Source organism: Muntiacus reevesi, chromosome 13 (genome assembly GCF_963930625.1).
Source record: "Muntiacus reevesi chromosome 13, mMunRee1.1, whole genome shotgun sequence".
In the NCBI taxonomy this organism is placed as follows: domain Eukaryota; kingdom Metazoa; phylum Chordata; class Mammalia; order Artiodactyla; family Cervidae; genus Muntiacus; species Muntiacus reevesi.
The window spans coordinates 18,723,960-18,781,235 of NC_089261.1; the positions used below are offsets into that span (position 1 = coordinate 18,723,960).

Consider the following 57,276-nt stretch of genomic DNA (forward strand, 5'->3'; position numbering starts at 1 on the left):
CCTGGGGTAAAGCCTTCTAGCCAAGGAACAGTTTCAGGATGGGAACGTGCTTGGGATGTTTGAGACACAGCAAGGAGGCCAGAGTGGTTGCCAGTGGTGGGGGGCGGGGGACGGGGGGCAGGGGGGGTGCCAGTCTTAGACTAAAGGTGGTGTGATGCAGGGCCTGGCAGCCATGGTATGTCTCAGGCTTATTTATATGAACTCCAAGAGCTGGCAACCCTGTATATCAGGGCTTTTTGTTTTTGCTTGTTTGAGAGCAGGCACACCACTTCCCAGCACACTACGGTTTGTAGGCAACATTCAGGATTTGGATTTTATTCCAGGTTTAACAGGAAGCCATTAGAGGCTTCAGAACAGAGAGAGGCATGATCATACTTCCGTTTCTAAGAGCTGATTCACCTGCTGGGTTGGAGAAGAGACAAGAGCAGAAATAGTTTTAAGTATTTCAGGCCAGGGATGATGGTGGCTTGAACTTGAAAAGGTTGTATTTGGGATGCACTTGGATTTGCTGTAAATGAGGAACATGGAATGTGAGCAAAAGAGGGACAGAGACAATGATGCACCGACGTGTAACGTGGTCTTTCTGTGCTCTGGTTATCCACAGCAGCTTAACAAAACACCCTGAAACCTGGTGACTTAAAACAACGATTCCAATAAAAAGTTAAAAACAGAAAAACAATAGCGATCGTTTACTTAGCTCAGAAATCTGTGATTTGGGCAGAGCTCCATGGGAACAGCTCATCTCTGCTCAGGAGTGCAGAGAGGGGGCTGCTGGAAGAGAAGGGGGCTGGAAGGACTGCTTGATGCTGACTGATGGTGGATACTGGCTGTTAACTAGGACCTCACCTGGGGCAGCAGCCAGAGCACCTACTTGGACCTTCAGCATGTGGCCTTAGCCTCCTCAGGCACAGTGGCAGGGTCCCAAGAGAAAGAGAGGGCCAGGAGTGCCATTCTACCTTTTCCCTGCAGCTTTATCCAGATATTATTGACCTGTAACATAAGCAAGTTTAAGGTATACAATATGAAGATTAGATGCATGTATATGTTGTAAAATGATTACCACCATTAGATGAATACGTCCATCCACTCATGTAATTACTATTTTGTATGTGTATAGTGGTGGCATTTAAGATCTACTATTTTGGAACTTCCCTGGTGGTCCAGTGGCTGGGACTCCACGCTCCCAAAGTGGAGTGGGGTGGGGAGCCCCAGGTTCGATCCCTGGTCAGGGAACTGGATCCCACATGCCACAGCTGAAGATCTTGCATGCTGCAACTAAGACCTGGAATAGCCAAATAAATAAATAAAAATGGGAAAAAAAATTTTTTTAAAGATCTATTCTCTTAACAACTCGTGTGTGATACAGTCTTGTGAATTATAGTCACCATGCTGTATGTTAGATCTCCAGATCTCATTCCTCTTATAGCTGGGAGTTTATAATCCTTGACCAATATCTCTCCATCTCTCCCACCTCCCTCCAGCCCCTAACCACTGTTCTGCTCTCTATTTCTATGAGTTAGGCTTTTGTAGATTTAGCATAAAAGTGAGAATATACAGGATTTGTCTTTCTCTGTCTGATTTACTTCAGGCCAGAAGAGAGTGGGATGGTATATATTACCTTTTGAGACCCAGCCTGGGAAGCCACATAGCATCACTTCCGCTGTAGAGAGTCCCCCCAAACCCAAGGGGGAGGGAACCTAGATTTCATTTTTTGATAGGGGAGAGGTAGGGCTCTAGAAAAGCGAGTTGGACCAGAAATATCTTCACGGCCAACTTCAGAGAATACAACTCACTACCTTATGTTTCGAGTACCATGCTAAGCAGCCCACGTACTTCATTTCATTCAATACTGCACTATCCTCACTTCACAAAACTGAGGCTTACCAATGTCACTTGCTCCAGGCTATTCAACCACTAAGGAGAAAGAGCTGGAGTCTGATTCCAAGTAACAGGGAAGCACTTGATGGAACAGACTTGGAAGTGGCAGAGAATAGCCTCTGGAGCTGAACCCAGAGAGGGGGCAACCAGCAGGGCAGAGCTGGCTGCTCTGAGCCCACTCACAGCCCTTCTGTCTTTCCCAGGGTTAGACTTTGCTTCCCAACTGGCTCTAAGGCCACAGCTCTACAGAAATGTCAGGGCTGTGAAGAGAAGATGAGATTTGAACACTCGTGGGCAAATAAGACCATTTGCTGTGAATCAGGCCCTGGGAGCCTGACCTGGTTTGGTTCAGGAAGGCCTCTAAACCTGGATGCAGCTTCCTTCCTGGGCTGGGTAGGGGCCAGTGCATGGGCAGATGGAAGGACTGGTGGAAAGCTCTTTCAGAAACTGTCAGTGTTTGTTTCAGAGCCTCAGCAAGGGAGCTGGAGGGCCGGGCGTTCCAGGTCACACAGATCTGAGATCCCAGGCTTCCAAGCCAAGCCAGCAGCCCCTTTACCATAATCAATATTTCTGAGAAGAAAAGGCCAGCTCAGGGCAGAAACCAAGATGGGCCCTTGGGACCTCTGGTTTCTCTGCCCAGTGGCCTATCATCACCTTCCGCTGCGGGCAGCCTTCAGTGGTTTTCCAGAATGCTGCTGAGGAAGCAGGGACTTGGGGATGTGATACCAGAAGAACTGCCAGAGTAACACGGTGGGGGCAGGGGTATGTGTGTGTGTGTGCACTGTATTTATTAATTTTTGTTTGTTTGTTTTGTGATTCCCTTTTCTTTTTATTAAAAGAGATCTATCTCTCTCTTTTTTTTTTTGGCCATGCTGCACAGCATGTGGGATCTTAGTTCGCTAGCCAGGGCTTGAACTCGTGCCTCCTGCATTGGAAGTGTGAAATCTTAACCCCTGGAACTCCAGGGAGTCTCTGTATATTTATTGTTTATTAAACCATCTCAGACATAAACATTATCAAAAATTTTCCAAAATCTTGAAACCACCCAAGTGCCTGCTAATAGGTGAATGGATAAACATATTGTTATCTATTCATACTGAGGATATTGCTCAGAAATAAAAAGGAATGGATTACCAACACACACAATATGTACCAGTCTTAAAAGCATGATGTTGAGTGAACGAAACAAGACACAGAAAGAGCCTACTCTGTATGATCCCATTTATCGAAAACTCTAGAAACGACCACTGTAATCTATAATTGCAAATAGGAAATCAGTTATTGCCTGCAACTGGGGTTTAGGCGTGGAGGGAGATTAACTCCAAAAGGAGGAGCGACTTCTCTGGTGGTCCAGTGGTTGAGACTCCACCTTCCAATGCAAGGGGCTCAAGACTCATCCCTGATCTGGAAACTAAGGTCCCACATGCCACAGTGTACCATCAAAATTTTTAAAAAAAGAAGAAAAGAAAAAAAGGGGGAAGACTTGGAGGAACTTTTGGGGGGTGATGGAAATGTTCTCTATCTTATTGGGGAAAAAGCTACATGAGTGTATATATTGATCAAAATTCATTAAACTGTAAACTTAAAATGGTTGTGTTTTATCATATACAGGGTGTACCTCAATGAAGCTGACTTTAAAGACTAATATAACAAACTCCCACATAACCACCTTCCAATACAGGAAACAAAACATCAGAAAAAAAATTGCACCCCCTGGGTACCCCTCCCCAATCACCTCTTTTCTTTTTTCCTTCTCAGTATGATGTGTTTCATGAATGTCTTTATATTTTCACCACGTGGAAACATGTTTCTGAATGTTGTATGTTTCTTTCTCATGTGACTTTATACTTTTACTGCATGGGGTATACTCCTAAACAGCTATATTTCAAAATCAATTTAAAGGATCACAGCTAGCATTTCAATAGTAAGGATAGGAGAGGATTAAAAAATAATCAGAGCATATGACACTTAGTAAGGTAAGGATGTCTTGTGAAATTTTTGTAGAAGTTTTACATCTGTATATATGTGCACTGAGAGTTGAGACATAATATATCTTTCTTACAGCACACTGTGGCCTCCAAAAGTTTGAAAAACACTGTCCTAATATATAACATAATATTATATTTTTTGTCATTTTAAGTTTTATGTAAATAGTATGGTACAGTTCTAATCCTTCCCCAACTGGCATTTGTTTGCTTGCCATTAGCTTCCAGATGTATTCATATTGATACATGCAGCTTAGTTTCCTTCATTTCCATCACTGCATAAACATGCCACAGGTTATTTTTCCATTCTCCCATTACTGGATTTTTTTCTTTTGCCAAATGGAGCATTACCAAAAAATGCTGTCACTATCACCACCATTTCACTTTAGGAAGGACATTGTAATATAAATAAAATTGGAAAGTCCTACTATCAGAGTCAAAGATGATCCTTTTAATGGAATAAATCTGGCTTTATAAAAATGTGCTCGAGGGACTTCCCTAGTGATGCACTGGTCAGGATGTGGAGTTTCACTACTGAGGACCACAAGCCACACACAGCCAAAAAAAAAAAAAATGCATTCCATTTGCCCCCTGGGGGGGTGAGGTTGTTGTTATTTCCTTGTTGATTGTTAGTTTGTTCAGGAAATTAATAAAAACACAATCACCTATACAACAAGCTCTGCTGGGGAGAGGGGGAGGAAGCAAGCAGAACGGAGAAAGGGTTCAAATGGAGTCTCAACTCTAATGCTTTATTCCTTTTGTTAACTAAAAGAAAAAGTCCAAGTTATTCCCACTCTTGTTTCTCTTTGAAATGAATCTTTTGCTTTTATTACTATAACACTGGGATTCGCCTGGGGAGGGATAGGCAAGTGTTGCTTCAATTTTTTGAGGCCTTGTGAGATAAACAAGGCCATTAAAAAAAAAAGTCTAAGTCAAATAGGCCAAATGTTAGTGTTTGTTAACTCTGGAGTGTGAATGGGATAATCTAAGCTTTGGTCTAAGCTTTCAATAGTTTGTTTAAAATGTTTCCATCATCAACAAATATCAGGAAATTTCCAGCAGAGTTAAGACAGCTAAAAGACAGTTTGGTCTTTGCCGCATAAAATCCAGAGCTGCTAGCTTGCAATCCCTCTGTGATGTTGGTGAAGTCATTTGACTTTACTGAGTCTTGTGGCTCTCGTCTGAAAAAAAAAAGGGCTTGGTCAACCCAAATGTCCATCAACGAATAAATGGATAAACAAAATGTGGTCTCTCCATACAATGGATTATGATTCAGCCATTAAAAAAAATGAAGTACTGACACATACTACAGAGTCGATGAACATCAAAAACATGATGCCAAGTGAAAGAAGGCAGACAAAGAAGGTCTCGTGTATAATTCTACTTACATGAAATGTCCAGGATAGGCAAAGACAGAAAGATAGAAAACAGCTGAGTAGTGTCAGGAGCTTGGAGGAAGGAGGAACAGGCAGTGACTGCTAATAGGTACAGGGTTTCTTTTTGTGATGATGAAATTGTTTTGGACCTAGATAGGACTGTGATAGGTAACACAGTCCTAGATAACACTGTGAATGTACTGAACACATAACAGAATTGTACACTGTAAAATGGTTAGTTTTATGTTATGTGAGTTTCATCTCAATTCAAAAAGCAGGGGGAGAGCTTGTTCCTCCAAGAATTATTGAGGATGAAATTAAAAGGACACACGTGCAAAGCTCCTAGCACTGTACCTCCATCATTGTTCAGAGCCATCTCTCCCATAGTGGGTAAGGTGAGGCTGGGCTGATTAAGCTTGTATCACCTACTCAGTCAAGTTAGTGGCTTGCTCAAGGCCACACAATGAGTCATGTGTGGACTCTGCACTAGAACTTGACTTTTCCGACCTGTGAGTACTGAGCAAGTTGTCTCCATGCTGCTTCTCCTACTTTACACAAAAATGGTACTTTACTGTTTAGAAAATATTTTTCCCCATGTGGTTTTCTAACACCCCTGACTTCAGAGGTTCAGTGTGGCAGAGTGCTTAAAGGGTTTGGCCCCTGAGCTGGGCAAATTTGGGTTCAAAACCAGGTTCTGTCAATTCTTAGCTGTGGGTCTTCAGGCAGTCACCTCTCTGAACCTTGTTTTCCCTATCTATTTATGAAGAACAATGACTTACCCTGTGCATTAAGTGAAAATAAAGCTGGAAGATACACAGCTGAAGCAAGAGTTAGGTCAATGCCTAGCACATAGTAAACTCTGAACTGTTGTTTAGTTGCCAAGGGGTGTCCGACTCTTTTGGGACCCCATGGACTGTAGCCCACCAGGCTCCTCTGTCCATGGAATTTCCCAGGCAAAAATACTGGAGTGGGTTGTCAATTCCTTCGCCAGGGAATCTTCAGACCCAGGGATCGAACTCGTGTCTCCTGTGCTAGCAGACGGATCCTTTACCACTGAACCACCGAGGAAGCCCCAAACTCTATTAGTATTAGCAGTTGAGGGGCTACTCTGGCAAAGCACTTAACACATAGGATTAAAACTGATAGAAGAGGACTTCCCTGGTGGTCCCATGGTTAAGCATCTGCCTTGCAATACAGGGAACACAGGTTTGATTCCTCACTGGGGAACTAAGATCCCACATGCCAAGGAGCAATTAAACCCACAAGCTACAAGTAGGGAGTCCATGTGCCACAGTGAAAGATCCGGAAAGAAAGAACCCCGCATGCCGCAACTAAGATTCGACACACTCAAGTAAATAAACAAATATATATTTTTAAAAAACTGACAGAAGAACAAAACAACTTCAAAGTCACTTTGCCACAGGCCCCAGATGCTGCAAAGTGGTGGTTCTCATCTAGGAGTGGGAGGGTGATGTTTGGCAGTGCCTGGAAATATTTTTGAATGTTACTGTTGTGGAGAGGGGGTGTGCTTCTGGTATCTGGTGGATCGAGGTCAGGTATGTCACTAAACATCCAAAATGCACAGGACACCCCCACAATGGAGAATGATTTGACCCAGAAGGTCAGCTGTGTCCAGGCTGAGAGACTCTACTCCAAAGTGACCTTACTCTTGCCAGACATAGTTCCAATCAACAGTGTCAACCACCCTCCAAATACCGGGATAACTTGCTACTTTCCCAACCCAGAGTGAGTCATTTTGTGAAGCTAAGGAACATTTAGCAAGGCGATAATCACCCTAATTTCTCTGTTGGGTAAGTCCAGATGGAAATATATTTGGAGCCTTCTCAAACACAGAAACATCCAACATCAACATGAACTCTATGAGGGCCAAAGATGGTTTGAAAGATCCATCTTAATCTCCCTTTCTTGAAGGCTTCTGGGAGCATCCTGAAGAATCTGCTCTCCTGATTCTGCATGAAGGGCCTGAAAAACAGAAATTGGCACACAGTAAGCACTAAATAAATGCTAGCTATTATTATTATCATCATTGTCCTCATTATAACTATTATCTCCCAAGGTACAGGGGAAGGTACATGCCCATAACAGCCTTCTTTAGCAGGCTGGATCTTTAGTTGGAGCATGAGAACTCTCAGTTACATTATGTGGGAACTAGTTCCCTGAACAGGGATTGAACCCAGGCCCCAACGTTGGAAGGCACAGAATCTTAGCCAATGAACCACAAGGGAAGTCCCTTACAACAACCTTCTGAGATGGGTGATATCATTCCCATTTTGTAGATGGGGAAACTGAAGCTCAGAGCAGTGAATGATGCCACATTTTTCACCATCTTTTCCTTGATCTCAGAGCTTCCACTCCTATGGTCTGTTCTCCTCACAGACACCAAAGGGATCTCTTAAAAATGAAATTAGACCTTATTTAGGAGAAGATGCTCTCTGGGTAATAATGTTACATGATGTATTATGATCCGACATTTCTTTATGATTTAAATATCTTGAAAAATTAAGGGCAAAGCCATGATATCAGAAACCAACACAACATTGTAAAGCAACTATACTCCAAAAAAAGTTAATTTGAAAAAAAAGTGGGCAGTGGCCCAATTCCTGGAAATCTCCGCCCCTTCCCCAAAATAGTTGGAATAATCCTCCCACTTATTAGCCTGTGAAATTGCCCAGCCCATAAAAACTAACCACACCATATTTGGGGGCCTTTTGCTTTCTGAGATGGCCCACACTCTGTATGTATTTCTCCCAAGTGTGTTCTTGCCTTTTGAGATGGACCAAATTCTGTCTATGAAATGTGTATCTCTCTAAATAAATCCATTCCTTACCTTAAAAAGAAAAAAGCCATGGTTTTGTAAAATGTTAGCATTAAAGGCAAACCAAGTGGAAAGGAATATGGAAAATCTTTGTACTACCTTTACAACTTCTCAGTAAATTTAGGATTATTTCAAAATTTTAAAAAACTAATCAGATCATGTTATTCCTTGACCCAAAACCTAGAGACCCCTCCTAACACTCTCCCTCTCACTCTGCACTCCAGCCACTCTGGTCTTCTTTCCATTCTTTCAACACTGGCAGATTGTTCCTGCCTCAGGGCCTTTGCACTTGCTGTTCCTTCTGTTGAGAATACTCTTCCCCCAAATGTAGTTCTTCCCGTAACTTTCTCTTTCTTATCCTTTAGATTTTGACTCAAATCTCTAATCCTGAGTCCCTCTCCCATGTGATCACATGACCATTTCTAATTCTCTCATAAAACTGGATTCTCTGAAATTATCTCCTACACTGGTTTCTCTGCTCTTCTCTGTCTCTTCCACTAGACTGGGACTTCCATGGGGACAGAGACTATACTGCTTGGCTCACTGCTGCCTCTCCAGCTTCTCTCACAGAGTAAGGCCTCAGTAAACATTTGCCCCCTCCCCAAAAGTGGTAAAGAACTGCCTGCCAATGCAGGAGACATAAGAGATGAGGGTTCAAGCCTTGGGTTGGGAAGATCCCCTGGAGGAGGGCATGGCAACCCACTCCAGTATTCCTGTCTGGAGAATCCCATGGACAGAGGAGCCTGGAGGGCTTCAGTCCATAGGCTCGCAAAGAGTCAGACACGATTGAAGCGACTGAACATGCATGCATGCACGCAAAATAAACTGTGTCTGCTGGTAGCACCATCAAAATAAAACTATGAATTTTGTCAAACAGCTTTCATGCATATTTTTTCCTATGGTTTCCTAATTTGTTCAAAATTTCCAGGATATCCAGGCAGGTTCAGATCTGCTGGCAAACTGCATCAACATTTCTTTGTATCACTTAACAACAATCCCAATGCTTAATAAATTGGGGGAAGGAATGAGGAAGAATTCACCCCCAGTGTTCTAAAACAGAATCCCGAATTGTTGACCTGGGGCCAAATGTAGTTCATGGATATGCTTTGGAAACCTTACATAGTGTTTTAGAGGAATTTGAGTTCATGATCAACTTTTAAAAATTGGAACATTTCACATCAAACTCCAGATGCCCAAGTTCTCCTGAAAACTCAAAGGACCTGGCCTCGCTGGGCCCAAGTTTCCCACTGGGTCCTCAGGGCCCCCATGGACTAGAGTTGGGGTGTGTGCTCCTCAGTTTATCACAGTCCCTATCCACCTGGCTTGGGCTACCTAAGTGGTGTTCGTGGTAAAGAATCCACTTATCAATGCAAGAGATGCAAGAGATGCGGGTTTGATTCCTGGGTCGGGAAGATGGATCAGGAAATGGCAACCCAAGCCAGTATTCTTGCCTGGAAAATTCCATGGACAGAAGAGCCTGGCAGGCTACAGTCCACAGGGCTACAAAGAGTCAGACACAACTGAGCGACTGAACACACACACATCCACATCCACCCAGCTTATTTCCTTCATGCTATCAGCTTAATCCCTTTAGGTACTAAGATTCCCCCTCAAAGCCTAAAGTATCCTTAGGAATACTGTTAGTTTCAAATATTTTCACTTTAGCCCCCCTCTTCAAATCTTACATGGAATTTTAATATCTAAAATAGATAATAGTGATTATAGTTCATTTCGATTGAGTGCTTTCTGCATGCCATTGTTCTGCTTTGGTTGACTCAAGGGCTTGGGGACGCGAATTCTACCAGCTCTCCATCATTTTCAGCAGGCTCTTACGAAACCTCTATGGATCCAAGGAAGACAGTTCAAAAAGAACTTTTTTTTTTTTTTTTTGGCCTTTCTGCATGGCATGCAGGAACTTAGTTCCCCTATCATGGATAGAATCTGTGCCTCCTGCAGTGGATCCTCGAGAGTCTTAACCACTAGACCACCAGGGAAATCCCCTCAAAAGTATATTTTAATCCATGCTCCTCACTATAAGCAAACTAGAGGAGGGAAGAGACACTCCACCAATTGGAACAGTAGCCTTTCTGGCAACTGTTTGTCTGCTAGTCCTGACTGTTGACAGTGGCAGGAAAAAAGTCAATAAGGGGATCCGTTCTTTCCTTCCAGAGTTATTTGCTGGTTTCTGGGAGCCCTTCAAGCCATGAGGGCTCATGCCACTCTCAGGCTTAGAACTAGCTAATTCTCTTAGACATGTTTCAGCAAATGTGGACTCTGGAGGGGAGTTGCCTGGCAGAGAATGGTTTGGAGACAGAGGCCCTCCCCAGTCCAGTCGGAAGTTTTCATCCAGCCCTGATGATGTCAGCAGATGTGAACACACCTGCTACTTTGTCTATGGAAATTTTATGGCACTCATCATCCATTGAGACTCTTATAGATCATTCCACTGAGTCCCACATTTATGTACCTAGTGTGTGCCAGTGTTGCACTAGGTCTTGGGGATTCGCAGTGGGAATTTACTAAACATGAACAAGGGCTTTGGTTTCTGACTGTTCCAAGTTCCAGCTCTAGCTCTGAAACTTACTAGCTGTGTGACCTTAAGCAAACAACCTAGCCTCTCTCTGTCTCACTTCATCTGTAAAATGGGTGTGACAGGAATAGTACAAACTTCCTAGGATTGTCTTGGGGATTCAAAGAGAGAGTTTTTGACACATACAAAGAAAAGGAGTGCAGTGTTTTGTTTTGTTTTTCTCCTCTGGCAGGCTTCAGAAGATGATATTTTTTATTTGTGTTTATGTTTTCTGTCTGTCTGGCTTACTAAATGACTCTCCATGAGAGAAAAGCCTTGTCTTTCTTGTTCACCCCTGATTCTCTCCGAGAAACAATGCCTGGCACAGAGGAGGTGCTGCATAAATGTTTGTCTGCTGAATGAATCGCTGTCTTTCATATTCCTGCTTTAATTGCCATTCCGATGATGCGCCTTGGAGGAGCCCAGGGTCTCGTGGACTCCGGGGAGAGCCAGCATGACCTTGACAGCCAGCTGTTCACAACGGTGCTGTGCATCAGCTTCGAATGTCGCCAACTGGGCTGTGTGCCCCGGGCTGACAAGTGACACTTGTTTGTCTTCTGGTGAGCAGTTACAGCACGGGAGGGTAAGTTGGTGACTGGGGAAAAGCTGAGTGAGCAGCTGCTCCAAGCAGGGGGAACTCTGAACCTTAACGCCTCCAAGCCAGCAGTAGGGAGGCCTTGGGTCCATGTGGAAGGAGCCTGGGCCCCACCACTTCTTGGGCCCCGGGGGGAACACCGGTTTTGAGCTTGGATACCCGGGTGGCACAATGATCTCGATGGTATTTCGGGCTGGGAATGCGTGCATTTTGTGTGCCTTGAGAAACAAAATTAATTTCTCTGGCGGGAGCAAACTGTGAAGCGCTGCAGGATAAAAGCAGTTAAATGAAAAGGTCAGGATCCAAGAGAGCAGATGTGTTTGCTGAGTGTAACTGCACTTTCAAACCCAGCTAAGACGACACGCAGCCTCCGGAGGTGGTACATTTTGGAGGGATCTCCTGGGGAGAGATTATTTGGGGAGGCTGAGAAGCCAAGAGAAATTGACCAAAGTTTCCCGGGGTATCTGCAGAACTGGGGACCCGACCGCAAAGCCAGCGAGTGCAACCACGTCCTTCTCTTCCGGCCTCGAGCTCCGACGCGCGAAATCTGCAAATTCTCCTTTATCTGCTGCACACGCTCGCTCATCTTCGTTCTGGCTGCAATCAGGGTAAACCGTTCCGATGATTATGTAACTTCGCGAGTTCAAGAAAGATAATCCAGAAAGAGATGATGAAATTTTTTGAGGGTGGATTAAAAAGAATTATTCCCCCAAATGTAAGTTACAGAGTGCACAAAAATGTGCATACAAATACCCATATTTCCACCACTCAGAAAGAATAACTTAACATTTTTATTTATCTGGGAGAGGACTTTTAAAATTAGCCATCAAGTATATCTTTCCCGTCCCCCCAAATTCTAGCAAATTTGAAGCCAAAGAGTCAACCTACTTCTCTTTATTATTTCACTGTTCATCTCTACCACAGATTCATCTTAAGGGGATATTCCAGGACACCCAAATTCCCTCCGTGGGCTTTTCACATGGCCAGGTCTGCAAACACGGCCGCAGTGAACAGCGCCCTGCGGAGTCCGCAACCCTCGGGTGCACAGCTGCATCTTCTCCCCCATCCCCAACTCCCGCGTGCAACTTTGCAACTCACGCTCCCGCCAGAGGGCCTATTTGCTCGGCCCGTTTGGCGGAAGGATTCCGCGCGCGAGCGCATTTACTCCCAACCGTCTCCTCCCCATTCCCGCGTTCTGGCCCCGCCTCCTTTCCTCGCCCTGGCCCCGCCCCCTCCCCGGTGCCCTATGGCCCATAAAGAAGTCCCGGCCGGGCCGCTGCACTCCCCCGCGCGCATTCGTGCGCCGCCCGAGGCTGGCTAAGGAGTCGGCGGCCATTTTGTTCTTCTCGTGGTTCCAGTGGGGAGAGAAGGAGGAAGCAGGGAGCGGGGCGGTTGGGGGGGACCCGCCGCGGCTTCTGCCACCGCCGCCACCACCATCTGTGTGCTCGTGGCTTGGGAAAGGAGGTGTGAATCCCGGGCGCGAGCCGGCGGCGGCGCCGCTGCGGGAAGGTCGGCGGTGGGAAGGCGATGGCGGATATAGATAAACTCAACATCGACAGCATCATCCAACGGCTGCTGGAAGGTGAAGGGGGCGGCGGGCGGCTCCGGAGACTCACGGGGGAGGGGGATTTGGGAGGCCTGTTGGGCATACTGCGCCAAGACGAGTGAGCCCCGCGAGTTCGCCCGCGGGCCGGGGACTGCCGCGGGAGGGAGGTTGCCCGGGGTTCCGCACTTGGCCCAACCCGCGGACCCTCCTGGCTCCGCTCATTCATTGCTTGAGGGTGCAGCCTTTCTCCTGGCCGTGAAATTTGAAAACTCCGCTCCCCACCCCCACGTTTCCGGTACGTTCCCCCGTGCGCCCGGCACTCCGGACCAATCTTTGGAGAATATTGGGGGCCCCAGTCCAACCTACTGAACTGCTCGTTCCGAACTTCGTGGTTCTCAGTCTTTTGGAAAGCAATATGATGCGGATATGGATTTCACCAAGCTTGAGGGCTTCTTTCCTAGCCTGCTTATTTTTATTTTTTTGTGAGGCTGGGTTGAGGGCCCCGTTACTTGTTACTTGGTAACGAACGTTCATTCGCAGGGGGATGTTGAAACCCATCTTCTCCTGCCCTCCCAGATATTCTTTTTAAGTTGTTTTTATCCCGGGGAAGTCTCCGCGCTCTTTTCTGAACATGCCTCTGAATCGTGAAACCGGCAGTGATGACAGTTTCGTTAGGATCTTTCCAGTGTGCCAAGCTCTGTTAAGCGCTTTGCGTTCATTGCATTTTGTTGTCTTTTAGTCGCATCAGACTTTCCGATCCCATGGACTTCAGCGTGCCAGGCTTCCCTGGCCCTCACCATCTCCCGGAGCTTGCTTAAACTCATGTCCTTTGAGTCGGTGATGCCATCCAACCATCTCGTCCTTTGTCGTCCGCTTCTCCTCCTGCCTTCAATCTTTACCAGCATCAGGGTCTTTTCTAATGAGTTGTCTCCAGTACTTTGCGTGCATCGCATAAATCATATTAGCCATCGCTTCTAAAGCGCTTACTGTGTTGTCAGACATTTTTTGGAGCTCTTTACACAGATTTCATGTAATACATGAGGTAGATGCTATTATTTTTTTCCTGACTAAGACCTAGAGAAGTGTAGGCACTTGACCAAGGTCACACAGTTAGTGACAGTCAAGTTTCAAACCCAGGCAACCAGTCATTGAAGTCACCCTATGTGTGAAAGAAGGGGGTGTCCAGTGGTTGAGCAAAGGTTAAAATAAATATTTAATTTTGACTGACCTAAAACTCCTGAGGTGTCTGGCGATTGATTTCTATTAATGTGGGGGAGGGATGAAGTTCGGATTTTAAGGAGAGATGCTGAAATAAAATCACCCCTCACCATCCCTAAATTCTAGAGCACATCTATTAATAATAACATCTAATTCCGAACTTTGAAAGAATTCAGATCCCTTTCTTGAGTGCTGGATAATGTAGATTTGGCAGAGTTTTAACTGCATTTTTGCCTTTATATTCTAAAATATTGTTGGACTGTAAGTGCTCAAAGATGGAGTCTAGCGTAAACAATTGGACAGCTCTAGAATTTGCAGATCTTTTAAGTCATGAGAATGAAACTTCTGAAAATATGTTTTCTTAATGTGTGTTAAGGTTTTTTCCTTTTATAGTGTCTCAAAAGAAAAACTCATTAAATGAGCCCCTGAAATGTCACTGCCATTGTGGGTGAAAGCCTTGTTCATTCAGTACCTGGCGCTTATTAGAAGAATCACACTTTTAATGTTAGTTAATATAGTTCTTTGGTTTATGTGAGGCAGCAGTGGGTCAGAAACGGATTAAAACAATTTGCTGTAAGAAAAGAACTTAAATTTTTTTCATTCAAAAATTGTAAATTAGCTTCTGCATGTCTACGCAGGGACATGTGTGGCGAGTTAAGAGTGGGCTTTATTTCTTTGAAAAGCTGGAAAAAAAGGAAGCTGTGGATTAGAAACAGTTTTAAGATTAGTTAAGTCTTAGTTGTGGAGTCGCCCATAACTCTTATATTCATTCAACATCTTGTTAATTTTAATCTTATTTTTTAAATTGTGCTAAGAAATTTGTGCTGATTAACCTGGATCATTTACAGTGAGATCAGTCATTATTTCTTAATAGTTTCTATACATGTTATACTGGAAAACCAGATTTTTTTAACATTTCGTTTTTTTCATTGAAATTAGTAAAGCAGTGCATTTTCATTCTTCAGGAATAAACTAGCTGCTCAACATGCTTAATGTTTTTTTTTTTTCTTCATCAATGTTAAATTGGCAGAGAAACTATTGAAAATGATCTATTGAAAATATATATATGTATATCTTTCCAAGGTAGAAAATGCTGATAAGTTTTGTGATTTTTTTTTTTTTTTGCAGTGCCTCACAAAGTTTTTCCTCTGAAAATTTTCATTAAGAGTTAAGTATACCTAAAAAAAAAAAAAGAGTTAAGTATACCTAAAGATGGAGGGAATGTGAGTTTTATGAACTTGTTGGAATTTTTTACATGTTCGGAATTGTCTCTTTTAAGGTGGAGGAATGTGCAAGCTAGTTGAGAAGTAGCTCAGTGATAGTACTAAAAAGACCATTCAAAAGTGAAGTCTTATCTAACGAAACACCATGCTTTAGCTTTTAATCACTACAGCTTTGCAGTTCTTTTCTACTCTTACCTTGGGAAGATACCAAGGACGGAGGAACCTGGTAGGCTACAGTCCATGGGGTCGCAAAGAGTTGGACACGACTGAGCGACTTCACTAAGGAGGCAGCATTCTGCCACCCACCTGGGAAGGTCTGCCTTGCAGGTGATGAAACCCTCAGATTGTCGCTCTCGTGTTATTCATGTTCACTTGCTTAAATAACTGCACGGTAAAACTTCGGATTTAGAGAATAAATCAGCTGCTGATTTGTCTGGTAGTCCTACTGTGTTGGAGAAAAGTGAGATTAGAGTCAGATTAGCTTTGTAAGTGATCTCAGACAGAGAATGATTGATGACTAGCCATTTTCTTGCAAAGCAGACAGTTGTAACTTCACATCCTGCTTTGAGAGACGCATCTCACCTCTGAAGATGGCGGTTGTCAAACTGCAGGACTGTGTCAGGCTCTGCACAATTGCCTGATTTGCATTAGTGATTTAAATATGACTTCTGTCCTGGCACTCAGACATTTACTAATTTAATCCTCTAATTGGTAAAAATAATCCCTGTGTTTAGTTTTTTGATGTGAAATGAAACATGTTTGTATTGTAATGTTTAAAAAAGACAGTGGTCCCTGGTCCTGAAGATAATAAAGGACAAACATAATGGCACAAAAAAAAAATTCCTAAAATGCTGACCAAGGAAGACAAAAATAATCTTTCTTAAAGAATGAGTTTACACATCAGATCATTTTAACTGACGCTTTTCTTGCAATCAATGATCATAGGGCATTTTGTTGATAAAGACTGTAATCATAAACTTGTGTGTTACTAATACCCTTAATTTCCAAGAAGCCTGTATTGTGAGGACCTCCCCCTCCCCTCCCACATGTTAATTGTATGCTGCATTCTCTCCTACAAGTAAGACCAGAAAGGTCTTAGAGCTGTGATCTGCCACTTGCACCAACCCTAATCCAAGCTGGGGAAGGATTATTCTCTGTGCCCGCAGTACCGCCTCGCCTGTCAGTAGCAGGAGGAAGCAGTGAAGTCTCACAGGATGGGGTGTGTCATTTTGTGGTGCTTGAGGGGATGTAAGCCGCGGGAGCAGGCAGGCTTTCCTCCTCCAAGCTGGGGGAATGGATGCCAGGCTGCACCATGCAATAACAGCACATCCACGGTAGAGATTGGTGAGATTGTTCCTGTTCCATATCTGTGAAACTGCGGTCATGTGCCATTGCTATTCAGTCTGCCTGAGTAGGTGAGGGTTACTGATCTTGAAGCAGGGAGATGATGTACAGACTTGGTCATTTCACTCAATTTACTCTCGAGGATGTTAGTAGACCTTGAAGACTGGAATGTGAAGGAGATAATATCCTGATACGAATCACTGTGTAAATGAGGAAACAGGAAAGTCTTAATTCAAGAACAATTTACAGAATTCTGGGGCAAATTTTTTTATGTTTTAGGATCAGACCACTGTATCCAAACCATGTAAGAATAGATGATTTACTTAATGGTCTTGATGTTTTATCTGAAATCTCCAATTTCACCTTCCCTAGGGCTTACTGGCATCCCTCATCTAGAGGAGATTGTCTGTTACTTATATTAAGGCTTATGAAAATGCCACTCTACTAATGTAGGGTCAGATGTCAAGTCTCATCAAACGTAGGTGGTTAGACTGTAGAGAGTTAAAGATTTTTCAATAAATTGTCTTCACTCTAGGTGTAGAAAACTCAAGGTTCTTCATTGAGAGCAATAGACAGTGTTTTGCAGCTACATCCTGATTCTATATGTGCCTTGAGAAAATTGGTGTCACCTTTAAATGCCCAAAGTATCACACCAGCAGTTAGCACAGTCAAGGCAGGGAGAGAGTGGCTTAGAAATTCCAATGGCCAAAAAGTGGGCGTCTTCCTGCTGGTGACTTTGCAGGAAACTGAATGGTTCTTGAGTAACATTTTCATGGCTTACAGTTTTTGTAGAAAAAGACCTCAGTTGTTTGTGGGAAAGTTTTGATGTTACAGATCCTCACTGTTTTTTGTTTGTTCTGGTTTGAGGTTTTGTTTTCCTAAATTTGTCAAATGTGAGGTTATTGATTGTCACTAAAATAAATATGATGTGGCATATTGTTAAGATTACCACCTTTTTAATAGGATTATCTTATTAGCAAAATCTCTGTTTACTTATTTTTATACTGGTTGTGCCAATTTTAGGTTTTAAAACTTCGTTATAATTGAGCTGAGGCTTTTTGGTAGGTATGTTATTCCTTTTCTATGAACTTCTTTGAACAGTTAAGGGGCAAGAAGAATACATGCTTATCCCTCATAAGTAATCCCAAAGTAGTCTTAAGTTATTTCAAGTTTTTATCAGTTTGTTTACTATAAAATTGCATAGGAGTTTTTATCATGTGCTCATGTGAATGATTTGCCAGATAAATAAATGATGATACAAGTTAGAACAGTCTTTGCTGGTAACAGCCATGATGCAGTTTTCTGAATCTGCCATTTTAGCCAGATAAAAGCTTTTACTCAAAAGTTGCACATTTGGGAATTCCCTGGCCATCCACTGGTTAGTAGGACTCCAAGCTGTCTCTGTTGAGGGCAATCCCCGGTCAGGGAACTAAGATCCCGCAAGCCTCAAAATGCTGCAAAGAAAAAAAGAGAAGTCACGTGCCTAAGACCCAAGTTGACCATTTTAATGTATCAATCACTAACCTATATATGTCCGCTGTGCCTACTGATTTTATTTCCGTACAATACGTAGCACCTGGACTTATGAGAAACATTCTACCTGGAAAATGAAATTCTTTTTTGTTGGAATATTTTGGATCTCATTGGCAATTGTTGAAATAACTTTATACGACTACTTAGGAAGATATCATTAGGAGACAACCCGTGAACTAAACTAACTTCCCACCTTAGGTCTCTTGTTTACATCTCTTCCGTCATGCACGGCACAATGAGGGTTGAAGTAGGTAGTGTTGCTGCTACTTAGTCATTAAGTCCTAGCTGACTCTTTGTGACGCCCTGGACTGTAGCCTGCCAGGCTCCTCAGTCCATGGGATTTCCCAGGCAAGGATACTGGAATGGGTTGCCATTTCCTTCTCCAGGGGATCATCCCAATCCAGGGATCGAACCCAGGTCTCCTGTATCTCGTGCTTGGCAGGTGGATTCTTTACCACTGAGCCACCTGAGCAGGACTGTACTGTTTGCATTTTTTCTTTGTAGCTAATAGCGATAAAACAGATATGCAAGCCTTTGTCTTTTTAATGGTGTTGAAGATGTTGTCCCTAAGATAAACTTTTAGTTTTACAGTTTTTATAGAGGGGTAATTCTCGGTACAGAATGTATAATAATCTGCAGTTACCTGGTTTGTCTTACCTTCTGAATCCTCTATAGAATGTAAACCTCTCAAGAAAAGGGACAAAGTTCTTGTCTCAAGTAGATTGCATCATTTAATTTTTAATGCTTCCTGTTTGTAAGGATACCTTATGATTTTTATATCTCATATCAAATTTTTCTTAAGCACCAATGACTGTATAGAGGTTCAGTAGTTTGTACTATAAAATCTCTTGGTTTAGAAGTATAATGAAAACAAATTCCTTTTTTTTTTTTTAAACTTTTTCATCTTTGTTATTGCTTATGAACTTATAAAATGGCAAAAACAGTTGTACACTAGTTTACTTGCTTTCATTGTTTTCTCACTAAGTTTCTAAGTTAATGCCATATATTTTAAACATATTTTGAAGATGAAGAACAAATTCTTAAATGCGAGGGTGATCTGGTGGAAGCACCATTTCAGAGCTAGAGTCACTTGGGGCCTGGTGTCCTCCTTACAAGCTCTGTGACCTTGGACCACGTCACTGAGCCTCTTCCAGCCTGTAACACAGAGAAGTGCCAGTGTCTGACTTCACGGGATTGTTGTATTGAATGGCACTGTAAGTAAAGCCTCCTAGTGCAGCAGTGCCCAGCACACGGGAAGTGCTCCATAGGTGTTAGCTACAACTAGTACCTGATTCTATGTGATGGACACTGAAAACAGTGAAGTAGATTTTTTATGCTGTCAGCTAATAGGCCATCTCTAAGAAATGCCTGCTGTGTTCATTCAGGCTGCCAAAACCCATTTTGAAATCTTTATTTTCTGTTAGATACATTTTTAAGAGTAATCCTAAATTTTCACAACTAGAAAAATACTCTAGTAAAGCCTATAAGAATGATACTATTGCTTTGTAATTTGAAAACACAGACATGGTTTTTGTTCTTATTTTTTACTAATCAGTGTATAGTCTGGGGTGCATGCTGATTTTAATGCCGCAAGTTAACAGAGATTTATTCAGGCTTCGTTCATGCAACAGGTTTTGAGTACCTACCACGTACTGGCTGTGGGCATGTACACTGCAGGGCTAGTGGTGTGGTCCTGAGGTTTACATTCTACCAGGATGAATAGATGGACGTGAACTGGCAATTATAATACAGAGTGGGTGCTGGTCAGTGTTGGGAGAGCATTTCAGAAAACAAAAAACCAGCTTGTTAAGGGGAGAGAAGATGACTAAGAGGGGTTTTCCAGAGTGAGGTGATACCTAAGCAGTCTCGAAAGATGAGCAGGTATTTGCCGGTTGGTAGATAGTTTTGATGGAGTTTCTGTTTATATGGTTTTATTTCTTGAGCTAATTGTTGGGAATTTAAGAAGCTTTGTGACTGTTTTTAATGAGCACTGTTTAGATATAAGTTAAATCTTGATTTGTTCTGGAAAAATTGTATTTAATCCTCAGTCCACGTTAGGAACACTTTAAATTGTTGGTGTTGCATGGAGCTCTGCCAGGTACCGTGTGATGACCTAGAGGGCTGGGCGGGTGGGAGGAGGTAAGTGTATACCTACTGCTGATTCATAGTATCGTACAGCAGAAGCTAGCACAACATGGTAAGCATTTATCCAATTAAAAATAAATTTTAAAAAGTTGTTAGTGTTGTTCTTTACTAATCTCTGCTCTGATACTTCGGGGACAATCAGATTAAGAAAACTAAAATTATCATGAACTATGTCTAAAGGTTGTAGTGGGAAGCCTCCAAACCAGTAAAATGTGTATTAGCAGCATTGATTTAATCTGATAGCATTCATATTAAAGTGTGACTTGAGTTCCCTATAGGTATAAGTCTTCTAAAAGACTTCCCTTACAAGTGTGGGCCTCTACTGAAAAAGATTCCCTTTGAAACCAGAAGCATTTAGGAGTCCCCTAGCCAAAATTGAAGTTTCCTGTTGGCAGTCTGCCCAACCTTCTGGCTGACTTGTGGTAAAATCACTAATGATTGGGGTTTTCTGGCCAGTAAAGCAACCATCCCACTATCTTTCCACTGGGAGGGTTTCTTGAGTTCTCTCCTATGTGTATGTCTAGAAAGAAAAAATTACTTTGGTTCTGGAAAAAAGTTGGTTTTGTTTCACAAGCAACTCAGTTGCTCTTGTGCGTGTGTCCGTTTACTGTAGTCCCTCAGAGATTATCCTTGCTATGCTTTCCCTTTAGTCGCTGCTTTAATATTTGAGTCGTTTCTTAATGTTTGATCAGAATGAGACTTAGCTCAGTTCCGTGTGTGTTTTGGAGTCCCAAAGAGGTGATTTGCTCAAGACTGAAACCAGTGCAGAAACCTTGCTTCTAGTTGCCAGTCCAATACACGCAACATTTTTTTTTTTGCTGTACCCTCTAAGAGTTTGACTCTTCCCCCTTGTCATCCTTTCTTATTTATTGTCTTTCATTGAAAAAAGTAACACCTTTCCATTTCTGCTCAACTTGTTTCCTCAGAGAATTTCATTTCAGTGGCTATTCAGGCTGAAGGAGCGCTTCCCCTAAGACAGTATTTTTCAGATTTGGGCATAGCCCATTTTAATGGGGAAGAAAAATACTCAGCAGATACCAGGGTTTTTTTAACTTGCAGTTTTTATTACTCTGTAATGTTACTTAGACATTTACAGAACAAAGCTAGATACAAACCAGTTAAACGTATTGCTCTTGTTTAGCATTAGGCTAGATGATTTTGAATTTGAATATATAGCCTTCAAAACTGATAAAGTTTAAATTGACAATATTGATTTGATCTGCTTATCACTTTATATTGGGTTTAATGGTGGAAGGATGTTGGCTTAGTTCTGTACTTGGTCTGGTTCTGTGTTTTTGCTTCAGTTCTAGTTCAGAGAATGCCTCCTTTCTTGAATCTTTTGTATAAAATAAGTGTTACTTTTTTTCTCTTTTTATAAAATAAGTGTTAAGATTTTTATTGCAACCTGATGATAATCAGTCCCCATATTTAACCAGACCCTGGCGCTTCATAAGGGGCTTCCCTGGTGGCTCCCCAGTGGCTCAGGCGGTAAAGAATCTGCCTGCGATGCAGGAGACCCAGGTTAGATGCCTGGGTTGGGAAGATCCCCTGGAGAAGGGAATGGCAACCCACTCCAGTATTCTTGCCTGGAGAATGCCATGAACAGAGTGGTCTGGTGGGCTGCACTCCATGGGGTTGCTGAGAGTCAGACAGGACTTAGAGACTGAACGGCAACAGCAGCCGCTTCATAACTGTAAAGTTAAGGTAAAGTTAGTAATGCAGTGCTGCTTGTAGGAAATGGCAACCCACTCAAGTATTGTTGCCTGGAAAATCCCATGGACAGAGGAGCCTGGCAGGCTGCAGTCCGTGGGCTTGCAAAAGGATTGGGCACAACTTGATGACCAGACAACAGGCAGTGCAGTGCTGTTTGTTACATATTTAATTAATAACTCTAATCTGTTGCAACTAGAGTCAAAACAGAATTTCATTTCTTACTGCTACCTACCTGCTGATAAATGAATTATTATAAGGCCAGAGGCTATCTTGTGCTTCACTTTGATAGTGAATAGAACCCGAGTGCTCTGATGTGATGTGTGCTGTGCCATGATCTCGTCCTCCTTTTTCTCAAGTTTTACCTGTTCCAATTACTAGGAAACCTTTCTCACAACACACACTGACATCCTTTGCCCTGTATAGACATGAGTGTTTTCACAAATTCAGGCCTAGAAAGTTGCATAGTAAAATACCCACAACAAGCATACACTGTGTTTTAATGAAAATCAGCACCGTAAATTTTTTTCATAAGATAAATCTGGGACCATGGAGAGAGACCTGTGGTCCTCTGAAAAACACTGATTGAGACGAGGGAGATCCTGAGCATTTCCAATCTCATATTTTAAAACAAGGAATTGTTAGAACTGACTCACTAGCATGATAATCTCTAAGACCTCCTGCTTTACAAATACTAGTTCATTTATAAGGCTGGAGAAGAGAAGATGATGGGAGGCAAAAAGAGCTGATCTGGTGAGTGGGCTGTAGGTGAACAAGGCCAATTGTTAAGTGTCCTGAAAATAAAGCCTAGTCAGAAAGTAGTTAAACTATGTTTTTGTCTCCTCTTTATTTAAAGCTTGTGCCTTTTCATATATGTTTAATTTTTATATGAAATCTTACTTTGACTTCACTTGACTAAATTGGGGTTTTTCTCCCCCTACAGTGAGAGGGTCCAAGCCTGGTAAAAATGTCCAGCTACAGGAGAATGAAATCAGAGGACTGTGCTTAAAGTCCCGAGAGATCTTTCTCAGTCAGCCTATCCTGCTAGAACTTGAAGCACCACTCAAGATATGTGGTAAGTTTTGGTGCACTGTTACCTTTGGTTATGTGATTAATTGACTGAGTCAAGGGTATATATAGATGGTATATAGATGATGTTATGTTAGCCAATAGAATCATGTACTATTTATGAATAACCTAGAATTACATTATTTAATTGTAGCTTTAGAATAAATAGCTCTAATGGACCTAGTTTACTTAGATGTACTTCAAAATTGCTTAAAATTATTTTGCTAAAGAAATACAAACATTGCAGAAGAAAGGAACGGAAACAGAATGGAGAGCTAAGAAAAGGCCTGGACCTATATATAAGCTTAAAGCAAAGGAAAATACTCTTCGGCATTATCTAGCAGGTAGACATTGAAAGCCAGATGTATTGGTGGATGTAGTGTGTGTGTACCTCTGTTCACATGGGGTCAGGGCTTGTTGAGAGTGCATCACTTCTGCTGGCGCTGTCCCTAGAGACTGAGCTGTTGGATATCTGATACTGATCAGCCAGCCTGAAAGGGAAACCGTGTTACTTGGCAGGAAGGCCTGCCTAGCCATTAATTATCCGTTCTGCAAAATAAATTATTAATTACTTGAGTTTTGTGTATGATTCTGATATACACATACACTTAAAATTTTCACTAAGCTCTGTTGGACTAAATACTACACAACAGTGGAAATTAGTTTTATGTGTGTGGTTTGAACTATACGAATGAAGACACTTTGTAATAAAAATTCTTGCTTCTAGGTGATATCCATGGGCAATACTATGATTTGCTTCGACTTTTTGAGTATGGTGGTTTCCCGCCAGAAAGCAATTACCTGTTTCTTGGGGACTATGTGGACAGGGGAAAACAATCACTGGAGACTATCTGCCTCTTGTTGGCTTACAAAATCAAATATCCCGAGAATTTTTTTCTTCTCAGAGGAAACCACGAATGTGCCAGCATCAATAGAATTTATGGATTTTATGATGAATGTAAGTACTTTCTACAGGAAGATTTACTTATATTGAGTTACGTGGTCATAAACTGAACATGTTTCTGTTAGGATTTGTGAGAATTTACATGTAGTGTTGTCATTTTTCATGCTTACTATTTTGTTAACTAGTTTTTGTCCTGGCTTCTTTCTTGTGGTAAAAATAATTAACATTCGTTACAGTATGATAATGCCCTGGATTCTTGTATGATGTGATGATTAGATTAGGAAATAGTGATAACAGTGGTGATTTCTTTTAAGGTAATTGTTGTGAATAGTTGCAGATAATTTAATTTTTAGTACAACTCTGAGAACCTGTCCAAATAGATAGCTTTGTTTTTGATAACTTTATTGAGATAAAATTTCATCCATTTAAGTGTACAGTTGAGTGAATTAAATTGATAGAATTACATAGCCATCACCACAGTCCTATGTAAGTACTAAGCTACTTTCTGTCTCTATAGGTTTGCCTCTTCTAGACGTTGCATATAAATGGAAACTTGGAATATACAAATAAGTTTTGTAATTTGTAATATAGTTATTTTTCATTTGGCACATCCACACCCAAGAAAAACAGTACTCACTATGTGAAATTGTGCTGAAAGGAGAAAACAGGGCAGCAAGGGGGAGCTAATTAAAAGTATTTGTATAATTTATACATTGTTTGACCCATTTTGAAGGTGCACTTTGAGTTGATAATTGACAGGAGCAAGATTCCCAAAGCCTTGAAAATAATCAGTTTCGGTGGAGTTTTTATTGATGCTGCTGTTTAAGTAACTATAAATTAAAAAAAATTTTTTTTAATCCTTATCTCCATCTCCTTTTTGTATTCATCATTTCTGTGAGTGGGAGTGGTTAAGGAATTTGAATTACTAGCACTTGCCAGTATAATTATAACAAGACTGGTTTTGTCTCTGGCCGTACCCTAGACTATAGTCATAACCTACAGTCTCTCAAGGTGTGGTGTTATTCCATCTCAGTTTCATTTAGATGTGTTCATCTAGTTTATTGGTTAGAAGTACATTGCTAGAAAGGTTACCTTCGTAAACTTAGTCCTCGTACTCACAGCCTCTCCCTTGACTCTATGTATGTACGTAGTCCAAGACCCAGCTCATAAGATGAGGTAGGAGAAAATTGACTATACTTCAGTAAAATTGGAAAAAAAAAAAATGAGGTGGGCAACTGGGACAACTGGAGTTGGGCAAGAAAGATATTTGATGTTGACATTGAGTCTTATCAGAGAAGTGCTAGTAAGGCAGTCACTATTTTAGGTAATGAAATGAGAGGCAGAGAATTTTATAACATTTGTGTTTTAGAAATTTGTTACAGGTACTACTGTTTAGAACAGTTTGCTTTTTACATAGCAGTTAGCCAATATTTTTATGTTTTATTTGATAAAGTTCAAATTCACACAATCTCTTTGTTGTGATATACTTCCTAGTGTGTTGGCTACATCATTTTTTATTAGAAGCCTTAATGATTTAGAAGGTCAGCATTGATTAGTATCAATTTTGACTCTTTGTCTTTAAGACTCATGTAATGAATGACCTTGTACTCCAACTTTTCCCTCTCCCATCAGGCAGGTATAGTTTGCCACCCAGTCTATGGGCCTGAAAGTATCCTGACATAGGTGGCTTTCAGTGGATGGTTTACCAACTTAAAGCATTGATAATTTTGTTAAAATTTACTGTATTGAAAATCTTTATTCAAATGTACATTTCCATGAAGGAATTTAAAAACCACTGCTTAATGTGATAGACTTATTTCCTAAGGGTAACAAGTACTCTATGCTACCATTTCCTCCATTCCCCCTCCCGTGTTATTTTTTTTTATTTATTTATTTTCATTTATTTGTATTAGTTGGAGGCTAATTACTTTACAGTATTGTAGTGGTTTTTGCTATACATTGACATGAATCAGCCATGGATTTACATGTGTTCCCCATCCTGAGCCTCCCTCCCACCTCCCTCACCATCCCATCCCTCTGGGTCATCCCAGTGCACCAGCACCAAGCACTTGTCTCATGCACCCAACCTGGTTTGCCCCTGCCCATGTTATGACTGTAGTCCTGGAAAAGCTGAGGTATCTGTTGGATAAAATGTGAATGTATGTTACACTTTTCTGATGCCAGAGCTGTCTAGTCTGTAGTAATAGGAAACTGCATTAGGGGTTCTGGCTCGGAATCTGAGGATTTGGAAGCTTGAAGAGACCTTGGCAGTCTTCCAGGAATCCTTCTGGAGCCAGATGCTCCTGGTGGTCTGAGGTGGCCTTAGGGGGGAAATGTAGAGAGGAAAGAAAGCAGCAGCCCGGGGCTAAGTTAATAAGATTCTCAGGCAACAAGAGGAATAAGCTTAATTTTTGATGAAGAAGCCGACAGAGTGAGTTGTGAGTTGTTCTTGGTTGCCTTTGGAAATAGGAACCCACCTATGGTTTGAGAGTGGACAGAACAGACTATATTGCAAACAGAATTGGTGCTATTAAATAATTGTTGAGGCTTAATGATAATCCTTAATCAGTATATCTGGAATTCTGTTTTCAGACCTTCTATGGAATTTTAAAATAGTGCATATGAAACTATAAGTTGTTGCTTATAAATCACACATCTCTTAAATATTACATATATCTAATTCTCTCTTTTTTAATAAAAGCATAGTTTTTTAATATTGCCTTGGAGGACTTATCCTGAGAGTATGTACCTGCAGAACACCAGTCTCTTGTTTAACCATCCCAAAATTTTCACAGGTAAAAGAAGATATAACATTAAACTATGGAAAACTTTCACAGACTGCTTTAACTGTTTACCGATAGCAGCCATCGTGGATGAGAAAATATTCTGCTGTCATGGAGGTTTGTGTGCTGATTTTAATTCCACGTAGATTTGGATTCTTCTAAAGAGTATACACTTTGACATTGATGAATTAACATTCAGATGACTTCCTCTGTGAGGCGACTCTCCTGTACTGCTGTGTTACACCAGGAGGCCACTATGGCACATCCAGGATCATCCAGATTCAAGTCCAAAGTATGCAGTTGATTTGTTACAGGGAATTCTAGGCTCTGTAACAGCCTTGAAAATAGAGTAGAAAGTATTTTCGAATGTAAAGTAAACAATGAAGATCCTCTAGGATACTGAAAATGTGAATGTACTTTCCCCTGGACTGTTTTTGATCCTTTCAGAAATTTCTCTTAGATGTTAAAAGTTATTTTGTTTGGTGGTTGTACTTTATATGATGTAATTAAAATAGTAATTGCAAAAAATTAAAAAATAGTAATTGCAAAGAGGATATCTTTTCATCTGTGTCAGAAGTTAGACAACCATCAAAAAGCCAACTCAACTATATTTTAATAAAACCACTATCCTTTTCCTCTTTATGTACTTATATACTGGTTTTGGTAGAGTTGGACATGTGATTTCTAAAGTCAGATTGAGAGCCAGTTACATCTGAGCTGGTTTGACTTTACAGTCCTTGGCCAGTGCAGGTTTTCTAGAAAGCTTCATCACCTGAGTGTCTGCATCTTCTACGCCCAGTCACTACAAGTGGTCATTAGGGTGCTGTGAATGTTGAAGTAACTTTCCTTGTCCTGTTCAGGCACATACTGCCCCACACATTATCGCATGTAACAAGTTCCAGTGCGCCCCCCCGCCCCTTTTTAACAAAAACTAATAAGATAACCAAAGATTTCATGGAAGTTTTTGTAAGTCATTGAGTCTCTCTGTAGAGAAAGGGAAATGTTTAAGTGCTAACTTCCCTTTTAAAATTCTGTTTTCTTCCATTTTGGGTTTTTTTTCCCCCCTCATTTAATAGGTTTATCACCAGATCTTCAATCTATGGAGCAGATTCGGCGAATTATGCGACCAACTGATGTACCAGATCAAGGTCTTCTTTGTGATCTTTTGTGGTCTGACCCCGATAAAGATGTCTTAGGCTGGGGTGAAAATGACAGAGGAGTGTCCTTCACATTTGGTGCAGAAGTGGTTGCAAAATTTCTCCATAAGCATGATTTGGATCTTATATGTAGAGCCCATCAGGTATTGATTTTGAATTTTACATGTACACTTAAGAGCATGTGTGTGAGCACAGATTCTCCTTGTTGATTTTGGTGGGTAGGTATTGCTTATTTATACAAAATGTCTCTGGAAGTGACCTACAGGATATCAGGCTCAATGGGAAACTGAAGAGTGGTTTTACTCACCTAAAATTTGCACCTATTCACATTGAAAACATTTTCTCTCCAAGGTGGTTGAAGATGGATATGAATTTTTTGCAAAGAGGCAGTTGGTCACTCTGTTTTCTGCGCCCAATTATTGTGGAGAGTTTGACAATGCAGGTGCCATGATGAGTGTGGACGAAACACTAATGTGTTCTTTTCAGGTAGAGGATGTTTTCAGCATTGTTTCCTTTTATTGTGTCTGCATTTTATTGATTTTTTTTAAAGTGCTAATTTCTGCCTATATTCATTTATGTAGAGTAGACTGAAAATTTTTATTTTCCCTTAATTGGTGTTCTAGTTTAGTAATGAGTGAATTCCTTTTAAAGGAGTGAAATGATTGTAGAACTTTTGCCCCAAGTAGTGAATTTAACTTAAAATCATGGTACATTACTGTAAGTCTAAAGCTACAGTGTTAGTACAACGTTCAGCTGAAATTAAATCACCACTTGCACATGAAAGTAGTACTTACTGCCATGTGCCAGATGTGCCATGCGATTACTCAGTTCTCCCACTACGTCTCTGTTCTTAAAAAACCTCTGTTGATTGACCATGACATCATTTGGCCTTCACTTGGCACAAAAGAATCATTTACACATAGCTCAGTTCAGTCGCTCAGTCAAACTCATGTCCATTGAGTCAGTGATACCATCCAGCCATCTCATCCTCTGTCGTCCCCTTCTTCTCCTGCCCCCAATCCCTCCCGGCATCAGGGTCTTTTCCATGAGTCAACTGTTGTCATGAGGTGGCCAAAGTATTGGAATTTCAGCTTCAGCATCAGTCCTTCCAATGAACACCCAGTTCTGATCTCCTTTAGGATGGACTGGTTGTCACGTAAAAGTGAAGTCACTCAGTCGTGTCTGACTCTTAGTGACCCCATGAACTGTAGTCTACCGGGGTCCTCTGTCTATGGGATTTTCCAGGCAAGAATACTGGATTGGGTTGCCATTTCCTTCTCCAAGTCACGTAAAGCCTACTGCAACTTTTTTCTCATTCAGTCACTATGATTAAACTTACATGACTTCAGGCTCACCCAATCATAAACAAAAACACAGCCACTGAAGTCAAATCATCAGTTAACTGAATTAAAACAAGTGGTTTTTTTTTTTTTTTTTAGTTATCAGGGAGTTCTTGCAACCGCCAGAGATTATGACATGATCCCCTATGGGTTTGAGAAACACTGTTCTAAAGAACTTTACCCCCTGTGTCAGAAGGGATACCTAAAGGTGTGACTTCAAAAAACTGTCATTTTATCCAGAGGCGAAACAAGTTGTTCAGATCATATATCATAGCAGCTCATAAGAGTATTTATTACCAAAATGTTTGTCAGCTTGGTTTGTATTAATATGCCAGTGGAGCCTTCAAAGTTGTTGGGGCAATTTTAAACAAAAAAACTTTCTGAACAAAACATTTGAGTGAAATGTAAGACTTGATGTTAAGTGTATTTCCTAAAACGCATTGTCTTCTGAATCTTTGCAGATTTTAAAGCCTGCAGAGAAAAAGAAGCCTAATGCCACGAGACCCGTCACACCTCCAAGGGGTATGATCACAAAGCAAGCAAAGAAATAGATGTCATTTTGATACTGCCTAGTTGGGACTTGTAACATATAGTACATAACCTTCATTTTTAAAACTGTAATGTGTATTGGTCAGCTTGCTCAAATAGTGTTTGTGGGGCTCCCCCTTCCATTTTTGACTTAATGAATGGTATTTGCTGGTTATAACAGCAAATGATAGATTCTCCACTCCCAAGGAAAAATGTTTTGTTTAGTTACCTGTTCCTTTTACAAACAACATTAATGATGGTGTTAAAGCTGTACACTCAGGACAGTGTCCCCTGTCTAAGGGGTGAGTGTACAACTGATGTTTTTTTAAATCAGTACAGCCCATGAATAATGTAAATGCTCATTTTCTTTAGGATATAAAGAGAGCCCTAGGGTGCTCAATCTGTACATGTTATTGTCATAAAATGCATACTGTTGGATACAAACCACTGTGAACTCTTGTTTCAAAGGGATTGCTTTTTTTTTCCTCTCGTTGTCTTATCATGTACAAACTAGTTTTTATAGCTATCAACATTAGGAGTAACTTTCAACTTTGCCAGCATCACTGGTATGTATATTTAATTAAAGCACACTTTCCCCTACAGTATACCTAAAATGACGATTAAAGCCATTATTTTAAATGTTTGTGACTCTTTTCCTGAAGCCAAAGTTTCTGTTGAAATATATATTAACACTCCCCTAAGTAAGTACAAGGTGGCATGGTTGTGTACACCTGTCACCTTTATGGGGATTCAAAAACAGGTTTTTGAGTTTGAATAGCAGTTAGTAACATAGTGCTGTTTAAGCTATTAATGATTAAAGTTAATTACATTTTGTACGATTTCCATATAGTCTATTCATTAAGTAATCTTTTTACAGTTACATCAGGCCTGAACCCGTCCATTCAGAAAGCTTCAAATTATAGAAACAATACTGTTCTATACGAGTGACCGATTATGCATTCTTTGGCCTACATTCTTTATTCTGCGATGAAGTTGAGGCTTATAAGTCAAAACAAAGGAACTAACTTACTATCCACCAGTTTATACAGAACTCACAGTATCTATGACTTTTTTAAACTAAGATCTGTTAAAAAGAAATCTGTTTCAACAGATGACCGTGTACAATACCATGTGGTGAAAATTAATTCAGACTTATTAAATGATGAACTTGTTAAATCCTCTCAGTGTCAGTTTATCAGCACGATACACACAGGAGAACTGTTGATGGCATATTGGATAGATTTTAATGAATAAATTGCTCTGGAAACCACACAGTTTCAATTTGGATTTGTCTTCCTTCAAATAGTCTGTCTTCCAAAGATGGATTGTAATATGGATGCTCATTCTTCAAATTCTTATTGGATATAACTAAGTTTCTGAAGTAGAGAGATGAGATTGAACTATATTGGGAGGTGTGGGACTTGATGAGTTGTGTGACATCATCTGTATCCATATTTTTTGTCTGGGTTTGTTTGAACTTGGCAATAAAATTCAAGAGCTACTTTTTAAATTATTCTAAGTCAACTACCAGTGTTTTTATACACAAACCTTTGCTCTTTTCTCTTCCCTAATTCATAAGAAACACAATGTTGTGTCCTACATTTTTCACAAGTGTGTTGAATGCATATTAATTTCTCCGGTACATTAAAAGTGGATGGAGAGCATGTCATTTGAAAAGCACATTCTTCTATCAAAAACTGGTTGTCTCTTAGGGAGTTGGAAGAGGACCACCTAGTGGGGATTGTTTGAACCAACATTTGCTTGTGGGAGAAAGGAGCATAGTTTGTACTGCAAGCCCTGGCCCTGAGGCATCTGCCGTGTCTGTGCCCCAGTGTGCTCTTGGGTGACCTCGTGAGTTCTAGCTCCTTCCAGCTCCTTCCTGCTCTACATATGTGACAAATTGAGAGTTTGCTTATTCTACTTAAGATATTCTCCCAGGTCTCTAATGGAAGAAGATGAACAAGTTGTACCAGTTTCATGGATCTGTAATCTGTGCCTTGAACATTATCAATTGTATCACTTCCAGGATTTCAAAATCCTCGAAGATTGTAGAATTGAGCCATTTGTAACCCACTGGGCTTGGGTTATAAAGTGTGGAGTGTAGTTCGTAGCTCAAAATTCTTGTGAAAAGAAGCACAGCACTGGTTAAGTAGAGAACAATCAACCTTTGGTTTTAGGACATGAGATCTTAGGAGAGACTCAGATAACTTCAACTTAGTATGTGAAGACACAACTTCAGATTTTGCCTTGTAGATCCCAGTCTGCACTAACCTTACTCTCTCATTTGTCCTTGTTGCCATGTGCTGCTCAGGGAACATCTGCCTTTATACAAAATCAAGGTCCCAGCTCCTCCTAGCTATGTGATTTGAGTGAGTGAGTTAAATGCAGTGTCCCTAGCTATAAAAACAGGGACAATATCTAATATCTCACAGCAAATCACTAAATGAAGTAATGAGATCTGTTCAAAAGAATGCCTGACTCAGTATTCAGTAAATATTTACTATTTGTTACCTTATAATTAGTCCCAGTTGTTTCTTATGTTTGAATATCTCAATTGGCTGAGTTCTAGAACCATCTGCCTTTTGTGTGTAGCCCTTATTAGGACCTGATACTGAGCCATGGCTAGCTAAGCATTTCTGAGCAGTGATTGCCTACAGGATAGATATTTTCAGCAAATATGAAAGAAATAACTAGGAAATGAAGTTGTTGCAACTATTAGTGTAATTTTTTCCATTCTAGTTTTAAGTGGTTGTGAAGTATTTCAGCTCTCAAAGATGACAACACTATTACAGAACCATTCAGATAGATAGGTATTGCCATCCTTATTTAACATGATACACATGTTATACATGATATGATATACATCCAAATAGTTAACATGATACTGTTTGAACTCATCACAGAAATAACTGATAGGTATCTTCTGTACTACACCTGCCCACATCAAATATATCATCTTGTTTTTCAAGCCCCTTGATTTAAGACTAGAGGCTTTAAAAGTAACATACACACGTGGAGTATGAGACATGGGAGCTGAGGACAAATGAATGCTAATTCATGAAGGCACAGGATTTAGACTGATGGGAAAGAAGAGAACCTGCGGTTCCCAATGTGGAGCTATGATGAAAAGTTGAAAGAACACTCAGTTTGTGCAAAAGTGAAGATGTAGATCAGCCAGTACAGCTACAGCAAGGTGAGCATCTTGGTACCCAGATAAGAGCCACTGTAGGGAGGTGCTGCCTGGAAAATGGTAGGTTTATTTGGGATCTCATCATCGTAGCATGAATGTAGTAGAAGAGAAGGTAAAACTGGTGGTTGGCATGAGGGCAAAGAATGCTTTGTTCATGTCTGGTTTCAATAGAAGATATTAAAAAATGCTCCTTCAAAAATAGAGAAGGGGCCCCCTAGGGCTCAGTGGTAAAGAATCTAGCTGCCAGTGCACGGGATGTGGGTTCCAACCCTGGTCTGGGAAGATCCCACATTCCCTGGAGCAACTAAGCCTGGAAACTCAGCTGCTGAACTCATGCTATAACTACTGAAGCTGGTCCACCTTGAGCCCATGGTCTGCCACAAGAGAAGCCCTCTCACTGCACCTACAGAAAAATCCTCACAGCAATGAAAACCCAGCACGGCCAGAAATAAATACAATTAAAAAAAAAATTAAACTCATTTTAAAAATCAAAGAGGTTTCAAGTTCTCTGTGCCAGCTTTGCACATCAGCTAGTTTGAGTCCACAAGGGTGGTTCTTCATTTCTTTTTTTAAAGTTATGTTAGGAAAATTTGAACAGGTACAGGCAAAAGCCAATTTTTGTTCATCTTCGCTGGATTAAGTATGTGAACTGATAAGTGAAAATGAAGATGTACTATCAGTGCCTTCAGCCTCAACCCAAGAAATTGATTTACTTAAATTTTCTGCATCCATGAACTACTACATGATTAATGATTGTGTGAACAGAAAGATGACTGCTACCCATTTGATCAGCAGTTAGCTCCCATCACCCAAACAGGCATGACATTTGGATTTATTGCAGATACTTGAGTCATTTCAAGTACAGGTAAGCATTTTAGTTGTGAGAATTATGTGTGTTGCCAGTTATTTGAATTATATGTTACAAAATAAAACATCAGTTACAGTCTTCTAACTAAAAAGTTACAACTAAAAAAAAAAATGTTACAACTAAAAAATTTAGCAATAATTATGTAGGGAAATAGATTGTTACCTAGGTAAGGATGAACTTTATATTCGAGCTAACAGATTTATAAGGCATGCAAAATTGGAAATTAATCAGTGTAGCAATCTTTTAAATGCTTTTAAAATCTTTATCTTACTGTTTGAGGGTACAGCACTCAATTTGGTTGTAGTACCAGCCAAACGATTTCCACCAGCTTCAGGTAGAAGTGAGCATCTGCTCAGTATTAAACAGATGTACAGACACTGACCGTAGGAGCAGCAAAGCAGATGATGTTGCTGAGTGTCATTCCTGCCCAGTATCTACTTTAGAAAATTCCGACACTTCTAATAATTTAAAACTTAGATTTTCAGGGCGTAAATTTCAAATTCATCCTTATGTCCCTACCAACTACTTCTCTAGTGGTGATATTTGACTGTAAGCAACTACTGAATTTTAATAATCATTCAGCCAAGATGTATATTTAGTGTAATTGTAGAAAACTTACTAAAAAGAAAAAAAATTACTAAGCAGCCACTTTAAAAATGTGCATTCCTTTTTTTCTTCTAGCCACCCAGTTAGCACATTATCAAATACCGTGTTTCCCAGGGATGACCAGCCCACACACCAGTTGTTCAGGGCTGATGAACAAGAGAACAGTAACCAGTCATTATGTTCTGGCACAGACTGACTGCCTGACCTTTCCAGCAAAACCCTGGTGAGTTAGGTAGGTGCTGCAGGAGAGAGGGTGGGATTAGGGATGTTCTTGCTGAGGTTGGCAGAAGTTCATGTGCCATCTGCTGGAGTTCTGCTCGTTCACACCACCACCCCTCCCCCATGAGCATTTAGTGGAGTCAAATTCTATACCTTTTATTTACCAAAACAAGCCACTTCCCAGGGTTTGATGTCCCACCAACAAATACCAGCATCTTCCTTCTTATGTTTAGGTTTAATCTTTCTGAGTAGGGGAGTTGACTGTAACAGATCATAGATTTGATTCCCCAGTCAAGAGGTTGTACAGTGTAAATAAGATGCACAGGTCCAGTGTGGTGGATCACGGTTTGACGGTTTTTTGCTCACCAGCTTTGCTTAGATTGATCTGAGGTCTGTTTCACGTTCCTCTTGCTGTTCAAGGACCATTGGGTATTTCTAATGATGGTGGACTAAGGAGAGGAAAGAAAACCAGTGATCCTAAGGTTTGCTGCAGTGCAGATTGCTTATTGGGTGCACATTTTTGTCACCATGATTTATTTTGATAAGATTATTTTTAAAATCTATAATCTTGCTCAGGTTAACACAATTTCATTCATATACAGAGTTGAGAAAGGTGATCAGCATTCTCTTCCAGTTCCAGGAAGCTAAGATTCCTGACAGTGCTGTTCAAATTTTTTGCCAGGTGGAGCCCTTCAAACAAAAACATCAAAGGCGGCATATGTAAAATTAATAAAATCAGAAAGGCCCTGTTAGAAGCAGAGGCTTATCATTCTACTTAGAGGCCTGTAAGCATCAGTAGGATGTCAATATAACCTTCTACTGTTAGAGGCTTTCCAACTTTGTGAAGCTATATCTAAGGTCTAATTAGCTACATAGGCTTTGGGTAGAAACTCAGAAACATGGTAACTGCTTTCAGAGTGATTTAGCTGCCTTTCATTTCTTAGTGTTGCATTATGGGACATAGTAGATCAGGAAAGCATTCTACAGATCCTAACGAAACATTGTTTAGGAGACCAGCGTGTTTCATTGGGGGTGTGCCAGTGCCACTTTTTTGTATCTTGAGAGAGTGTGTGTCCCGAAGTGTGTATATGATTGTTTCCTTGCTTTGCTTTATTGTGCACGTCCCTAAACAGTATGTTAAATTTTTGCCAATTTTTGAACACTATTCTGTAAATGGTTTCTCTCAGCGTAATTTGGTTTAGGGATTTATCCATGTTGACGTGCTTGATTCCTGTTTTTTGGAGGGATGCAGTGGAGGGTTTCCCTCCTTGCTTTTTTCCCCTCTCCACTTTTTTTCTGTTTGAAGTTTTATCCTTTATAATTTATTGTTACTGTTCTTTTAGTGGTAATTCTAACAAATTTAATTTAAATTACTAGTGTTAATAGTTATCTTTGCTCCCATTCTCCTTTGGGATTTATAACAAGATGTGTCTTAGGCCTCATTTTTCTATTTAACCTCTCACCTTTTTCCATCTCTGACCCTTTGCTCTGCATTCTCAAAGATGGCTTCAGCTCTGTCTTGTAGTTTACTCATTTTCTCCTCAGTCATGCCTAATCTATCTAAAACATTCACTGAATTCTTTATTTTAATTACTTTTATTTCAGGTTGTGTTTTTTTTTTTTTAATTTCAAAAATAAGTTTGGTTCTTCTTTGTTGTCATTTACTCCCTCCCAATCTTTTGAACTTAAGTGTTATTTATCTAAATGTGGTAAACATGGTTATTTTACGTTTTGTCTGATTATTCCAGTATCTGAAATCTTTGGGAGTTTCTTTGTTGTTCCTCCTGGTCCTTTTTCTATGTGTTTTGTGATCTTTTACTTGGAGCTGCCCATTTTACTTGCCCATTTATCTTTATCTGTGGGAAGTCTCTGCAGGCTGAGTGGAGTTCCTCTAGAGAAGATAAGAGTTTGCCTCTCTGGGTAGACTGGGGCAGTAACAACATAGAATCTTTAAATTCCTCCTTTGATGTTTTTCACATTATATAGGTATTATGAAATTAAGCTAATTATGAATTTGTAGGAAAGAGCTTTTTACTCCCCTCTACCCCAAACCAGGGTCAAGATAGGCAAGCTTCTTCGCCATTTTCTGCCTAAAAGGGTATTTCCTCTTCGTTTTTAATGCCATATACCCAGCTGTAATTGGGGTCTACTATAATTAGGTTAAATCAAGTGGGGATGCCTCCATAATTCATCAGTGTTGTAAAGTTCAGTTCAGTTGCTCAGTCGTGTCCGACTCTTTGCAACCCCATGAACTGCAGCACACCAGGCCTCCCTGTCCGTCACCAGCTCCTGGAGTTCACCCAAACCCATGCCCACTGAGTCGGTGATGCCATCCAACCATCTCATCCTCTGTCGTCCTCTTCCCCTCTTGCCCTCAATCTCCCAGCATCAGGGTCTTTTCAAATAGGTCAGCTCTTCACATCAGGTGGCCACAGTATTGGAGTTTCAGCTTCAACATTAGTCCTTCCAATGAACACCCGGGACTGATCTCCTTTAGGATGATCACCTTGCAGTCCAAGGGACTCTCAAGAGTCTTCTCCAACACAACAGTTCAAAAGCATCAATTCTTCGGCACTCAGCTTTCTTTATAGTCCAATTCTCACATCCATACATGACTACTGGAAAAACCATAGCCTTGACTAGATGGACATTTGTTGATAAAGTAATATCTCTTCTTTTTAATATGCTGTCTAGGTTGGTCATAACTTTCCTTCCAAGGAGTAAGTGTCTTTTAATTTCATGGCTGCAATCACCATCTGCAGTGATTTTCGAGCCCCCAAAAATAAAGTCAGTCCCTGTTTCCACTGTTGCCCCATCTATTGGCCATGAAGTGATGGGACCAGATGCCATCATTTTAGTTTTCTGAATGTTGAGCTTTAGGCCAACATTTTCACTCTCCCCTTTCACTTTTCATCAAGAGGCTTTTTAGTTCTTCACTTTCTGGCATAAGGGTAGTGTCATCTGCATATCTGAGGTTTTTTATATTTCTCCCAGCAGTCTTCATTCCAGCTTGTGCTTCTTCCAGCTCAGCGTTTCTCATGGTGTACTCTGCATATAAGTTAAATAAGCACGGTGACAGATGATATGCAACCTTGACGTACTCCTTTTCTTATTTGGAACCAGTCTATTGTTCATGTCCAGTTCTAACTGTGCTTGCTGACCTGCATACAGGTTTCTCAAGAGGCAGGTCAGATGATCTGGTATTCCCATCTCTTTCAGAATTTTCCACAGTTTATCAGTCAAAGGCTTTGGCATAGTCAATAAAGCAGAAATAGATGTTTTTCTGGAACTCTCTTGCTTTTTCGATGATCCAGCAGATGTTAGCAATTTGATCTCTGGTTCCTCTGCCTTTTCTAAACCAGCTTGAACATCAGAAGTTCACGGTTCACGTATTGCTGAAGCCTGGCTTGGAGAATTTTGAGCATTACTTTACTAGTGTGTGAGATGAGTGTGATTGTGCGGTAGTTTGAGCATTCTTTGGCATTGCCTTCCTTTGGGATTGGAATGAAAACTGACCGTTTCCAGTCCTGTGGCCACTGCTGAGTTTTCCAAATTTGCTGACATGTTAAAGCAGCACTTTCACAGCATCTTTTAGGATTCAAAATAGCTCAACTGGAATTCCATCACCTCCATTAGCTTTGTTCGTAGTGATGCTTCGTAAGGCCCACTTGACTTCACATTCCAGGATGTCTGGCTCTAGGTGAGTGATCACACCATCATGATTATCTGGGTCATGAAGATCTTTTTTGTATAGTTCTTGTGTGTATTCTTGCCACCTCTTCTTAATATCTTCTGCTTCTGTTAGGTCCATACATTTCTGTCCTTTATTGAGCCCATCTTTGCATGAAATGTTCCCTTGGTATCTCTAATTTTCTTGAAGAGATCTCTAGTCTTCCCCATTCTGTTGTTTTCCTCTTTTCTTTGCATTGATCTCTGAGGAAGGCTTTCTTATCTCCCCTTGCTATTCTTTGGAACTCTGCAGTCAGATACTTGTATCTTTCCTTTTCTCCTTTGCTTTTCGCTTCTCTTCTTTTCACAGCTATTTTTGTAAGGCCTCCTCAGACAGCCATTTTGCCTTTTTGAATTTCTTTTTCTTGGGGATGGTCTTCATCCCTGTCTCCTGTGCTATGTCATGAACCTCCGTCCATAGTTCATCAGGCACTCTGTCTATCAGATCTAGTCCCTTAAATCTATTTCTCACTTCCACTGTATAATCATAAGGGATTTTGATTTAGGTCATACCTGAATGGTCTAGTGGTTTTCTCCACTTTAATTTTTTTTTTTTTTAAAGGCATCCTTCTAATAGAATAGATTCCCTTCCTTGAGTAGGTTCTGGGCTTTATCCCCTTCCCCAACACCCCCAGAGAGTCATAAAAACTGAAGTGGAGGGGTTTTGGGGTGTTGAAGAAGCCTTTAAGACAGGCTTCCCAGGTGGGCTTAGTGGTAAAGAATCTGCCTCCTAACACAGGAGACAGGGGTTTGGTACCTGGATCGGGAAGATTCCCTGCAGTAGGAAATGGCAACCTGCTCCAATGTTCTTGCCTGAAAAGTTCCATGGACAAAGGAGTGTGGCGAGCTACAGTCCATGGGGTCACGAAGAGTCGGACTCAACTCAGCACACACACACTGCTGAAGACAAAGCCACTTTGGTGCCCACCTGCCTCCCAAAGTTCAAGGTTCCTATTTGCACTTTGTTTAGGTATCAGTCTGCTGATCTTTCCTGCCAGTCCTATAATTTATTGTTTTAGCATAGTTTTTACATTTCATTTAGCATTTTAGTTATTTTAATTAAGAGGATCTTTCAGGGTCTTTCTCCATACTTTGTTCTCTCCAAGTCCCTTAACTCATTTCTGTTTCAGTGGTTGCTCTAATTAAGTTGAATCCCTGGCATTGTTTTATTAATTCAAACATAAATATGTAAACCCAGAGACTTCAGTAGTTGGGTGCCTGTCAGATTTCTCTTTGATCCTGGATGCCACTTCAAGTGGGATTTTTTTACTTTATATTTAAATTGTTTGAAGTTACCACCTGCAGATCCTTTTAAGATCAGAGTTTGATGTAGGAAATAATTTCCTGGGTTGGGTATATCACTGCTGTGTTAAAGACCCCTGTTGATTTGCTATGCCGTTTTCCTTCTATCAGAGTTTATTATACACTTGGATTCTACACCAGAAAGTGAAACAACTGTGGTGGAAAGACTTTAAGGACTTAGGCCAAAGAAATTGAGCAGCAATACCAGGCAGCAGAGGTTGGTCTCACTCCATAATTCCCTAATTCAGCCCAGGGGGTTGTTGATCCGGGTCTGTGAGTGCCCTGAAAGTCTATGCAGTAAATTACTGTGAGTATATGTGAATTTTCTTAAGGAAAATGCTTTCCTAAGGAAAGCATCATCAAGTTTGCATAATTTAGAGGGGGGGTGAGTAGACCCAGGTTCTACCTCAGACTTCATTTGGCTTGAAGGTGGCCATTCTCATAATGACTACTTGAATTCTAGAGCCTTTTTAAAATACAAAGATAATTCTCAGACCTAGAATTTAATTCTCCCTCTTTTTTTCTTTTTTAACTTCATGTTTTGAAATGGTATTTATGCACTCTTGTTAGTAATTATCTCGCTCATGGTTTCTTTGCCAAGACTAACAGAAATCCCACTGGTAATAACTTTGGTATTTATGTTGGACACATTTGTGTTCATTTTGATGAAAAACAGTAGAATCATACATCTTCCAGCCATAAGGGAACTTTCTGAGTTGTTAATAGTTTCTTTATAATATAGATGGGTGAGATTCAATTTAGGCTTTCTATTCCTTCAGGAGTCATTTATTGCAAAGAAGTAGAAAAACTAACTCAAAATTACAAGGTTTTCTGTAAACTGCTGCTCCAGCTAGTTCTTACATAAACAGAGGTACCCATTTCTGTAATGAGTGTGTGGATATGTGTGGCCTTGAGTCAGTTACACTAGCTCCCAAGTTTGCAGAAGCCCACATATGCCACAGCTTGCAGCTCTTTCCCTTCCTGAGGGCTGGAGTGGCAGTGGTTAAAGAGTGGACTCTGCAGCCGAGGGTCAAGATGGGAATCCTGGCTGTCACTGCAGATTGTGTGGTCTTGATCAGGTCATTTAACCTTAGTGCCTCAACCTTTCCCTTGCTGAAAATGGGGATGGTAACTTACATCCATGGTTGCTATGAAGATTTTAAGCAGTGATACGTGTGAAGAACCGAGACCCAGAGCCATAATAGCTGTATGATTAATATGAGGCATTACTATTATTATTGGGCTTCCCTGATGGCTCAGATGATAAAGAATCTGCCTGCAATGTAGGAGATCTGGGTTCAATCCCTGGGTTGGGAAGATCCCCTGGAGAAGGGAATAGCTACCCATTCCAGTATTCTGGCCTGGGGAATCCCATGGACAGAGGAGCCTGGCAGGCTACAGTCCATGGGGTCACAAAGAATCGGAAAGACTGAGCGACTAACACTTTGACTTTAACTATTATTACTGGACTGTTCACTGCCACCAAACCAAGTAGCATTAAATGAAAGGTATAAAACAATTAATACCAAAAATTCCGTCCACACCCCCTACCATCATATAGTTGGTAACCAAAAATGGAATTACTTTGCAAAATGCACTGTTGAGAAATTCTGTTCTATGAAGATTCACAAGCTCTCTGTACATCACATGAAGGCAACCAGTTTCACAGTCTCAGCAAAGCAAATACAACTAGATAACTATCTTTTTAATATATGGAATGCGTGTAAGACGTTTTCCAAAATACTCTGAAATGTTCAAGTTAGACCACCCATTCTCCCTGACCCCTCAGCCACCCTCCCTAGGTGAACCTATTCCTATTTTTTGTGCACTTTTCAGGAATATGCTTGCATATGCCAGCATGTATGAGTATATATCTTACACCATCTTTTTTTTTATGTAAATAGTATTGGAACATTGTTTTCATTATGGTAGACTTTTTCATGTTAGTACATTATACAGCTACATCACTTTGCCATTAAAGGTTCATCTAGTCAAAGCTATGGTTTTTCCAGTAGTCATGTATAGATGTGAGAGTTGAACCATAAAGAAGACTAAGTGCCAAAGAATGAATGCTTTCGAATCATGGTGCTGGAGAAGGCTGTTTTTGAGAGTCCCTTGGACTGCAGGGAGATCAAACCAGTCAATCCTAAGGGAAATCAACCCTGAATATTCATTGGAAGGGCTGATGCTAAAGCTGAAGCTCCAGTACTTTGGCCACCTGATGCAAAGAGCTGACTCATTGAAAAAGACCCTGATTCTGGGAAGTACTGAAGGGAATAAGAAAAGGGGGCAGCAGAGGATGAGATGGTTAGATAGCATCACCGACTCAATGGACATGAATTTGAGCAAACTCCTGGAAATGGTGGGTGACAGAGAAGCCTGACGTCCTGCAGTCCGTGGGGTTGCATAGAGTCAGACACAACTTAGCAACTGAACAGCACAGCTATCACATTCTTTGAACTCAGCCCCTGATTCTAATTTTTCAAAAAGCTTATTAAGAGAATATTCTTCCTCCCTTTGTTGAAAATAAAAAAGTGTGAAGTCAGAAATACAATAGTAAATTGTGGGGAGGAAAACCCTATCACAGTCAGACACAGGGACCCTGTTTTATGCCAAGAGAACTGACAATATGTACCTGGAAACATGTATTGTTTTTAACAAGCCACATTCCCAGCTCTGGTTTGAAAGGTTGTTGCTGAGCCGTGGAAGAAACTGGGATTCTTGGCCTCTGGAGAAGAGGAATTCAATCCGGGGCCAGTCACGGGGCTTGATTACTCAGAACTTTTGTGTGATAAAGTTTTATTAAAGTATAAAAGAGATAGAGAAGACTTCTGACATAGACATCACAAGGGGGCAGAAAGAGTGCCCCCCTGCTATATAGCTTTTAGCAGGCGGTTAATTAGAGAAAGAAATGTCTCAAAACTCAAGAGTGGCACCAGGCCCCTCACCCACAACATGTATTTTGATATAACATTGGCACAAGGTGAGTCATCCCGGGCCATAAAATGAATGACATGAACCTTGAAGAAAGACAGGTTTCCGAGCAAGTACATAGTCTCATTAGCATAGCTTAAGAGAATATTTGTATGAGTAAAACATACTGGTTTGTCAAGGCAGTTCTGAGTCTTAGGCAAACCGACCTGAAGAAAGTCAGAGTCTAGGGTAAATACATAGTTCATTAACATAGCTTAAGAAAAATATCTTCATAAGAAAAATGCATTGGTTAGCTCAAGGTTTGAGAAAAGTTAAGTTCAGGTGGAACCAGGTGTTGTCATGGCAACACAGAATTTTAAAAGAAGCCTCCTTTTAATTTTATATAGAGAAGGGGAAAAAATCTGACACTTGTAGTTTGTTTCCTCCTGCTGCTTCAATAGTACCTGAACCGTGAACTTCCAGATGTTCAAGCTGGATTTAGAAAAGGCAGGAACCAGTGAAGGAGGAAACAGACAGAAGAGGCTCCATCTTGAAAGCAGGACTCCATCTTGGGCTGGACTGTGGACTTTGAGCTATATGCCCAGTATCTATGGAAACGACATACCAACTGGAAAACCAGACCCCCCTGGATGGAAGAGCCCTAGGGCTCGTACCTAGACTCTCCGTCACCTAAAAGAATACCCTAATTATCTGTGTAACCAAATAGAATCATAAATTCTATTATGCTTATTGGGGTATGACCACAGGCCTATTGATAATTGTCCACTGTTAACTACCTAGGCTTAAGGCATATGAATCACGGATTAACTTTGATTGTATCTTTCTTTTCCTTTGTTCAGACTAGTTTCAGGGAATTTGGCGAGGTGGGTTTGGGCATGAGTGTATAAGGTTTAGAGTATATAAAGGTTTTCACAAAAACTGGTTGGGGTCCTTGGCTAAGGGGAGACTCTGCCTTGGGCCCGCCAGTGTAATAAACTGCACTCCACTATCTGCATTGTCCTTCTGAGTGAGTTTGTTTCCCGGAACACGTGGCTACAACATCAGAGATCAAATTGCCAACATCCACTGGATCATCGAAAAAGCAAGAGTTCCTTCCAGAAAAACATCTACTTGATGTGAAGAACCGACTCACTGGAAAAGACTTTGACGCTGGGAAAGATTGCAGGCGGGAGGAGAAGGAGAAAACAGAGGTTGAGATGGTTGGATGGCATCACTGATGTGATGGACATGAGTTTGAGTATGTTCTGGGAGTTGGTGATGGATAGGGAAGCCTGGCGTGCTGCAGTCCACGGGGTCGCAAAGAGTTAGACACGACTATGTGAACTGAACTGAACTGCCGCTTAAGAGAGAGAAAAAACGACTGACGCAACCTATTTCCTCAGTTTGGAGAACCCTAGCCTTCCTGCCTGTTACCCTCTCAGGTTCCTCAAGTGCAGGTTAAGGAGTGCCTTCTGAGTCTGTGCCGGAAGACTGAAATGAGCTCAGCAAGCCCCAGTATGGCTCTGGGATTGTGCCAGGTGGAAGCAGTAGGGGCTGCACCCCGAAAACCAAGTGAGGACTGGGCACCTCCAGATGTGGCAGCTCACCTCTAATGATAGGTCATTAGCTCCTACCCTTGTGCCCATGAACCCTAGAGTGTCTTGTTCAGATTTTCTCGTTGGTTTTATGTAGTGGATAATGGCCCCGCCTGTGGTTAAAAAAAGTTTTGTTTTTTTTTTTCTGAAGGTAAAAAAGAATAGACAGTGAAAGGTCTCCTAAGCCTCAGTTTTCCTTGTCACAAACAACAAATCTCCAATCCTGTATATTTGTAAGTTGATTATCATTTCCTTACACTAATTTTTAAGACACTTCCATGCCTTGATTGATTTAAGTATATTAACCTGTAGTGACGGTTTAGTTGCTAAGTCGTGTCCAACTCTTGTGACCCCATGGACTATAGCCTGCCAGGCTTCTCTATCTGTGGGATTCTCCAGGCAAGAATACTAGAGTGGGTTTCCGTTTCCTGCTGCAGAGAATCTTCCCAACCTAGGAATCAAGTCCGGGTCTCCTGCATTGCAGGCAGATTCTTTACTGACTGAGCTATAAGGGAAGCCCATATTAACCTGTGATCAATAATAAATCCTCAATATCATCTTATAGTATGTGTTCATATTGCTCCCTTATTCTTTTTGGAGCTGTTTGTATATATATTATATATATTTTACCATATTTGATTTAACCCACCCCTAGTGGATGGGCTTTTAGGTTGTTTGCCCCTGTTTGCTGCTATACTAATGCTAAATGAGTATCTTTGTCCATAGTGAGGTATACACACGTTCAGCTTCTGTGCTGTCTGTTGAATAGATTCCGTGAAGTCAAAGTGTTCATCAGAAGGGGAGGTCAGGTTTTTCAACTTTTCGTTCTGAAAAACAATTTCAAATCCATAAACAACTCGAAGAGTACTGGACCCCCATGTAGCTGTCACTCAGCCTCTACAGTCAACTTGGAGCCACGCTGTGTCATTTCAGCTTTACCCCGCTAACATCATTTTGAAGTAAGTCTTAGGTACCATATAAACATTTCAGTGTCTACCTCTAAAAACTGGCTTTTTATAAACATTACTATAATATTGTTATATGTAATACCCAGTCAGCATTCAAATACACTGAAATCCATAATGATACTAAAACATCAGGAATTATAAACCATCCGTACGCTACCACTATCATTTCTTCTTCGTTAGAGTATGTCTCTTAGAGCAACTTGCCTTCCTCTGCTGTTTGATTACTCTGAGTTATAATTGTGTGCAGGAAAGTCAGGGTAAGTGCTTGGCTCTTTACCTTTATTTACTTTTTGTTTGTTTGTTTTTAAATTTTTGTCTGCGCCTTGTGGCATGCCAGATCGTGTTCCCCAACCAAGGATTGAACTAGTGTTGCCTGCTGTGGAAGCAAGAAATCTTAACTATTGGACTGTCAGGAAAGTATTTACCAGTTTTCAAAATAAATGTATTCCCTAGCATCCTCTCAAAGGTGACCAGAGTCAAGATTTGTTTTCTCTTGCTCTGTGTTAGTATCATTATGAACTTGTGGGCTTCAATCCACATTTTTGCAATTCATATTCTCAAAGTTTACATTTCACCATCCTCAGCCAGTCAGAGCCTCTTTGAGTTTCCCCGCATCTTTTTGTTTTTCCTGTGTCCTTTTGACATGAATACTATGGATTTCCTTGCCTTCTGCTCTGATGAGATTCTAAGTGCATTTTGAACTTTTCTTTATTTCTCCAGAGCCCCGACTTCCCTTCAGTGGGAAATCGCTTTTATTTTCAAAGTTAGGGTTGGTGTGCATTGCCACTAAGTTTATTTGTAGATTTTGTCAGTGAACAAAGCTAGGAAGTTCTTATTTTTAAGAAAAACTAAGTCATTAATTCATGCTGATATTTCCAATCCAAATTTAGGATTACATAGATTTTACTTCTTTGATTTAACATTTTGTCTGTTTTCTCTTATAACAAAAATATTAGTTCCCAGCAATGGTAACATGATTATTCGCTTCATCCTATATTACATATAGTAGTTTCAGGATAATAATATGAATATTATTAACAATATGAGTATTAAGAAAAGATCCGGCAAGTGTTTGGGTGATGCCCATGGTTTGCTTGATATAAAACCCAGTGCCTGTCCTCATGTTGGCCCTCATAGTGCCCCATTCTGTGTGTACCAGGCACCACAAAGGGCAGTCTTCCCACGCCCAAAGTAGGTACTCAGATCCCCATTTTACTGATGAATGAGGAAACTGAAGTACAGATTGTTAGTAAGACAAATGATGTGGGTTTTGGGATTTTTTTAAATAAAGATCAGCTAGATACAGAGTAGGCAAAATTTGTCAAGTGAATACATGTTACATATTTTACCAGGGTTGCAAAAGGCTGTCAATTCATTAGTACCTTTCTTCATTCAGGAACTGTAGCAGTTACTTTGCACTGGGCCCTGGGAAGGCAGGAGTCCTGCCCTCACAGAACTCGCAGTCTGCTGGGAGAGTCAGGCATTAAGCCAAGCACTGACCAGTGTGGATCGGTGTGAGGGGCTAGCTACCAGGGCTTGGCCTGCTCTAGGGGCTGAGGGACTTTGCTGAGGAAGTGTCATTGCAACAGACTTGAGCACAGGCAGGCACTGGCTACACCCAGATGGCAGGCCGGTGTTTCCACAGGAGGGAGAGCCTGGTGCAGGAGAGGAAATCTAGGCAGGGCAGCAGGAGCAGGGCCAGAGGGATGCAGACGGGGCTCGGAGGAGCGGGGCCCAGGCCAGGCAGGGAAGGCCTCCTTGGCCACAGGATTTTAATCCCAAGAGCAAGAAAAAACCAGTGAGGGTCTCTGAGCTTTGTGACTCAAGAAAAATATTTTATTCCTTAATCTGGTGATGAGGACATGACTGTTTTCATAGTCTCCTGTTTAATTTTTTAATGGCTGCGATGTTTTTTTTATGAGGTATAATTTTGTGAAAATCTCTCTCAGTACTGGGTGGGGAGAGCAGGTCTGAGAACAAGAAGAGTGGAATTGGAAAGACTGCTGGAAGCAACAGGTGGTGGTGACATGGCCCAGGATGGTTACAGTGAGGACGGAGAAGAGGACAGGTGCCAGGGAGGAGAATAAGAGGGGGAGAGAACTTCCGGGAAGTTACCAGGTTGAGGCAGGCAAGGGCAGCAAAGAGGAATCAAGACTCCTTGTATAGCATGAGTAAAAAGATCACGTGCCCAGCATGTAAAAAAGTTCTGTTTTCATTCTAAAGACAGAGCAGGTAGTATGGAAAGGTGCTTACTAATGGGGACTTTGGGACAGACAGGAGCTGGTTTTAAATTCACCAACAGAGTGACATTAGGCAGGTCAGTCAGCCTCCCTGAGCCTCCATTCCTTTCCTTAAAGATTGTCAGTGGTTGTGAGGGTTACATCGGGTGCACACATAAAGCATTCCCACAGCATGGGTGCTGGGCACCCATGAAACAACCAGTCAGGGGAAGGGCTCTGTTTGGCTGTTACTGGAAATCTAGACTTTTTTTTTAGTTGCACTGTGCAGCATGTGGGATCTTAGTTCCCCAACAAGGAATGAAACCCCTGCCCCTTACAGTGGGAGCAGAGTCCTAACCACTAGACTGCCAGAGAAGTCCTAAAGGGATTTGTTTTAACGTCCAGGTTGGTGGCAGGATCTTTGTTGGATCCTAGGTCACCTGCTTCAGCCATTGGTTCTCAAATGGGATGTCATGAGAACCCCTTGGAGTACTTGACAAAGGGCAGAGTCCTGGACCTTGCCGCCAGAGATTCTGATTTGGAAGTTAGAGCCCAGGAAAGTGCATCTTCAGTAAGTTCAGTGTCAGAGTGATGCAGATACTGGGAGTTCCTGGACCACGCCTGCAGGAACTCTCCTGTGAGCCCTACTGCTTTCATAAAGCACACAGATACTCCCCAGCTTCTCCTAGCTGGTGATCCAAAGGGATCTGACATTTTCTTCCTCTGTTAGTTGACACTGACAGGAATACCAGTCAGACTGGCTGTAGCAAAAAAGGAATGTTTTGGCTTGTGCAACTGACTTGACCAGGGTGGCTGTGAGCACACCTGGATGCAGGGCCTCACGTGAGATCAGGATGTGGCCTCCATTTTTCCATCAGATCCCTCTGCTGTCCTCTGTGTTGGCCTAGTCCCAGGCAGGCCTTCTCCACATGCCCCACCAGTCCAGGCAAACCCACCCTTACAAATAACCATCTCTGCAGGGGACTTCTCAGTGCCAGCCAGAGCCCACTATGGAGCCCCAGTGACCTGAATGGGTTTGGTTTCTCAAGCCACCTGGATTGAAATTGAGGTGGCAGACATCACCTGAAGGAGGCAGACAATGCTGAGAAGGGACACACTAGATAACCACCACCCTACTCTGGCCAGAAATACGCCCCAGGAAACGAGATGTCTCACAGGTAGTGAGCTCCCCATTGACCGAGATAGTCCAGCTGTAATCAGGGAGTAAGCACTTTGTAAAATGCTACCCCGAGGTTTTCTTTCCTCTAGATCTCAGTTTTTACAATGTCCATTTTCCCCTTTTTTCAACCGACCCAGCTTAATACCACTCCTCCCAAGAGGCCTGTCCGCCGTCACCCTGTGGCCCTGCTTTCCTCTGTGTGACTGTAGCCACAGCTCCCTGAGGTACAGAGTGGGTTCGCGTCCTGTATGGCTGGGTGACCTAGGACAAGTGACTTCACCTGTCAGAGCCTTGTTTTTTCTCAAGGATTACTGGCAGTTTCCCAAGTCCTCTCTTCTTCAGCAACCATAGACTTTCCAGCTGGGCTCAAGGTGCCCTGATAAGGACTGCAGTTCCCAGGTTCCCTTGCAGCTGGGTGTCCTGGGACGAAGGCCTCCCCATGAGTTGCGAGCAGTGCCGTGAAGCCGCTCTGACGAGATGGCTGGCACACAGCCATCTAGTGCCCCTTTCCTGTTTACCCTCCCTCCTCCTGCCTGAAGTGCAGGTGCTGCCGTCTTTGCCATGAGGAAGGTGGAGCAGCGAGCCGTGAGGCGCCTTGTGGAAAGGAGGCACCTCCAGCCTTTGGCTTGTATACGGCACTGTTACTTCGGACTTTCTCTGACAGCAGAAGCTAATCTTGAGTCATCAGAGCTGCTGCCTCGCGGGGCTGTAGAGGTTAAAGGAGGAGTTGTGCCCGCAGTGTCTGACACATCCCAGTGAGGTGTTTACAGCTGCCTCCCGCCCGGAGGGTGCGCACCGTAGCAGAGACCTCCCCTCTCTCTCCCTCAGCTCCTGGCCTGGGTTCCTTGGATGCAAATGAGAGAAAGCAGCTCAGGCAGACCAAAGCAAGCAGGGAGCTTATTGGGAGACAGTGAAGCACCCACTGGAAGGAAGGGAAGGCTGGAGCACACAGGCACCCTCCACCCCAGAGCTTCTCCCCCGCAGACCCCGCCCTCTCTGTGAGCCGTCTCTCTTTCTCCCATTGGCGCCCTGGGGGTCACGTCCCCACCTCTCGGCTAGATGAAGGGGACACCTAGAGCAGTTCCATCAGTCTGGACCCAACGGGTGAGTTAGTTCCCTCAACAGTAGAACACTGAGCAGCATCTAAAACCCAACAAGTATCCAGGTATGGACAAGGGCTGGATGTTCTTGGCAATAAGTAACAGAACTCCTCACCCAAACAGTAGTGAAATGTGTCATCTGTCAAAAGTGGAATGAGTAGATACGATGACTCAGCAGCAGCATCAGGGGCCCGGTGCGTTCCACTCCCTCACTCTGCTCTCAGACGGAGGGCAGGAGTGCCCTACAGACCCTAGGTCCAGATCTGAACCAGAGGGAGGAGAGAGGCAGCAGGTTCCTCCCGTGATGCTCCTGGAAGGAGCAGGCTTCCCCCTCAGGGCTCGCTGGCCAGAGCATTGCATTAAATGCCCTTTCCTGAAACATACTGGCAGGGAAGGACAGCATCACCCAGATCGGTCTAGACAAATCTCCTGGGTAGAGGGAAGTTAGGAAGTCAGTCTGCCTCTGGACAAACGTGGGACCCATCCATCTGGTTGAACCTTCTTCAGCTGGCCAGGAGGGCTGAACCACGTGGCCCAGAGTGGTTTCCAGGAGTAACCAGCAGGTGGGACAAAATGATACCGTGTAGATCTTTCAGTTTCAGGTCCTGCTCACCAAAGTGAGAGAAAATATTTCCAGGGTCTTCCTAGTGTTAAAAGTCTCACCCACTTCAACAGACGGGGAAGATTCTAGAGAACTGGAAAACCTGACCCCCCTGAACGTTGGCACCCACCGCTCCTGGCACAGGTGGAGAAGGAGGTCACTGAGAATCCTGTGTTCACAGCACAATTCATGCTGCAGCTCTGCCTTTTCCCAGCTGGGTGGCCCTGTAACTCTCAGCCTTCCCTGAGGAACAGGGACAAGGTGCTTAGCACATCTTCGCCTGCATACAGTAGGAGCTGAATAAGTGGAGGTTCCTACATTCCAGGTTCCATGCTCAGCCAGGGATGCTCTGGCATGGGCCCTGCCAGCCCCTCGCTTTTGCCCGCTTTCTCTGCTTCCTTTCGTCAGCACCCATTCTTCCTTAAGGAGTTCTGTGCTTTTCCTTCACTTCCCTTCCCTGCTCTCTTCAGCCCATTCCTATCAGCATCAACACCGTTTACTCCTCCGTCTTCCTTCACACGCTATCCTTTTGGTTCCCAGGACCCCACACACCCTGGGTTTTTTCTCTACCTCCCAGTTACTCTATCTGCCTTGTGGCTTCTTCGTCACCTGATCCATCTCTAACTCAGTCCTGGGCCCCTTTGTCTACACTCAGGACGGGGAGATCTCAGCCTGGTCCATGGTTTTGAACACCAGCTGTATGTGAATGACCCCCTAAAAGAAAAACTCCACATTTTTCTCTCAATACTTTGAACAGATGTGTGGGGTTTGCACACCAAGCAGTTCTGACACTAACAGCCTGGAGTTAGCACAGACCCCACAGGTTAAAGGGCCCTGCCCCCAGGCCTTACCCTCTCTCCCTCCACCCTTCAGACAACGATCACAAGTCCAGGTTGTCATCTGTATTTCTGACTGACCAGCTATAAATCAGAGGTTCCTGTGATCCCCTCCTCATTTGATAATTTGCTAGAATGACACAGGACTCAGGAAAATGGTTTACTCTATATTAGGATTTACCACAAATGGATACAAGTCAGGAACAGGCAGATGGGAGAGATGCGTAACCAAGGCATTGGAGGATGGAACACACGGCTTCCACACCCTCTCCAGGCACACCATCCTCCCAGGACCTCCACAGGTTCACCAACCTGGAAACTCCAAACCTCTTCAGTTAGGACTTTTAATGGACACTTCATCAGGTAGCCTAAATTGGCTAAATCATTGGTCACTGATGATTAACTGTCTCTAGCCTGTCTCCCCTTCCCAGGGGAGATGGACTAAAAGTTCCAACCCTCTAACCCCTTAGTTGGCTCCTGCTGGCCACAAGCCCCACATCCTTAGGGGCTTTCCAGAGTCACTTCATTAACAAACTCAGGTGTGGTTTGAAGGGACTCACTTTAAACAACAAGAGATGCTCCTTTAACCTTAATTGCTGGAACATTTCAGGAGCTGGGGACAAAACCAAATGTAAGAAAAGATGCACCTGTTAGAAGAGTTTTAGGCGCTCTGGCCCAGAGCCCAGAAACAAAATCCAAAATATCACCTCTTAGATTTCTGCCAGTTCTCAGACTCAGATCCTACTGCCCTCATGACACGGCCAGTTTGACAGCTCAAACATCAAAAACAACTAGGATGTCCTAGTTCCTTCTCTGTCTCAGTGGTGGCACCACTGTGCACTCAGGGGTCCAGCCTTTTCCTCACCCTCCACATCCAGTCCCTCAGTTCCTCATCTGCTCTATCTCCCAAATGGGTCCCGAGTCCCTGCCCTTCTTTCTCTCTCTCTTCCCAATATGCTAGTCCAAGCCAGCATCTCTCACCTTACTTTTTGCCTTCCCTGTAATCATCTTCACCCAGCAAGCAGAGTTATCTTTGTAATATCAAACTGTATCAGTGGAAGAAAAGATAAACAGACACTTCCCTGATGGTCCAGTGGCTCAGACTCTGAGCTCCTAACGCAGGGGGCAAGAGTTCGATTCCTAGTTGAGGAATTAGATCCTACATGCCACAACTAAGAGTTTGCACGCTGCAACTAAAGATTCCTCATGCTGCAACTTAAAAGATCCGGCATGCTGCAACTAAGACCTGGCACGGCCAAGTAAATAAACTTTTTTTTAAGTTTATCTTTAAAAAGAAAAAATGTGGTCTGCCATACAGAGGACTATAGGCATAAAAGGAATGAAATAGTGACACATGTTACAACACAGATGAACCTCAGAAACACCCTGAGTGAAGTAAGCCAGACATGGAAGGCCATGCGTTGATTCCATTTATATGAAACGTCTATAACAGGCAAGTCCATAGAAACAGAACGCAGACCAGCAGGTGCTTTAGGGCTGGTGGTAGGCAGGAACTGCTTAGTGGATGCATGATTTCTTTTTGAGAGGATGAAACAGTTCTTGAATAGTGGTGAAGGTTGTACAGCATTATGAATATACTAAATGCTACTGATTGTACACTTCCAAATGGTTAAAATGGTAAAAGTACATATGCGTGTGTGCTAAGTTGCTTCAGTCATGTCCGACTCTTTGCAATCCCATGGACTATAGCCTGCCAGGCTCCTCTGTTCATGGGATTCTCCAGGCAAGAATATTAGAGTGGGTTGCCATACCCTCCTCCAGGGGATCTTCCTGACCCAGGGATCGAACCCTTGTCTCTTGTGTCTCCTGCATTGGAAGGTGGGTTCTTTACCACTAGTGCCACCTAGGAAGCCCAAAGTTATGTATATTTAACTACAATAAAGTTAAAAAAAAAAAAAAAAGCTGTGACTCTCCCCCTGCTTATAACTCTCATAGCTTCTTTTTCTCTGCTAATGATTTTATATTTCACTAATTCATGAGTAAGCTACTTATAAGCTACAAAACAGCTTTTTTTTTTTAGTTTTATTTATTTATTTGACTGTGTCAGGTCTTAGTTGCAGCACGCGGAATCTTTCATTGTGGCGTATGGGCTCTCTAGTTGTAGTTCTTGGGCTCAGTAGTTGTGGCCAAGAGGCTTAGTTCCCCGACCAGGGATCAGATCCACAAGGTGGATTCTTCGCCACCAGGGAGGCCCTTCCCAAAGCTTCTTGTACTTTGCACTTCAGCCTTCCCTTTGGCGTTCGTCCTTCTCTCTGACCGACCTTCTCACCACTTTCTCTCCCTCCTGCCACGTTTCAGTAATTCTGACCTCCCTTTGGTTTTTCATCAAGCCAAGCTCTTTCCCAAGTCAGGCCCTTTGCACATACTGCTTCCACTTAGAAACCTGTCCCCTCTCTTTACAGTCAGTTTTCAATATTAAACATCACAGAGAGGCCTTCCCCAACTATCCAACCTTGCTGGCCTCATCTCTATTCCCACCACTATTTTCTGCCATAATCTCCTGGTCATTTCTTTAATAATCTCATAGTTTAGTCTTTGTATGTCTCCATCTAGAGTAAGTTCAATGAGAGGAGGTGGAACCCATCTCATTCGTCTCTGTATTCTGTATCTAGCACATAGCTGACATGCAGAAATTATTTGCTAAACTAATGAAAGATCACCCAACTAACAAGGGAAAGAGTAGAGGCAGAATTTAAACCCAAGTCTCTTTGTCGCCAACTCCTATGTTCTTCCTAACCTTTCATGTGATTCTGAACCATGAAGCGAAAGTTTGAGCCAAGTATCACAGAAGGGGGTCAGAGATAGCCATGACCTTTTTATAAAAAAATTATTTCGGGCTGCACCTGGCTCTTTGTTGCTGCACGGGCTTTCTCTAGTTGTGGCAGGCAGGGGCTACTCTCTGGCTGCGGTCCGCAGGCTTATTTTGGCAATGGCTTCTCTTGTTGTGGAGCACTGGCTCTAGAACATGCAGGCTCCGGTAGGTGTGGCACACAGGCTTGGTTGCTCCCCAGCAGGTGGAATTTTCCCGGCTCAGGGATTGAACCAGTGTCCCCTGCATTGGCAGGTGGATTCTTATCAACTGGACTGCCAGGGAAGTCCAGCCATGACCTTCTAATACAGCTACATCATCTTACATGGTACCTGCACCTGTCATACATAGGTAGGTATCCTGCGTGGATGAGTCATATCTGCTGGAAAAGGAGACTCTTGACCCAGACAGCAGGTGTAACTCTGAGAAATCCAAACACCCCCTACCCAGCCCTGGCAGATTCTCTCCTCCTTTCCATTTTTGTACCTTCTCCTTGAGCCTGGCTTTTCCCCTAGGAAAGGAAGTGGTCAGCTGCATCAGCTGAAACAGTGCGCTGGAGGAACCAAAACCAACAGAGATAGCCTCTCTTCCTACTGGGAAAAACCAGAACTGGCACTGTCCCAGCTCTCCTGGGACAAGCTCTCCTGCACAAGCAGGCTAGACCCAAAGTTTAGAGCTTCCTCAAAATGCCCCATGAAGTTCAAAAGGCATGATAACCAGAAAGCTCCTGGGGCAATGACTGACACATACTTGAGCAAGCTGGGCTTACTGCTTGATAAGAAATGTGAAGGATGGGGGCGGGGGGCTCCCTTGTGAAAGAGAACCATATCAGCATCGCCCAAACCAGAGAACACATCCTTCCTTTAAGGCAGGAGTTTCTGATCTCTTTTGTAACTTGAGTCCTTCTCTCAGGGGAGTTTTTAAATGAGTGAAATAGAACACATCATATTACAAAGAACCCAGTTACCTTGAAATGCATTTATTTTTTCTAATGGTGATAATATATGAAATTCTTTGTTAGCACATTAAACTGTGAGAACTAAGAAGTAGTTTAAAAACTACTGTAATTTTGAAGTAGTGGTGAGTATAACTTTTTTTTTGAGATATCTACAAATACTCTGTTGTAATGTAGACACATCTGTGATTTTAATTGACTGCAAAATCATGGGTGCTGCTACTATAACTGGTTTGTTACCTACATTCATAACTGAAGGAGGTACTAAAATTATGTTAGAGATTAATGAAAATGAAGATGTAACCTTTTGCAAAATCACTGCAGATGGTGATTGCAGCCATGAAATTAAAAGACGCTTACTTCTTGGAAGGAAAGTTATGATCAACCTAGATAGCATATTAAAAAGCAGAGATGTCACTTTGTCAACAAAGGTCCGTCTAGTCAAGGCTATGGTTTTTCCAGTGGTCATGTATGGATGTGAGAGCTGGACTATAAAGAAAGCTGAGCGCCAAAGAATTGATGGTTTTGAACTGTGGTGTTGGAGAAGACTCTTGAGAATCCCTTGTACTGCAAGGAGATCTAACCAGTCCATCCTAAAGGAAATCAGCCCTGGGTGTTCATTGAAAGGACTGCTGTTGAAGGTGAAACTCCAATACTTTGGCCACCTGATGCGAAGAACCGACTCATTTAAAAAGACCCTGCTGCTGGGAAAGATTGAGGGCAGGAGGAGAAGGGGACGACAGAAGATGAGATGGTTGGATGGAATCACCGACTCAGTGGACATGGGTTTGGATGGACTCTGGGACTTGGTGATGGACAGGGAGGCCTGGTGTGCTGCGGTTCATGGAGTCGCAAAGAGTCAGACATGACTGAGCGACTGAATTGAACTGAATCTTTTGCTTATCCAAGTTTATGAACTTCTTAGATTCTTTCTGTGGACTGCAGGTGACTGTACTAAGGACTATTGGCCTCACCTCCTCAACTACTTAGATAGGACCTCTCAGAGAACAGGCCTGCTCCTTCATCTAATATTATCTAGAAAAGGCCGGGCACACAATCGGTGTCCAGTGCCAATCTGTTGAGTCTCATGGGTTTTCCTGATAGTCACATTGATTGCAAATACTCGGTTTTCTCTTTTCAGTCTTTGTATCTCATGTTCCCTGTCCTATCGAATTAGCTGGGATCTTCAATACGATGCTGATTAGAAGCAGAGATGGCCATACTGTATTATGCTCAATACTCATGTGTTAATTTATGCTATTGCATAATCAGACTTCCTTGGTGGCTCAGACAGTGAAGACTGCCTGCAATGCGGAAGACCTAGTTTACATAATGGAATGTAAAACACCTGCTACATGCCAGACTCTCTCCTAAAGATGTTAGCACAATTGAGATCTTCTCCTGTCCACTGAGAAGACCAAGTAGTCGAGGGATTCCAGTGAAGATAGCAGTATTGAGAACATTACTAAACCCTCCTTACTTGCTGACCAGCTCCCTCAGGATCCTGATTCCTAAAAGAAGTATGGAAATAGGTCCCTGCTGGTGGCCCCAGCCTCCAGGACATAGGTCAGGTTGGCAGCTACAGGCTTTTCCAGCGTGGGTCAACAAGGCAACACATGAGAACATTAATGAATGGAGCTTCCAGCAGGGGTCAGCCAGAGGGTCAAGCCAGGGGCAGCATTTGAGCCTGGCCTTGGTGGGGCCTGTTGAGACCACCAGCTGTCTGTTCTGGCTTAAAATGGTAGTCAGGACTAGTTGTTAAAGCCAACCAAAAGAGGATTGCAGCTTTGAGGTGGGAGGCACCTAACCTGTTCCCTCACCCTATTCCCTTCCCGGACCCTCAGGGAGTGAACACAGGGGCCAGGCTGGGAAGCACAGTCCCCACACCTCTCCACTCCCTCTAGCTGGCCCTGGGGGCGGGAAGGGAGTTTCTAATAAAATACGAAGTGGAAGTTTAGAACGGGCCAGACTACCCCTAGGGACCAGGATGGCTCTCCTGTAGTAAGAAAATGGAACTGAGAAGCCAAATCAGACTGAACTGTTTTAAGAAAGCCTGCTCCCGCAGGAGACAGGATTGGGGAGAGCAGACTCAACAGAGGCTAATGGAAAGAGTATCTCTGTGCTCGGCAGCACACTGAATCCTTAGAACCTACACAAATGCTACCTTACATGGCAAAAGGACTTTGTAGACGTGATTAAGTCAAGGATCTTGAGAATATCAATTGTTCAGGTGGGCCTCTGACCTCCAGTGCTTTGCTGTTTTAAGTGTTATCTTTGTGTTATGTTAAGCCACTAGGTTTGTGGTAACTTGTTACAGTGGCCACAGAAACCTACTAACAGTAGAACTCCAGGGAGTTGTGACTGCCCCCCCACCAACTAAACCAGGAGCAGAGAGGTGTGTAGAAGACAGATGCCTTCAGGTCTTGG

At 42.3% G+C, this 57,276-nt stretch overlaps 1 protein-coding gene across 1 annotated transcript; it reads left to right on the forward strand.

Moving 5' to 3' along the window:
- The first annotated feature begins 12,566 nt into the window (after nt 1-12,566).
- PPP1CC (protein phosphatase 1 catalytic subunit gamma) lies at nt 12,567-31,251 on the forward strand. Its single transcript, XM_065904430.1, has 8 exons — nt 12,567-12,821; nt 22,902-23,033; nt 23,754-23,984; nt 26,726-26,830; nt 27,790-28,013; nt 28,222-28,356; nt 29,672-29,732; nt 30,616-31,251. Exons 1-8 carry the CDS (start codon nt 12,767-12,769, stop codon nt 30,684-30,686), a joined length of 1,014 nt encoding a protein of 337 aa, XP_065760502.1. The 5' UTR covers nt 12,567-12,766; the 3' UTR covers nt 30,687-31,251.
- The last annotated feature ends 26,025 nt before the right edge of the window (nt 31,252-57,276 follow it).

Bases quoted from the DNA above. Each gene is read 5' to 3' on its own strand.
- PPP1CC (XM_065904430.1), top strand. From the start codon at position 12,767: ATGGCGGATATAGATAAACTCAACATCGACAGCATCATCCAACGGCTG. The intron at 23,985-26,725 runs GTAAGTACTTTC...AAATTTTCACAG, and splicing joins TTATGGATTTTATGATGAAT to GTAAAAGAAGATATAACATT. The intron at 28,357-29,671 runs GTAGAGGATGTT...GAATCTTTGCAG, and splicing joins CACTAATGTGTTCTTTTCAG to ATTTTAAAGCCTGCAGAGAA.